The 72089-nt window shown below is 37.4% G+C and overlaps 1 pseudogene; it reads left to right on the top strand.

Annotated features, from left to right (window-relative positions):
- The first annotated feature begins 21963 nt into the window (after positions 1-21963).
- On the top strand, positions 21964-32397 carry Gm12008 (annotated as a pseudogene).
- Positions 32398-72089: the final 39692 nt, after the last annotated feature.

Raw genomic sequence — 72089 nt, forward strand, 5'->3', positions numbered from 1 at the left:
TCTCATGGCCAACTGTCCATCCCTCCTGTCCCTCTCCACACTATTACGAATAAAGCTGCTATGAACAGAGTTGAGCAAGTGTCTTTGTGGGAAGGTGGAGTACCTTTTGGATATATGCCCAGGAGTGATATAGCTGGGTCTTGAGGAAGAGCTATTCTCAGTTTTCTGAGAAACTGTCAAATTGATTTCCAAGGTGGGTGTACAAGTTCTGACTTCTAACAGGAATGGAGAAATGTTCCTATTGTTCCACATCCTCACCAGCATGTGCTATTGAAAGACTCCAAGAGGAGCCCCTCGCTCAGGACTCAGGACAATAGCGGACACCCAAGAACTCACAACAGACCGAGCTTGTTGCAAACCACATGAGGCTTTATTCGGGGAAAGCCAGAGCTCTGGGGAAGACTCATATCCCACGCAGGGGTAGAGGAGTCGACCTCCAGGGGAAAGAGTTCTCAGTTTTTATAGGCCCTCAGGGGGGGAAGGAGAAGGGTGAGATTAAGGGATTTCCAGATCTAAACAATGTCTATTCTCAAGAAATGGGTATGGGAGGGGTACAAGGAAAGAGTCTAATGAAGGTGCAGCAATGGGCACGCACCTGGTCAGAACATTGGCAGACACACAGGTTCAAGGAGTGGCAAGAGCATTGTGCACCTCTATTTTTCTAAATCAGTGAAGCTAGTTCTGCTAACACTGACGTCTATCTTGCCAATTTCAGGGCTTCTGTGTCCTTTTACATTCTGCCAGGATCTTTCACTATCACTTGAGTTTTTATTCTGTGCTCCAGTATTTCACTGGATTTTGGGGGTTGTTTTTATTTAATTCTTGGGTTACTTATAAATATTTAATATTAGCTGTCTCACAGATGTAGAGTTGGTTAATATCCTTTCCAAATCTGTACACTGACATTTTGTCAAATTTACAATGTCCTTTGCCTTACCGAAACGTTTTAGTTTTATGAGGTCCCATTTATCAATTGTTGATATTAGAACCTGAGCCATTTGTGTTCTGTTCAGGGAGTTGTCTTCTGTACCAAGAAGTTAAAGATTATTCCCTACTTTCTGTTCTATTAGATTTGATGTATCTCGTTTTATGTTGAGGTCTTTGATTCACTTTGACTTGAGTTTTGTGCAGGTTGGTAGTTATAATCTATTTGCATTTTTCTACATGCAGACGTCCAATTAGTCCTGCACAATTTGTTCAATATGCATTCTTTTTTTTTCTTTTTTCTCTTTTTTCTCTTTTTTTCTTTTCTTTTTTTCTTTTTTTTTCTTCTTTTTTCAGGTTAAGAATAACCTTATTAATTAATTTTATTATTATCTTTTCCACTTCTAATATTGCATCAGGCTGGGACATCTTTCTAGAATTGAAGTTACTATAAAAGAAACTGCCATTTTTCATCTAATTGATAGAAAAGTTCAACTGCTAACAAGAGAGGAAGACTTCCTATGGTTTTGCCTTCTTTCTCAAATGTCAAGTGTCCATAGGTATGTGGGTTTACTTGAGGCACTTCGAGTTTGTTGAGCAACCTTTCATTTCCTATACCAAACAGCATGGGGGTTTTATTACTATTATTCTTTAATATAGCTTGATGTCATGGATGGTGATACCTCCAGAATTTTTTCAATTGTTCATGTAGTGTTTTTTTTTTTTTTTCCATATTCATTTGGAAATTGCTCTGTCAAGGTCTGTAAAGAATTGTGTTGGAATTTTGATGGGAATTGCTTTGAATCTGTAAATTGCTTCTGGCAATATCTATCTCTATTGTTGTGTTGTTCCGTATCTCCATTAGAATGATGGATCATGGTTTTGCATCCATTCTGTTAGCCTCTGTCTTTTTGGGGGGCACTGAGTTCATTGATTCTGAGATATATTTGTGATAAATCATAGTTAATGTCTATTATTTTGATGTTGTTGTTGTTGGTGGTAGTGGTGGTAGTGGTGGTGGTGGTGGTGGTGTGTGCGCTTCCCTTGTGTTTCTTGTATGGAGTTAATTATTGCCTGTGTTTTCTTGGTTATAGTTATCTTCCGTGTGTTGAAGTTATCCTTCTAATGTTTTCAGTAGGGCATAATTTGTGTATAAATATTGTTTAAATTTGTGTTTGTCTTGAAATATCTTTATTTTATTTTATTTATTTATTTATTTATTTTTACATCTATGGTGTTTGAGAATTTTGCTGGCTATAGTATACTAGTTTGGAATCTGTGATGTTTAATAGCTTGCAAAACATCTGTACAGTCCCTTTTTAGCTTTTAGAGTCTCTGTTCAGAAGTTGAGTTTTTTCCTTTGAGGCCTTTAATAAACTTTGTTCTGTAGATTTTGTGCTTTGATTATAATGTAATAGGAGGATTTTCTTTTCTGGTCCAGGCTTATTGGTATTATATAAGCTTCTTACATGTTTATAGACATTTCTTTCTTTAAGTTGGGAAATTTTTCTTCTATGATTTTATTGAAAAATAATTTAAAAATCTTCTGGGCCTTGGAACTGGGACCCTTCACCTTCTACTATTCCTATAATTCTTAGGTTAGGTCTTTTCAGGATATCTCAGAGTTCCTTGATGTTTTATATCAGGAATTATTTAGATTTTACATTTTCTTTGACTGATGTATCAATTTATTCTATTATATCTTCTATGTCTTAGATTCTGTTTTCTCTTTCATATATTCTGTTCATGATGTATACATCATATGTTATTTCTGTCCTCTTTCCTAGGTTTTCTATCTGCAGAATTTCCTCAGTTTGTGTTTTCTTTATTGCTGCTATTTCCCTTTTTAGGACTTGAACATGCTTACTTATTTTCTTGTTTACTTTTAGTGTCCTCTATTTTTTATGGGATTTGTTTGCTTCTTTTTAAATGACCTTTACTGGTTTCATTGTATTTTCCTTTTTTTTTTTAGGGGATTTACTCATTTCTTCTTTAAAAACCTCTTTCATTTTATAAGATTGTATTTAAGATCATTTTCTAGTGTTTTGGTTGTGTTAAGATATCCAAAGCTTTCTGTAGTAGAGTAGCTGTGCTCTGAAGGTGTCATATTTCCATGACTTTTGTTGATTGTGTTCTTTGGAGGTCCTTTAACAGTCTGGATAGCTTTGGTCCCTGGATGTTCCTTTTGTAGTAGGTATTAGGATGAGCATTAATGTCAATGATCCTGGTGTGGCAGATCTGATGGATAACATTTGGCTGTATGGCTCCAGATCAGCAGGTCTGTATGGTTCAGGATCCACAGGCCTGTATGCATTCATTTGTTCACTTATTCAAATTCTTCACTCTCAGGTTGTTCAGCTGTATTGCATAGAGTACACTACCTGATAATTATATGGGGGAAATTTTTATATTCTTTCTATCCATTGCAAGTTAGGCTTTTGTTTGTTTGTTTGTTTGTTTGTTTGTTTTTTACTTTTCTGAACAAACTGTCACAAACGTAGGTATCTACTTTTTCTTCAGCAGTGTTCAAATAATTCAGATATAAATAATTCATCATCTAGGGCTGAGTGCTTGTATGCCAGGTTAATAATCAAGTTAGTTTTTATTTATATTCTGAGGATGGGTGTATTATAAATCTAAGCCATATAAATCAAAGGTCACACCCAGTTTGATAGTTCTAGAAATTAAATTTCTGATGCAGCACTAATGTCCTGGCAGCAGGGTGTTATCTGCTTTTACATTTCCCCCTAATCAGTCAATATCATTACAGAGCTGAGTTTGAAGGCAGTGAGAAATAATTTCACATTCAATGTAAAACCTTCTCAGGTGATTTGGTGGCTAGTGCTACCCACAAACTATATGAAACCGCAGTAGGAGCTAAAGAAATACAATCAGGCCTAACAAATCCTTCTTACAGTTTATGGTGGTTTGAAAGGTTACATAATTTGTCCACAGCAATTCTCAGAGAGGTAACCCTGTAGAGAGAGTGTATCTGCACTTTTCTGGGGTGTTTTCCCCCTCTCAAATCCTCAAAGGCAGTAAATAAATTGAAGTGCATATTGAGCTCAGTGGGAGATTCTTTGTCTACCATGCATAACATCCTACATTTGGTCCTCAGTATGGTAAAGAAAAGCAACTGCTAAACCAATGTAATTTTTCCCATTATCTTCATGCTAAAACTATTTGTTGACTATTTCCCTACTTTAATATTCATGATTTGGTATGGATAGAAACAAAAGGTGTGAATGGGACTAGTTATCTCCTGTTCTAAGAGCACTTTCTAAAAAGAGATGATTATCAAGGGACAATTTATCTCTGCCTGGTCATTCATTAAATTTCTTATGATGTTTCTTACTAGTCTTGCATGGGAAATAATGAATTAATTTGGGGATTAGTGCTACTGAATACATGCATGTCATTGCTAATCTTTTAAAACTTAGATGCCATTGTCATGTCTCATACATGTAAGATCATTGCATTGATTTCTTGTATCAATGAATAGGGAAGCACTAATATTCTTTTCTTGTACATGACCAAGGCTTATTAAAAGCAGCAATACTCTGTACTTCATTGAGCAGTTTAAGTTTTGAACTTTCAAAATGACTATCACCAATGTTCAGTTCCTGGTAAAAAATGGATAAAAACTCACAAGGTGTCAAGGCTAGAAGAGGTACTATAGGCAAATGAGGAGAGCCACGGTCATGAAAACTATCTTCTCTATGAGAGATTACACCAATTGCTTCTATAGTGCCAACGTGTTAGCCCTGAAAACATACATACTGATAGCATTACACAAGTCAAGCACGTTATTTTTAGGAATATATAAGTATATACATATGAACATACATGCAATAATAGTATAAACAAGAGGATGAGTTTGAAGAAGAGCATACAGGGGCATTTGGAAGGGATTAGAGAGACAATATGGAAGGAAGATACTTAATTAAATTACAATATCGAATTTTTAACAAAGAAAAAAAAGGCTGCTGATTGTGTTGCAAGTCTCAGCCCTCAATGATATTTTGGTGTTATGGTCACAACACTTCCTTTTAAAATTTACATATATTGGAACATGAAACTTATAATATGAAATATGTCATATATACCTATATGATTGAATTAAATTAATGGAATTATACCTTCTGACAAATTAATATAGAGAAATAGAAACCACTTCTATTTAAATTATTGAAAAATAGACTTTATCTATAAATAAGTAAAAAGTTTATGAGCACAGAAAATATTGACATAATGTTTACACTTTAATTGTATAACTTCATTGAAATGATCCATCTTGTAATTTCTGGAAAGAAATGGAAGAAAATACAGTAGTTATATAGAATATCGAGATATGTAACTGCTTAATCTCTATGTAAATCAAGAGTTTTTTGACAAGGGGTTTAATAACAGTATTTGATATTTTCACTGTATTTTATGATAAGCATATGCCATAAAAATGGGTACAGTTAAGGATAGAAAATAATTTATGTACTTAACTACATTTACAGAGTTCATTAATAGATAAACATTGCCAAACATGTGCCTTACTATCACTGATATAAGACATTTTCACCTACTTAATCTTTGTGTGTTTCTTTAGCTGGCACAGATCTGTCCTAACTAGCAAAATTGAAAATTATTAAATTCTTAAACATTTTGATCCTATTCTTACATTATTGATAATAGATTTTTCATAAAATACATTCTGATTATGCTTTACTTTCCCAAAATTCTGTGAGATATCCCATACATCCCTCTGTATCCAGGTCTTTTCTAATTCTTAGTATTAATAGGCATCAAAGGAATAATAATGAAAGAAAGTAAGATCAAACACAAGCAAATCAAAATGAGGCAAAACAAAAGAAAAAGAGCAAAGGAAAAAAAAAGGTACAGAGAGTCAGAGACATACACATGTGCACACAGAAGAATCTTAGAAAAACACAACCCAAAAAGCCATCATATATACACAAAGGAACTGTAAAGTAAAAGTCAGTAAATATATAATAAAATATATACATTCATTGATTAAATGCAGATCAAAGAACTTCCAAAGTTGTCATTTAATGATTTTTGTGTGTGTTGGCCTTTAGGCTCATTCTGAGAGTGATTGTATACCCAGTGAGACTCAGTTAAAGAAAACCTAATTTGTCATTGGTATGTGTTATCAATTCAAGATGGATGAGTTATGGATATGTGTGATATCTAGTTTTTCCTTCAGCACAAGAACTTCATCTTGCACAGGCCAATACAGACATTGTGCATTCTTCCATAGTCTCTGTTAGATCATCATGCCTAGTGTATTCAGAAGACCTCATTTCCTTGCTTCTTACATATTCTCTTGCTCTTACATACTTTTCCTCCTCTTACGTAGAGTTAACTGCCCCCACCCAAAGAGAGGTCTTTGACAGAGGCATCCCTTTTTATTCTGAGTGTTTCACAATCTTCAATTATCTGAATACTCTCTGGTAAAGGGTATTTGTTTCCATCTACTGCTGAAAAAAAGTTTCTGTGATGATTGATGCTATAGAACAACATGCCTTTATCATCTTTTTTAATGTTACATTATTTCAGCTGATTTGCAGTACTCTGAGTTCCTGGACTAATTAGTCTCAGGTTCATGGATACCTGTCAGGAATGGATGCCATCTCATGAATTAAGCCTTAAATTGGTTCAGATATTTGGTGGTTATTCTTACAAGCCTTATGCAACTACCGGACTAATATGCTTTCCATGTATATTGTTTTTAGTCTTCAATAATTTCTGCCTCTCTTCAGTGAAAGTCAACCTGATCCTGATGAAGGGCTTTTTTGATGTCTTTTTGTATTCAGTTTGCAAGTGTATTATTAAGAATTTTTGTATCTGTTTTCATAAGAGAAATTGATCAGTAATTATTTTCTTTTATTAACTCCCTATGAAATTTAGGTATCAGAGTAACTGTGGCTTTATAAAAATCATTGGGATGTGTTTTTACTCTTTCTACTTTGTATAATAATTTGAGTAGTGTTAGTAATAATTATTATTTGAAAATTTGGTAAAATTCTACACTAATACCCTATGGCCCTGTATTTTTTTATGCACTTGTATAGTGAAATAGACTGCTCTATATCACTAGTTGTTATAGACATTTTTAAGTTGCTATTATTATTTTGATGTAACTTAGGTGGTATATATTGAGAAAATTATTCATTTCCCCGCTCCCTATTTTTGAGTTTGGTCAAATACATGTTTTCTAAGTATGTCTTTTTGATTCTCTGGATTTCTTTGGTGTCTGTTGTTATATTTTGATTTTCATCTGTGATCTTGTTAACTTGGATCTTTTTCTCAAAATGTTTTAGGTAATTTGGCTAAATATTTGTTCACTTTCTTAGTTAGAGTCACACCAAGGTATTTTATATTATTTGTGACTATTGTGAAGGGTGTTGTTTCCCTAATTTCTTTCTCAGCTTGTTTATCCTTTGTGTAGAGAAAGGCAACTGATTTGTTTGAGTTAATTTTTATTAAATAGGTATTTATTTCATTTACATTTCCAATGCTATCCCAAAAGTCCCCCACACACTACCCCACCCATTCCCCCACCCACCCACTCCCACTTCTTGGCCCTGGCATTTTCCTGTACTGAGGTATCTAAAGTTTGCAAGATCAACAGACCTCTCTTTCCACTGATGGCTGACTAGGCCAACTTCTGATACATATGCAGCTAGAAACAGGAGCTCTGGGGAGTACTGGTTAGTTAATATTGTTGTTCTACCTATAGGGTTACAGATCCCTTTAGATCCTTGGGTTCTTTCTCTAGCTCCTCCATTGGGGGCCCTGTGTCCCATCCAATAGCTGACTGTGGACATCCATTCTGTATTTGCTAGGCCCCGGCAAAGTCTCACAAGAGACAGCTATATCTGGGTCATTTCAGCAAAATCTTGCTAGTGTATGCAATGGTGTGAATGTTTGGGAGCTGATTATGGGATGGATCCCTGGATATAGCAGTTTCTAGATGGTCCATCCTTTGGTCTCAGCTCCAAAATTTGTCTCTGTAACTCCTTCTGTGGATGTTTTGTTCCCAATTCTAAGGGGTAAAGTGTCCACACTTTGGTCTTTGTTCTTCTTGACTTTCCTGTGTTTTGCAAATTGTATCTTATGTCTTGGGTATTCTAAGTTTCTGGGCTAATATCCACTTATCAGTGAGTACATATTGTGTGAGTTCTTATGTAATTGGGTTACCTCACTCAGGATGATGCCCTCCAGGTCCACCCATTTGGCTAGGAATTTCATAAATTCATTCTTTTTAATAGCTGAGTAGTACTCCATTGTGTAAATGTACCACATTTTCTGTATCCACTCCTCTGTTGAGGGGCATCTGGTCCTTTCCAGCTTCTGGCTATTATAAATAAAGCTGCTATGAGCATAGTGGAGCATGTGTCTTTCTTACCAGTTGGAACATCTTCTGGATATATGCCCAGGAGAGGTATTGCAGGATCCTACATTAGTACTATGTCCACTTTTCTAAGGAACCGCCAGACTGATTTCCAGAGTGGTTGTACAAGCTTGCAATCCCACCAACAATGGAGGAGTATTTCTGTTTCTCCACATCCTCACCAGCACCTGCTGTCACCTGAATTTTTGAACTTAGTCATTCTGACTGGTGTGAGGTGGAATCTCAGGGTTGTTTTGATTTGCATTTCTCTGATGATTAATGATGTTAAACAGTTTTACAGGTACTTCTCAGCCATTCAGTATTCCTCAGGTGAGAATTCTTTGTTCAGATATGAGCCCCAATTTTAATGGGGTTATTTGATTTTCTGGAGTCGACCTTCTTGAGTTCTTTATATATATATTGGATATTAGTCTCTTATCTAATTTGGGATAGGTAAAGATCCTTTCCCAATCTGTTGGTGGCCTCTTTGTCTTATTGACAGTGTATTTTGCCTTGCAGAAGCTTTGCAATTTTATGAGGTCCCATTTGACTATTCTCGATCTTACAGCACGAGGCACTGATGTTCTATTCAGGAATTTTTTCCCCTACACCATGTCTTCGAGGCTTTTCCCTACTTTCTCCTCTATAAGTTTCAGTGTCTCTGGTTTTATGTGGAGTTCCTTAATCCACTTAGATTTGACCTTAGTACAAGGAGATAGAAATGGATCAATATGCATTCTTCTACATGATAACTGTCAGTTGTGCCAGCACCATTTGTTGAAAATACTGTCCTTTTTCCACTGGATGGTTTTTGCTCCCTTGTCAAAGATGAAGTGACCATAGGTGTGTGGGTTCATTTCTGGGTCTTCAATTCTTTTCCATTGGTTTACTTCTCTGCCTCCATACCAGTACCATAGAGTTTTTATCACAATGGCTTTGTGGTACAGCTGTAAGGTCAGACATGGTTATTCCACCGGAGGTTTTCTTTATCCTAGAGCAGAGTTTTGGCTATCCTAGGTTTTTTTGTTATTCCAGAGAATTTGCATAATGCCCATTCTAATTCATTGAAGACTTGAGTTGGGATTTTAATGGCGATTGCATTGAATCTGTAGAATGCTTTTGGCAAGATAGCCATTTTTACAATGTTGATCCTGCCAATCCATGAGCATGAGATAACTTTCCATCTTCTGAGAACTTCTTTAATTTCTTCAGTGACTTGAAGTTCTTATCATACAGATCTTTCACTTCCTTAGTTAGAGTCACACCAAGGTATTTTATATTATTTGTGACTATTGAGATGGGTGTTGTTTCCCTAATTTCTTTCTCAGCCTGTTTATCCTTTGTGTACACAAAGGCCATTGACTTGTTTGAGTTAATTTTATATCCAGCTACTTCATTGAAGCTGTTTATCAGGCTTAGGAGTTCTCTGGTGGAATTTTTAGGGTCACTTATATATACTATCATATCATCAGCAAAAAGTGATATTTTGACATTTTCCTTTCTAATTTGTATCCCCTTGATCTCCTTTTGTTGTCTAATTGCTCTGGCTAGGACTTCAAGTACAATGTTGAATAGGTAGGGAGAAAGTGGGCAGCCTTGTCTAGTCCCTGATTTTAGTGGGATTGCTTCCAGCTTCTCACCATTTACTTTGATGTTGGCTACTGGTTTGCTGTAGATTGGTTCTATCATGGTTAGTTATGGTCCTTGAATTCCTGATCTGTCCAACACTTTTATAATGAATGGGTGTTGGATTTTGTCAAATTCTTTCCGCATCTAACGAGATGATCATGTGGTTTTTGTCTTTGAGTTTATTTATATACTGAATTACATTGATGGATTTCTGTATATTGAACCATCCCTGAATACCTGGAAGGAATCCTACTTGGTCAGGATGGATGACTGTTTTGATGTTTTCTTGGATTCGGTTAGCAAGAACTTTATTGTGGATTTTTGCATCGATATTAATAAGGGAAATTGGTCTTAAGTTCTCTATCTTTGATGGATCTTTCTGTGGTTTAGGTATCAGAGTAATTGTGGCTTCATAGAATGAGTTGGGTAGAATACCTTCTGCTTCTATTCTGTGGCATAGTTTGTGAAAACCTGGGATTAGATCTTCTTTGAAGGTCTGATAGAACTCTGCACTAAACCCATCTGGTCCTGGGCTTTTTTTGGTTGGGAAACTATTAATGACTGCTTCTATTTCTTTAGGGGATATAGGACTGTTTAGATCATTAACCTGATCTTGATTTAACTTTGGTACCTGTTATCTGTCTAGAAACATCTCCATTTCACCCAGGTTCTCCAGTTTTGTTGAGTATAGCCTTTTGTAGAAGATCTGATGGTGTTTTTAATTTCTTCAGGATCTGTTGTTATGTCTCCCTTTTCATTTCTGATTTTGTTAATTAGCATGCTGTCCCTGTGCTCTCTAGTGATTCTGGCTAAGGGTTTATCTATCTTGTTGATTTTCTCAAAGAATCAGCTCCTCATTTGGTTGATTCTTTGAATAGTTCTTCTTTTTTAACATTTGGTTGATTTCGCCCCTGAGTTTGATTATTTCCTACAGTCTACTCCTCTTGAGTGAATTTGTTTCCTTTTGTTCTAGAGCTTTTAGGTGTGTTGTCAAGCTGCTAGTGTGTACTCTTTCTAGTTTATTTTGGAGGCACTCTGAGCTATGAGTTTTCCTCTTTGAAATGCTTTCATTGTGTCCCATAAGTTTGGGCATGTTGTGGCTTCATTTTCATTAAATCTAAAAAGTCCTTAATTTATTTCTTTATTCCTTTCTTGACCAAGGTATCATTGAGAAGAGTGTTGCTCAGTTTCCACGTGAATGTTGGCTTTCTATTATTTATTTTATTATTGAAGAACAGCCTTAATCCATGGTGATCTGATAGGCTACATGGGAAATTTTCAATATATTTGTATCTGTTGAGGCTCGTTTTGTGACCAATTATATGGTCATTTTTGGAGAAGGTACCATGAGGTGCTGAGAAGAAGGTATATCCTTTTGTTTTAGGATAAAATGTGTAGATATCTGTTAGATCCATTTGTTTCATAGCTTCTGCTAGTTTCAATGTGTCCTTGTTTAGTTTCTGTTTCCATGATCTGTCCATTGGTGTAAGTGGTGTGTTGAAGTCTCCCACTATTATTGTGTGAGGTGCAATGTGTGCTTTGAGCTTTACTAAAGTTACTTTAGTGAATGTGGTTGCCCTTGTATTTGGAGCATACATATTCAGAATTGAAAGTTCCTCTTGGAAGATTTTACCTTTGATGAGTATGAAGTTCCCCTCTTTGTCTTTTTTGATGACTTTGTGTTGGAAGTCAATTTTATTAGATATTAGAATGTCTACTCCAGCTTGTTTCTTCAGACCATTTGCTTGGAAAATTATTTTTCAGTCTTTCATTCTGACGTAGTGTCTGTCTTTTTCCCTGAGATAGGTTTCCTGTAAGCAGCAAAATGTTGGGTCCTATTTGTGTAGCCAGTCTGTTAGTCTATATCTTTTTATTGAGGAATTGAATCCATTGATATTAAGAGATATTAAGGAAAAGTAATTGTTGCTTCCTATTATTTTTGTTGTTAAAGTTGGCATTTTGTTCTTGTGGCTATCTTCTTTTAGCTTTGTTGAAGGATTACTTTCTTGCTTTCTCTAGGACATGGTTTCACTCCTTGTTTTTTTGTTTGTTTGTTTGTTTGTTTGTTTGTTTGTTTTTTTCTGTCATTATCCTTTGAAGAGCTGGATTCGTGGTAAGATAATATATGAATATATATGAATTTGGTTTGTTGTGGAATACTTTGGTTTCTCAATCTAAGGTAATTGAATGTTTGGCTGGGTATAGTAGCCTGGGCTGGCATTTGTGTTCTCTTTGTGTCTATATAACATCTGTCCAGGGTCTTCTGGCTTTCATAGTCTCTGGTGAAAAATCTGGTGTAATTCTGATAGGCTTGCCTTTATTTGTTTCTCTACCTTTTTCCCTTACTACTTTTAAAATTCTATCTTTATTTAGTGCATTTGTTGTTCTGATTATTATGTGTTAGGAGGAATTTCTTTTCTGGTCCAGTCTATTTGAAGTTCTGTAGGCTTCTTGTATGTTCATGGGCATCTTTTTCTTTATGTTTGGGAAGTTTTCTTCTATAATTTTGTTGAAGATATTTGCTGGCCCTTTGAGTTGAAAATCTTCATTCTCATCTACTCCTATTATCCGTAGGTTTGGTCTTCTCATTGTGTCCTAGATTTCCTGGATGTTTTGAGATAGGATCTTTTTGCATTTTCTATTTTCTTTGATTGTTGTGCCAATGTTCTCTATGAAATCTTCTGCACCTGAGATTCTCTCTTCCATCTCTTGTATTCTGTTGCTGATGCTCCCATCTTTGGTTCCAGATTTCTTTCCTAGGGTTTTTATCTCCAGCATTGCCTCACTTTGGGTTTTCTTTATTGTGTCTACTTCCCTTTTTAGTTCTAGTATGGTTTTGTTCATTTCCATCACCTGTTTGGATGTGTTTTCCTGTTTTTCTATAAGGACTTGCAACTCTTTAGCAGTGTTCTCTTGTATTTCTTTAAATGAATTATTAAAGACCTTCTTGATGTCTTCTACTGTTATCATGAGATATGCCTTTAAATCCGGGTCTAGTTTTTCGGGTGTGTTGGGGTACCTTGGTCTAGCTGAGGTGGGAGTGCTGGGTTCTGATGATGGTGAGTGGTCTTGGTTTCTGTTAGTAAGATTCTTAAGTCTGCCTTTTGTCATCTCGTAATTCTGGAGTCAGTTGTTATAGTTGTCTTGGGTTAAAGCTTGTTCCTCTCATTATTCTGTGATTCTCTACCAGCACCCTTGGGAGACTAGCTCTCTCCTGAGTTTCAGTGGTCAGAGCACTCTCTTAAAGCAGGCTCTCCTCTTTCAGGGAAGGTGCACAGATATCTGGTGTTCAGACTTGCCTCCTGACAGAAGATGAAAGGTCTGAAACAGGACCTGTCCCAGAAGCTGTTAGCTTCTGTAGTCCACATGCTCACCTGTGGAGACTAGTCTCGGTGGATTCTGGGAACCAAGATGTCTCCCACAGATGCTCCTGCAAAGCGCTCCCGGGTCAGGCAGACACCTATCCTCTGGCAGGGAAGGTGGCCAGATGTCCGGAGCCCAAAAAGGGGGCTGCCTCAGAGGGTCTGTGTCTTGTGCCTGTCCCAGAAGCTGTTAGCTTCTGTAGTCCAAACTCTCACCTGTGCAGACTAGTCTCGGTGGAGTCTGGGAACCAAGATGTCTCCTGCAGTTGCTCTGGCAATTCCCACCTGAGCTGCAAGTTAATTTTATATTCATCTATGACAATGAAGCTGTTTATCACATTTAGGAGTTCTCTGGTGGAATTTTTAGGGTCACTTATATATACTATCATATCATCTACAAATGGTGATATCTTGACTTGTTCCTATTTGCATCACATTGATCTCCTTTTGTTGTCGAATTGCTCTGGCTAGGACTTCAAGTACTATATTGAATAGGTAGGGAGAAACTGGGCAGCCTCGTCTAGTCCCTGATTTCATTGGGAAGACTTCAAGTTTCTCTCCATTTAGTTTGATGATGGCTACTGGTTTGCTGTAGATTGATTTTATTATGTTTAGTTATGGGCCTTGAATTCCTGATCTTTCCATGACTTTTATCATGAATGGGTGTTGGATTTTGTCAAATGCTTTTTTAGCATCTAATGAAATGGGCATTTGTTTTTTGTTTTCCTTTGAATTTATTTATATAATGGATTACATTGATGGATTTCTGTATTTTAAACCATCCCTTCGTCCCTGGAATGAAGCATACTTGATCATGATAGATAATCTTTTTGATGTTGTCTTGGATACAGTTTACAAAGATATAATTTATTATTTTTGAATTGATATTCATAAGGGAAATTTGTCTGAAGTTCTCTTTCTTTATTGGGTCTTTATGTGGTTTATGTATCAGAGTAATCATGGCTTCATAGAATGAATTGGATAGAGTACCTTCTTTTTATATTTTGTGGAATAGTTTGACAAGAATTGGAATTAAACCAGGGATACAAGATGGCACTCTCACTTGAGTCAAGTGGTCAGAGCCCTCCCTGGAGTCTGACTTTCCTCTGGAAGGGAAGGTGCCCAGAGGTCTATGTCTCAGCTCTGTCTCCTGGCTGAGGATGAAGGCCCAAAGGGACCCTGTCCAAGAAGCTCTGTTGCTTCTGCTGCCTGCATGCTCTCCTGTGTGGACTGGTCTCTGAGGGACCCAAGATACAAGATGGCTCTCTCACCTGAGTCCCAAGGTAAGAGCCCTCTCTAGAGGCTGACTCTCTATAGTGATCCTAAGATCCTGGGTGTGCTAGGGCACCTGTGGAGTGTAGAGTCCTCTGGGGACTATGAGACTGTTCTCAGAGTTCAGGCCCCAGGTGGCCCTGCTGTTTGAAAGGAACCCCCAGCTGGTAGTTGGGCAGGTTTCCTGTGTCCCTTTTTCTGTTGGCTCTGGTCCATGCTGGTTGTTTTGGAACAGATGTTGTGTTCCATTCACCAGTGCTCCCATGATTCTGGGTGTTCTAGGGTTTCTGTGGTGTGGAGAGTTCTCTGGGGACCATGGGGCCATCTGCAGAGTTTGAGACCAAGGTGGTCCTGCCGACTGGAATGACTGATATATATATATTTCTTTTCTTTCTTCTATTCCTATTATCCTTAGATCTGCTCTAAATCCCTGGGTGTTTTGTGCCTAGGTTTTCTTTTAAGACTACCATTTTCATTTGATGAAGTATCCTTTTCTTCTACCTTCTTTTTAATACCTGAAATTCTCTGTTCCTTATTTTTTATTATTTTGTTGGTACTTGTCTGTGAAGTTCCTATTCATTTCTAAATATTTCATTTCCTTTTCAACTCAATGTGTTTTTATTGACTGAATTTGCACTTTCATGCATTGAACTGTTTTCTTCCTTTCACCCCACTCTTTGTCTCCATAGGTTTTAATAACAGATTTATTCATATCCTATTTAAGGTCATTGAACATACTCTTAATAGCTATTTTCAAGTCCTTAGCTTGTTCTTCAGCTATATTACATTTCTTTTTTACCCCACATTTATAATTAGATATTTTCTTCATTTACATTTCAAATGCTATTCTAAAAGTCCCCTATACCTTCCACACACACCCCCACCCTGCTCCCCTACCCATTCACTCCCACTTCTTGGCTCTGTCATTCCCTTGTACTGGGGCATATAAAGTTTTCTAGACCAAGGATCCTCCCTTGTCAATGATGGCCAACTAGAACATCTTCTGCTACATATGCAGCTAGAGACACAAGCTCTTGGGGGATACTGATTAGTTCATATTGTTGTTCCACCTACAGGGTTGCAGACCCTTTAAGCTCTTGGGTACTTTCTCTAGCTCCTATATTGGGGGCCCTGTGCTCCATCCCATAGATCACAATGAACATCCACTTCTATATTTGCCAGGCACTGACAAAGCCTCATAGGAGACAGCTATATCAGGGTCCCTTCAGCAAAATCTTGCTGGCATATGCAATAGTGTCTGAGTTTGGTGGCTGATTATGGGATGGATCCCCAGGTGGGGCAATCTCTGGATGGTCCATCCTTTCGTCTCAGCTCCAAACTTTGTCTCTGCAACTCCTTCCATAGATATTTCATTCTGTATTCTAAGGAGGAATGAATTATCCACTTGTTGGTCTTCCTTCTTGATTTTCTTGTGTTTTGGAAGTTGTATCTTGGGTATTATAGGCTTCTGGGCTAATATCCACTTATCAGTGAGTGCATATCAAGTGACTGTTCTTGTGATTGAGTTACCTCTCTCAGGATGATATCCTCCAGATACATCCATTTTCCCATGAATTTCATACATTCATTGTTTTTAATAGCTGAATAGTACTCCGTTGTGTAAATGTACCACTTTTTCTGTAGCCATTCCTCTGCTGAGGGAATCTGGGTTCTTTCCAGCTTCTGGCTATTATAAATAGGGCTGCTATGAACATAGTGGAACATGTGTCCTTATTACCAGGTGGAACATCTTAAGACTCACGGTAGTAGGGTTGGTAGTAGGGTTGCTGGTCCCTAATGGAAACATGTGATCCTTGCTGTTATTGATTGTGTTTTTATGTTAGTGTCTAAGGATATGCATTTTGAATGATTATATTTCCAGGTGCTGATATCTGGTCTTATCTTTGTTTGGTGGATACTCTATTCCTCGTTCTCTTTCCCCTCTCTGGTTCTTTTGGTTATGTCTTTGAATTTTCTTGTACAGAATACTTCTGAGACCCTTACATGCATGATCACTGTTGGTCTTTGGGTATAAACTGTTTCTAAGTATTATGTATTAGGATCTGATGCTAAGGGATATGGATGGGATAGAAGACATGGACTTGAGATGGTACAGTGGGGGAAGAAAACCTAGGTATGCCACCAGAATTTCCTAGATCTCTATAAATGGAGGAATGATAGACCACAGCTTATGGTCTGCTATAATTCTTGGGGAAAAACTAGGGCATTGGAATTAGAGGCAGACTATAGAGTAGAAGATATCCCACCTTACTCCATGGCTATCATAGCTCAGAGGATTTCATGGAGTACCTATGAAAGTCAGAGACTGAGTTAAAGGAAAATATTGGGGTCAAAGTTTATATTAAAAATAAAAGATCATCTGGAATTGAGGCAGAGATGAAAGAGAGTCAATAGCTGATGATCTGCTTTAGAGGTGGGGATACAATTGAGATGCTGTAAGTGGAAGATAGGACAGAGGATAAAGATTTCTTATCTGATTTATTGGAAGACATAGTTGGTAGGCTTTCAGAAAAGTGGAAAGTACCCCCTGGAGTTGGCAGGTGAGAGAAAATGATGATGTACTAAGGAAAGAATGTTGTATGAAAGATATGCATGAACTTCTGGAATGTGGTCTGTAGAGAATTTTTAATTCAGCAACATGGCTGCTGTGGCAAGAGAATACATCCAAAGAGAGCCAAGATCTGTGTTTTCTCTCTGGAATATAGACATGCCTTTAATCCTAAGAGAAAGAAGAAAAGCAGATTTCTGAACTCAAGATCACACTGGTATGGAATAACTTTCAAGTAAATAAAAGCTTAGGTATAGACATATTGGTACATTCCAGCACTCAGGGAACAGAGACATGCAGGTCTCTGAATTCTGTTCAATCAGTTTGGTTGAGTCAGTGAGTTAAAAGGCAGTGTTCATGGAAGTTCTGTTCATGAAGTTCAAAAGCAGTTTCATTAGGAGAGTTCAACACAGACAGGCTGAATACAGAATGAGTTCAAAATAAATAAAGACAGAATTATAAGGAGTCAAAAAATTAGAACAGATTGCTAGAGTTGGTTTGAGGTTAAGCAGAACAATTCAATCAGAAGCTGAGAGAAGGATGTTTGAATCAGTCAGCTTGGAGAGGAGATTGAGCAAGAAGGACTGAATTTAATCAGTCAGAAAGAGTTCAGCCTGGGCATGGTTGTGCACACCTTTAATCCCAGCACTTGGGAGGCAGAGGCAGGCAGATTTCTGAGTTCTAGGCCAGCCTGGTCTACAAAGTGAGTTCCAGGAGAGCCAGAAACCCTGTCTCAAAAAAATCAAAAAGAAAAGAAAAGAAAAGAAAAAGAAAAAAAAGAAAAGAAAAGAAAAAAAAAGTTCAGAAAGATATAGAAAGTATGATCTTATTCAGTAATAATTCTCAGAAACTGAAAATGCTCTATGCTTATATTAGATTGTACCTGATCTAGTAGCTTTCTATACTATCCCTAAGTTAACAGAGGGAGGCAAATAAACCTCCAAATCAATAATTATATCAGGCAAATGAAAGATACATTTAATAAGTATCACAGAGCAATGGAAGTCCTCAAGTGGTATTCTGCTACAGAGCTGACCAAAACATTGAGGGTTGTATCTGGAAGACAGGTGAGATGGTAAAGTTTTACTATTTGGTTTTTTTTGAATTAAACTTTATGACTACCCATAAATCTATCAAGTTCTCTTACAGAGAACCTCCACAAAGAACATCTTTTGTTCATTTCTAGTAATAAAATAGCAGAGGCCATGCAGGAAGAGCTGCAGTAGGCATGTGAGCTTCCTGGAGATGGCCCACCATTTTGCATAACTGTGATGGATATACCTTGTAGGCACCTAGACCCAGGAACTGCATTTCAGAAATATTTCTTGCTACGGATGTGGATTCTCATGTTTGCTATATTCCTCATGTTGGTGTAATTGGGCATAGGGAGACATTCACTGCCTATAGCCTCATGTGACTACTTCTTGGTTGATTGCCCATTCTACTGGACAATTTTCCTGCATATCAACATAAAGATGTATCTTCATAAAATAATATTGTTCAGATAAATTAAAGATTTTATGGAATTCCTGACTTAATTTAAATATTTTTAGAAAGATGGAGTGGCTGAAAGAAAGATTAAGGAGATGGTTTACATTGTTTTGTTAGAAAGATATAGTACAGTTAGAATTAAGAGTAGAATGTGTCCTCTCCCTTGTAGAATAGTGACATCTTCTTATGTGAGAAAAGTAATACAGTAATCCTCCATGTGTTTCAAGCATGCAGTTTTAGTTGGAATAGAAAAACAGGCTCAGGACAAGTTTATAATTAAAGAAAACATTTCATTCTAGCATGGGTCTGAATTCTTAGAACTTGTGATCTAGGGATATGGTCACAGGTTTCAATGTAAGCCATGGAAATTTAGGGTTGTGAATAAATTGTAAATAGTTCTGCTACGAGTATAGTAATAGGGGATTGATGATTAGAAGTTTAGCCTAACAAACTTCAAACAATATAATGTAGGATAGATGGTGATTTGTTTCTTGGTGAACATAAATTGCCAGCAGCTAAGCATAGGGAAAAAAAGTGCTACAATACACTGGCTTGTTTAAAGTTTGTTAATCAGTGTCAAAAAGAATTTTGTTTTGAGCTTACAATGAACTGGCTGAGAGAAAGATACATATGAAATGTTTAGATAGATATTTGTTTAAAAAGAATATATAATCAATAACCATGTCATTATTTCCTTTATGTAATGATTTTAATCTGTTTTTGAAGAATATATTTTTATAGTCATAGGTTTTTAAGAATAGATAATTTCCTAAGCAGAATAATAAAAGAATAGATAATTTGTGACTATGAGGCAATCTTTTTCTTACATAAATAACTTTGTTTAAATAATAAAAAGGCTACAAAAATGCTGTAGTATCCTGCTTGGTGTAGTCTGTTCAATCTACCAAAAATATATGTATATTTGTATGTGTATATATGTAAAGTAGTTGAAGCTTTGGATTATTCAGCCAGTGCATGACTGTTTATATGTCTGTCCATCTGTCCATCTGTCCATCTGTCTGTCTGTCTGTCTTTATGTAGGTATATGTGTGTGTGTGTATGTATGTATGTATGTGTGTATGTATGTATGTATGTGTTGTGTGAAGTTGAACTTTGCTCCAGCCATCTAATGTGTATTTATGTCTGTAAAGTTTTTGAAACATGCTTCTTAAGGATTGTTGAAGTTGCCTTCATCCACCAAGTGTGCTCCTGCTTTATATTGTTGCCTCACCCACATCCCCTCCTTGGATTGCTGAAAATATTGGCAGAATAGGTCTTCAACATTAGATTTGTTTGTTAAATGCTATAACAGAGATCTTAGAACAGAAATCTTAGTAGTCAATGATTCTGACTCTATACAAGTGCAAAATGGCTTAGTACTTATTTTGAATAGAAAACTTGGAACACTGACTAAATGGTTTCTTCTAATTTCCTATCAATAGCAAGACGTTCCAACCTTTGCTTGTAGATATAAGAAAAATATTAATACATATGCATTGAAACTCTAAGGGAAGACATATGGATAATGCATTTGAATCTGTGATTACCTTAGGAATCTCTTTCATTTTTACATTCAACTGGCTTTTAGCTGATTGCAGGTTTTCAGTATAGTATGCTTTTTGGGCAAAATCATGAGCTTTGGGCAAACAACAGAGAAGAGAATAAAAGATATATTACAGATACATTTGTGAAATTTGCCTTTGTCTGTAAATAATAATTTACTCTAAGGTCTGTTCACTCAAACCACCATTGTTATTTCCTGTTCTAGCAATCTTATTTTTATGAAAAATAAACATTCTTTATTTCGCGAATAGATCTTTAAGAACTTTTATATTTATTTTCTATTTTTATATGTATTCCAAGTATTTTCTAAAAGAACTTTTTGTTTTCTGTGAGCATGGTTATCAAAAAATAATTATTTTATACAAATAAATCAAGTTACATACTGTAAGCAAAATATAAAAAAAATACTTCTGTATAAAGGCCAAGTAGATGAATCTAAGAATAACAAGCCAATTGACTGTGTTTCTCTACAGGAAGGATAGTTGCTCATAGCCAAAGCACACACGAGTTTTCCATCCTTTAGCCAAGCATTTTGTGTTTTCTTCCAAGCACCACTTAATCCTTTATACCAAACCCCATTACCTTGCAGATTTGTGCTGCATGCTTGTATTCAAACCAGAGCATGGAATTGGCAACAAGCATACATTCCAGGATATAGATTTCATAGCAAAGCAGTCAGTTGACAGAGCAGAGAGTTCTTTTTTTTTTTTTTTTCCAGAAAATAATACACAGAGACCTGAAAGGTCTTGAAAAGCACATTATATTTAATGCATGGGAATATATCTTATATCACCACTGACTTCATTTTTAGATATAATGATTCAAGAAAATTTTCTTTATTTTGTTTACTAATGTATGTTAATTATTGATAAAACAATCAGCATAGATTTATTATTTATTCATATGAAATGTTCAATGTCTTTTAGTGATCACTCTTCATATAAAATTTGTTGTAATGAAAGCTTCATCTCACGTTTAAAGTTCATGGACATGTGATACACATGTCACAGAAACTGACTCCAGCAGTATTGTCTAATGCTGCAGCTGGTCCATTCAAAATCCCAGCTGGCTGAGAAGAGCTGGCAGTGGGGATGTGGGTTTTTGAGATACACTTTTGAATCACTTTCTACTTTATTTAAAATAATTGCACCTCCAGCCATGCTTTCAATAAAGAAAAAAAGTCAACACCATCACTAGAAATTTAAAAGGCAATGCCAAGTTCTGCTGATTTTATGGACACAGTGAGAATTATTCTGTAAGACCTCCGAAGCTGGGCCTCCGCTCAAGTCCCGGGATGAGCTGGCCAGTACCCCAGTGTCCGGAGAGAAAACCTGATGCAAACTGCAAGAGGTTTTATTATGAGCTAGCTGAGGACGAAGTCCCTCTGCTGTGCAGGGCAGGGGAGTTCGACCCTGAACAGTGACAGTAGGGGGCTTTTAACAGCTAGCTGAGGAATTGGGAGGAGTTGGGAGGAGAGTTGGGAGGAGTTGGGAGGATTTGGGAGGAGAGTTGGCTACAGCTCCTTTCTGGTGAGGGGGGGAGTGAGCTGCAGCCACCTCTCTGTCGTCTATCTCCATGTCCTTGGCACAGGAAGGCAGGCATCTCTGGTTGTGCAGTATACAAACAAAAAGGTCTTTTGCTGGCTATAGAGAACAAAGAGCTTCTTTCTAGTTGTATTTTTAAAGATCAGGGAAAACAAGCTTGGGGAACATCCAGGGGCTTTACCTTCCAGGGAGAAACGCTCTATGTTGGGGTCTCACAATTCCAGTTTTAACAGTGAAGGACAGGATGTGTTGAAAGAGATAAGAAAAGCTTTGGTAATGAGATAAAGGCCATTTCCTGCAACCCATGGGAAATTATTTTCAGAACTCTTAATGGATGACAAAAATCTGTGGATGCTCAAGAATTTTGTAAAGGAGCAGAATACTTATGTATTATATAACATACATATATACTAATGTAAATAAGATCCTCTCTATGATACTTACATTAGTATTCTATAAATGATAGTTGATGCATTATTATACTGTACTGTTTATGGAGCTACATCACAATGAAAATTGAATGAAGATTAATTTAGCAGAAGGATGGTGGAGCCTGTACCTGCTCTTACTTTTCACCCCCAGGAGTAAAAATTATGGATCATGAAGGAATCTAGGAGACACACAAGAATAGTTGCTCAAACTTCCACTGACTTACATCTATGGCACAGATACCCTCAGATCATAAAATGCTTCTTGGATTATATGATTCATGCAGGGAGATAAAGATGCAGACAGATGGTAGAATGAATTCTAATAGAGATGGAATATTTTATTCAGAATCAGGCTTTCTATATCAAGGTGTGAAAGCTATTTAAATGCTGAAAAGAAAATTTGGCCTATTTGTAAATAGGCTAAGTGAAGATATTAAACTACATTTTAAGCTAAAGTAGAATTGCATAAATTTTCCCCTTCCTCTTTTCACTATCAATCTCTTCCATGCCACCACCTCTCAGATTGATAGTCTTTTTCTTTGATTATTATTATTGTATACTCACATATATATGTAGGCAGAAATACATAAATTCATACTTTTGCATATGGTTTTCCAAATTCTAATACATTCATTATTCATTATTCTGGTTTATTCAGCCTTTTTCTTTTCCTTATTTATTTTAATCTTTTCTGACCTGCCCTTATTTTTTTTCTTTTCTCATTCTCTACTTTTATTACTATATTGGTTTCATCTTATTATAATGTTTATAATGATTTATTAATATTTATTATGATGATCTTATTTTATTTCTCCTATAATATTGAATACAATATACTTTAGTTTTTTCTTTTTTTAACTTTTTCATTATTTGGAAATTCATTTGGTTGTTTTCTTTTTCTTCTTTTTCTTTTTCTTTTTCTTTTTCTTTTTCTTTTTCTTTTTCTTTTTCTTTTTCTTTTTCTTTTCTTACTCTCTACCTCTGTAACTACTTATAGTTGTTCTTTCTCTTTTTCATGATTTCCCTTCATCTTCTTTGTCTTGCTTGCATGCATATGAATATAAATGTTTGCATATTCCAATTCATATCCTAATTTAGTTTATCCTACAGTAGGTTTTCTGTTTTTAGTTTTATAGTCATTGGAAACATAATACTGTCGTGTAACTGATTGCTAGTGAATCTCTACATTTTGTTTGACTTGGTGTTTCTTATATAGTAGTGTGCTTCCTGCCCAATGTGTTGTGATGGTAATTGAGCTTATAATAGTATGGTTGTTCAGAGGGTGAGGAGATGACCCTTCTCTTCCAGAGGACCCTTGGTTGATTCCCGGTACCCACATCATGGTTTACAGCCATTGTACCTCCAGATCTAAGGGAGGCAGAAGAACCTTTTTTTTTTTCCAGGTATGGCAGCCTAGGAAGGTTTCTCATAGTGCAGTAAGTGGTCACACAACCCTGTTTATAGGTAGCACTGAATGGACAAAGTAACAATGGATGTTTGCAGAGACTATAATGTTGGAAGGAAAAATGCAGGACAGTCATAGGGTATGAATTAAAGCAGAAATGATCTGGGGGGTAGATTTAATCCAAAATCCATATGCATATTTAGAACATTAAATGATAATAAATATACTATATATATTGCACAGATTTTAAGAAGTCATATTACATTAATGTTGTTCCATAAAATGTTCAAAGTGCTCTTATTGTTACATGTATGGTTGTAGCCTACTATCCACAATACTGATTTATTTTTAGCAGAAAAATTTATAACATTGCATGACACTCAGAAACTAAAACAAAAGGTTTGAAAAGAATATTTGTTAACAAAAGGATAATGGCACATTAAATTTTATAGGACAAGAAAATATTTAAAATTTTAGATATTTTCATCTTGACAGTTTAATTTCATCATTTCTGCAAATACTTTTCTTCTGTTCTAAATTATTATTATATACTTGTTTGTTTTTTGGGTTTTTTTGTTTGTTTGTTTGTTTGTTTTGACACAGGGTTTCTCTGTGTAGCCCTGGCTCTACTGGAACTTACTTTGTAGACCAGGCTGGCCTCAAACTCAGAGAATCAGAGATCTGCCTACCTTTGCCTCCTAAGTGCTGGGAATAAAGGCATGTGCCACCACTGTCCTGCACTCATTGTATACTTTTAAGAATAAAATAAACAGTCAAATAGACCTAATTACTACACAGCCTCACATAATATAATCACTTCTTTTTCATTTTCAAAACTTGTACGATTTTATTACTTCAACCTAACTACATAGAAGTTAATATTTTACTGAAAGATCCACCAATACCTCTCCCATTCTAAGAAGGAACAAATTATCCACCCTTTGCTCTTCCTTCTTGAATTTCATGTTTTACAAATTGTATCTTGGGTATTCTAATTTTCTAGGCTAATATCCACTTACCAGTGACTGCATATCGTGTGTGTTCTTTTGTGATTAGGTTACCTCACTCAGGGTGAGAGCCTCCAGATCCAACCATTTGCCTAAGAATTTCATAAATTCATTCTTTTTAATAGTGGAGTAGTACTCCATTGTGTACATGTACCACATTTTCTGTATACATTCTTCTGTTGAGGGGCATCTGGGTTCTTTCCAGCTTCTGGCTATTATAAATAAGCCTGCTAAGAGAATAGTGAATCATGTGTTCTAAATACAAGTTAGAATATCTTCTGGGTATGTGCCCAGGAGAGGTATTGGTGGATCTTTCAGTAGTGCTATGTCCAATTTTCTGAATTCCAGAGTGGTTGTACCAGCTTGCAAAACCACCATCAATGTAGAAATATTCCTCTTTCTCCATATCCTTGCCAGCATCTGCTGTCACCTGAATTTTTGATCTTAGCAATTCTGACTGGTGTGAGGTGGAATCTCAGGGTTGTTTTGATTTGCATTTCCCTCATGATTAAGGATGTTGAGCATTATTTCAGGTGCTTTGCAGCCATTCAGTATTCCTCAGTTGAGAATTTTTTGTTTAGCTCTGTAACCCATTTTTTATTAGGGTTATTTGATTTTCTCGAGTCCTACTAATTGAGTTCTTTATATATATTGGATATTAGTCCCCTATCAGATTTAGGATTGGTAAAGATCTTTTCCCAATCTGTTGGTGGCCTTTTTGTCTTATTGACAGTGTTTTTTGCCCTACAGAAGCTTTGCAATTTTATGAGGTCCCATTTGTCGATTCTCGATCTTACAGCATAAGACATTGCTATTCTGTTCCGGAATTTTTCCCTGGTGCCCATATCTTGGAGGATTTTCCCCACTTTTTCCTCTATAAGTTTCAGTGTTTCTGGTTTTATGTGGAGTTCCTTGATCCACTTAGGCTTGAGGTTTGTACACAGAGATAAGAATGGATCAATTTCCATTCTTCTACATGATTACTGCCACTTGTGCTAGCACCGTTTTTTTGAAAATGCTGTCTTTTTTCCACTGCATGTTATTAGCTATTTATCAAAGATCAAGTGACCATAGGTGTGTGGGTTCATTTCTGGGTTTTCTATTCTATTCCATTGATCTACCTGTCTATCACTGTACCAGTACCATGCAGTTTTTATCACAATTGCTCTATAGTACTGCTTGAGATCAGGAATGGTGATTCTCCCAGAGGTTCTTTTATTATTGAGAATAGCTTTTGCTATCCTAGGTTTTTGTTTTTCCAGATGAATTTCCAAATTGCCTTTTCTAACTCTGTGAAGAATTGATTGGGAGTTTTGATGGGGATTGCATTGTATCTGTAGATTGCTTCCTGCAAGATAGCCATTTTTACTATATTAATCCTGCCAATCCATGAGCATCAGAGATCTTTTCAACTTCTGAGATCTACTTCAAGTTCTTTCTTAGAGGCTTGAAGTTCTTATCATACAGATCTTTCACTCTCTTAGTTAGAGGTATACCAAGATGTTTTATATTATTTATGATATTGTGAAAGGTGTTGTTTCCCTAATTTCTTCCTCAGCCTGTTTATTCATTGTGTAGAGAAAGGCCACTAATTTGTTTGTGTTAATTTTATATTCAGCTAGTTTTTTTATATAGTGGATTATGTTGATGGATTTCCATATATTAAATCATCCCTGCATCCCTGGAATGAAGCCTACTTGATCACGATGGATGATCATTTTGATGTGTTCTTGGATTCACTTTGCTAGAATTTTATTGAAATTTTTGCATCAATATTCATAAGGGAAATTTTTCTGAAACTTTTTTTGTTGGGACTTTATGTGTTTTAGGTATCAGAGTAATTGTGGCTTCTTATAATGAATTGGGTAGAGTACCTTCTGTTGCTATTTTGTGGAATAGTTTGAGGAGAATTAGAATTAGGTCTTCTTTGAAGGTCTGTTAGAACTCTGCAATAAACCCATCTGGTCCTGGGTTATTTTTTGGTTGGGAGTCTATAGAGCTGTCTCTTGTGAGACTATGCCGGGGCCTAGCAAACACAGAAGTGGATGCTCACAGTCAGCTATTGGATGGATCACAGGGCCCCCAATGAAGGAGCTAGAGAAAGTACCCAAGGAGCTAAAGGGATCTGCAACCCTATAGGTGGAACATTATGAACTAACCAGTACCCCTGAGCTCTTGACTCTAGCTGCATATGTATCAAAAGATGGCCTAGTCGGCCATCACTGGAAAGAAAGGCTCATTGGACTTGCAAACTTTATATGCCCTAATACAGGGGAATTCCAGGGCCAAAAAGTGGGAGTGGGTAGGTAGGGGAGTGGGGGGGAGGGTATGGGGGACTTTTGGGATAGCATTGGAAATGTAAATGAGGAAAATACCTAATAATTTTTTTTTAAAAAAATGACTGATTCTATTTCTTTAGGGGATATGGGACTGTTTAGGTCATTAATCTGATCCTGATTTAACTTTGTTACCTGGTATCTGACTAGTAATATGTTCATTTCATCCAGGTTTTCCAGTTTTGTTGAGTGCAGCCTTTTGTAGTAGGATCTGATGATGCTTTGTATTTCCTCAAGTTCTGTTGTTATGTCTCCCTTTTCATTTCTGCTTTTGTTAATTAGGATACTGTCCCTATGCCCTCTAGTTAGTTTGGCTAAGGGTTTATCTATCTTATTGATTTTCCCATAAAACCAGGTCCTGATCTGGTTTATTCATTTTATAATTCATTTTGTTTCTACTTGGTTGATTTCAGCCCTGATTTTGATTATTTCCTACAGTGTACCACTCTTGGGTTAATTTTCTTCTTCTTCTTCTTCTTCTTCTTCTTCTTCTTCTTCTTCTTCTTCTTCTTCTTCTTCTTCTTCTTCTTCTTCTTCTTCTTCTTCCTAGCGCTTTTAGGTGTGCTTTCAAGCTGCTATTTTGTGCTCTCTCTAGTTTCTTTTTGGCAGCATTCAGATCTATAAGTTTTCATCTTAGGACAACTTTCTTTGTGTCCCATCAGTTTGGGTATGTTGTGGTGTCATTTTCATTAAGCTCTAAAAAGTCTTTAATTTCTTTCTTTTTTTAAATTTTTTTTATTAGGTATTTTCCTCATTTACATTTCCAGTGCTATCCCAAAAGTCCCCCATACCCCCCCCACTCCCCTACCCACGCACTCCCCCTTTTTGGTCCTGGCATTCCCCTGTACTGGGGCATATAAAGTTTGCAAGTCCAATGGGCCTCTCTTTCCAGTGATGGCTGACTAGGCCATCTTTTGATACATATGCAGCTAGAGACAAGAGCTCTGAGGTAATGGTTAGTTCATATTGTTGTTCCACCTATAGGGTTGCAGTTCCCTTTAGCTCCTTGGTGCTTTCTCTAGCTCCTGCATTGGGGGCCCTGTGATTCATTCAATAGCTGACTGTGAGCATCCACTTCTGTGTTTGCTAGTCCCCGGCATAGTCTCACAAGAGACAGCTATATCTGGGTCCTTTCAGCAAAACCTTGCTATTGTATGCAATGGTGTCAGCATTTGGAAGCTGATTATGGGATGGATCCCTGGGTATGGCAATCACTAGATGGTCCATCCTTTCATCACAGCTCCAAATTTTGTCTCTGTAACTCCTTCCAAGGGTGACTGTTCCCAATTCTAAGAAGGGGCAAAGTATCCACACTTTGGTCTTTGTTCTTCGTCAGTTTCATGTGTTTTGCAAATTGTATCTTATATCTTGGGTATACTAAGTTTCTGGGCTAATATCCACTTATCAGTGAGTATATATCATTTGAGTTCTTTTGTGATTGTGTTACCTCACTCAGGATGATGCCCTCCAGGTCCAACCATTTGCCTAGGAATTTCATAAATTCATTCCTTTTAATAGCTGAGTAGTACTCCATTGTGTAAATGTACCACATTTTTTTGTATCCATTCCTCTGTTGAGGGACATCTGGGTTCTTTCCAGCTATTTTATTTATATACATTTCAAATGCTATCCTGAAAGTTCCCTATGCCCTCCCCCTGCTCTGCTTCCTTACTCACCCATTCCAACTTCTTGGCCTTGGCATTTCCCTGTACTGGGACATATAAAGTTTGCAAGACCAAGGGGCCTCTCTTTCCAATTATGGCCTACTATGCCATCTTCTGCTACAAATGCAGCTAGAGATATGAGCTCTGGGGTACTGGTTAGTTCATATTGTTGTTCCACTTATATGGATGCAGACCCCTTCAGCTCCTTGGGTACTATCTCTTGCTCCTCCATTGGGGGACCTGTGTTATATCCTATAGATGACTACGAGCATCTACTTCTGTATATGGCAGGCACTGGCATAGTCTCAAAAGAGACAACTATATCAGGGTCCTTTCAGAAAAATCTTGCTGGCATATGTAATAGTGTCTGGGTTCGGTGGCTGATTATGTAATGGATCCCTGGGAGGGGTAGTCTCTGGATGGTCCATCCTTTCATTTAGCTCCAAACTTTGTCTGTGTAACTGCTTCCATGGGAGTTTTGTTCCCTATTTTAAGGACGAACGAAGTATCCACACTTTGGTCTTCTTTCTTCTTGAATTTCTTGTGTTTTGCAAATTGTATCTTGGGTATTCTAAGTTTCCGGGCTAATATCCACTTATCAGTGAGTGCATATCAAGTGGCTATTTTTGTGATTGGGTTACCTCACTAAGGATGATATTCTCCAGATACATCCATTTGCCCAAGAATTTCATAAATTCATTCTTTTTAATAGCTGAGTAGTACTCCATTAGGTAAATGTACCACATTTTCTGTACATATTCCTCCGTTGAGGGACATCTGGGTTCTTTCCAGCTTCTGGATATTAAAAATAAGGCTGCTATGAACATAGTGGAGCATGTGTTCTTATTACCAGTTGGAACTTCTTCTGGATATATGCCCAGGAGAGGTATTGATGAATCTTCTGGTAGTACTATGTCCAATTTTCTGAGGAACCTCCAGACTGATTTCTAGAGTGGTTGTACAAGCTTGCAATCCCACTAGCAATGGAGGAGTGTTCCTCTTCCTCCACATCTTTGCCAGCATCTGCTGTCACCTGAGTTTTTTATCTTAGCCATTCTGACTGGATTGAGGTAGAATCTCAATGTTGTTTTGATTTGCATTTCCTTGATGATTAAGGATCCTTACCTCAAGCTCTACTACATAGAAATTGTGATAAAAACTGCATGGTTCTGTTACAGCGACAGACAGGTAGATCAAAGGAATAGAATTGAAGACCCAGAAAGGAATTCACACACCTATGGTCCCTTGATCTTTGACAAGGGAGCTAAAACTATCCAGTGGAAAAAAAGACAGCATTTTCAATAAATGGTGCTGGCACAACTAGTAGTTATCATGTAGAAGAATGCAAATTGATCCATTCTAATCTACTTGTACAATGCTCAAGTCTAAGTAGATCAAAGAACTCCACATAATACCAGGGACACTGAAATTTATAGAAGAGAAAATGGGGGAAAGCCTTGAAGATATGGGCAATGGAGAAAAATTCCTAAACAGAATAGCAATGGCTTGTCTGTAAGATAAAGAATTGACAAATTGACCTCATGAAATTGCAAAACTTCTGTAAGACAAAAGACACTGTCAGTAAGACAAAAAGGCACCAACAGATTGGAAAAGGATTTTTACCAATCCTAAATCTGATAGGGGACTAATATCCAATATATACAAAGAACTTAAGAAGCTGGACTCCAGATATTCAAATAACCCCATTAAAAATTGGGATACAGAGCTAAACAAAGAATTCTCAAGTGAGGAATACCGAAGGACTGAGAAGTACCTGAAAAAATGTTCAACATCCTTGTTGTCTCTTTAAAGAATATAGGGCATGAGCCCTATAAATTGCTTGTATGGATTTTTGTACTTGAATAAAAGATTGTTAAATGTGGAAAGAAGAATTTGTGGTACTTCAAATGTTTGATAGAATACATCAAAAATGCAACTCATAGTGAGTTTTTTCAAATTTCAAATCCAATCTCTTGCTATAACTGTACCTTCATTTCCTATCGATTTCATTATTTAGTTTGGATATTTTTATCATTCTAATATTTTCCCATATCTAAGTTATTCATTTCTATATTAGTCATAGAATATATATATGTATATGTACGTATATATATAAATTATGACGGATCACAATGTAGTTTCTGGCAGGATGATGACTGATGGGGCAACAAACTAAAGAGAAAGTTAAGATTTTGTGTCATTTGGATATCAATCTAGACCCCAAGATATATGGGAAGAAAAGACATAAAAGTCAGTCAACTGCCCAATGACTAACTCAATAACGATGGTATTATTATGTTCTCTAAATCTGTTAATATAAAAGTTGCATGGAGTTCCCTCTAGATGTTTCCAGAGCTCCCTTTTTTCTGATTGTCTACTTCTCTGTTTATCTATCTATGTCCAACAATTCAAAAGTCTTTTGAAGTCAGGTATTTGGATTCTTATTAGATAGTCTATGCCTCTTCGATGGAACATTGTCAACCCAATGGACAATCTCATTGAAATTCTATACATATACGTGTATAAAGACTTACATGTATTATAGATGATTTTAGGTAGATAGGTAATAGTATGATTACTAAGACTTTTAAAGGTATTTTTCCTTTTATTTTCCACTCTATCCTAATTAGAGCTGTCCTCTTTTTCTATTGCCTTTACTATATCACTGGTACCATTCTGTTCTCTTATTGCTCTAGCTTCCTCAATAATAGTACAATTATACTTTTTAAGTTTCAGAGGTTACTTCTGGTTTTATAATCCTATCTGAAGACTTGGCGCTAGAAATTTCCAATGAAATAATCTGGGTTACCTTATTCAATGTGATTTTTATAAATTCATTTAATTAATAAATTCATTATTTCATTTTTCTTTATAGCCGAATAATATTCAATAATATACCCCATGTTCATTACCAATTTATAATTTGAAGGACATTTAGGTTAGCTGTTGTGAAGAGACAGTAACAATGAATAAGCATTAGTAAATAGGATGCTAGTCCTTTGGGCATGTGCGCATATGAGTGAGATAGGTGGCTGTAAAAAACAATTTAAGGCACACCTGTAAAAGGATAATGGATATTATAAGGAAACAGCACTCCTAATTTTGGATGGAACAGAAATATACTCTCATGGGAACAGATGAGCATGCTTTTGGTAAGCCTTCCAATCGCTTCCTTGGGCCCCAAAGTCTTTATTGCTGTAGTATATGAGCAGACAAAGCCTATGGTTAACATATCTTGGAGGCTCACTACCGATCCTACATTTATGCCAGAGTCAAGATCACAGGAACAACTGCTGGGGTTATGAATTCCCAGGAGAAATTCCAAATAGGAATCTGTGAAGGGATGTGCATGAAATATCAACTCCAAATTGCTGATTTCATCTTACATCATGTGTGCAAAGACTTTGAGGTGATAGTTGACTTTGCCCCAAAGCCCATTCCTGGGAACTGGAAGGGTGAAGTCTGGCATACCAACTTTAGTGTCAAGGCTAAGAAGCAGAATGGTCTGAAGTATACTGGGGGGGGGGGGGGGGGGCGAGGGGACATTAACAAGAGAAGTAAGCACCAGAACCATATCCACACCTAGGATTCCTAGAGGTGCCTAGACAATGCCTGGATGCAACAAAACCTCCAAAATTAATGACTTTTCTGCCACCATCTGCATTCTTTGAACTGGAGAAAGGTGACTTTGAAGACCATTATCACTCTTTGGCCAATTGTGACCCCTATGCACTGAGAGAAGCCATCATCTTCACATGCCTTCTCAATGAGACTGACAACAAGCCATTCTAATACAATGAATAACCTGCCTAGAATTCCAGTGATCTTGAGCCTTTACTAGTTCATCCCAGTCTAAAGTCTAATTCTTCCTTGTCTCAATTGTCCACATTGTAATTCAAAGGTTGGAATACTGAGGTCTTTTTATTCCTCATGTGTGTATTGGTCAGAATAGAGGGGTTAAATACATATGTGTGTGTGTGTGTGTGTGTGTGTGTGTGTGTGTGTGTGTGTGTGTATACCTATCATCCCATTCACTGGGTGGCAAGTTTGAGTGAGGAGATATGTTAGAAGTGAGGCATTAATTGGACTGAGCAGAGGTTTCCCAATGGAGGAGCTAGAGAAATGACCCAAGGAGCTGACGGGGTTTGCAGCCTCATAGGAGGAACAAGAATATGAACCAATCATTACTCCCTGAGCTCTCAGGGACTAAACCACCAACCAAAGAGTACACATGGAGGGACTCATGTCTCCAGCGACATACATAGCAGAGGATGGCCTTGTGGAACAGCAATGAGAAGCAAGGAGAGGCCCTTGATCCTGTGAAGGCTCAATAACCACTGTTTACAAACATCTGTCCCTAGACTTAGAAGATGCTTATTTATCAAAGCACAAGTTAGCAGTAAGAGTTGGCTGGTCTACTTGATCATTATCAGTGATGAATTTGACTGGGTGCTACTGGGATTATTATTATTTTTTTTTTTTTGGTGGGATAAGCATGCCATTAAAGAAGGAATTTTGATATATTAAATTTTTTAAAGGGAAACAAGTTTGGAGTTTAGTCAAATTTTTAGGGTTTCTCACTTTACAGAATTGTCTGTTTGTTTCAATGTCTTCTTGCACTTGGTTCTTGGACAGGCCTGGATTTCAAACACTTGTCATTTTGTGTCCTGGGTCTTCTCTCACAGCATAATATTTAGTTCCTCTGTAAAGAGCCTATAGAGCTTGCATTTTTTTCTTTTCTAATAAATATAATCTACAAAAATGGGGACAATGCAGAAATCCACAGGAGAGCCAGAAAAGTCTCCATGGTCTCCATGGTCACTGGTCCAATTTTTATCTCCAGGTTCCTATATTGAGCTACTGTTTGGAGTTCATCTAATGTTGGACTGTAACCAATAAAACAAAAGAAGCTGCTTCTCCTCAAAGTTTGTTTTGTTAGCATTTTATCAAAGCTAACAAACAGTCATCAAGCTGATGTCTGGCTGATACTATCATTTCTTTATATGAGTAAAATTTTTCTATGATAGGATGATTGATTTCCTGTACTTTTGGTAAAATAAACATTCTGCAGATTGTAGATCTTACAAAAATGTCTACCAAATTATTCTTTGGAAATATGAGCAGAAAAGTACATTTCAAATCTATATTGATTATTTTTTCTTGCACGCTTCACACAAACTAGAGCAACCAAGGAAGTAACTCATGTTAAGAATTATCTCAATTGATCTTCTATCCAGGGTCTCTCAGAGACCAGTCTGAACTGGAGATCATGCAGGCTGCAGTAGCAACAGAGCTTCTTGGACAGGGTCCCTTTAGGCCTTCATCCTCAGCAGGAGGTAGAGCTGACACCGAGTCCTCTGTGCACCCTCCCTGCCAGAGGAGAGCTTGCCTACAGCAAGTGCCCAGACAGGAGAGTCTCAGATGAGATCACCATTTTCTATCAGGGTCTCTAAGAGACAGGTCCACACAGGAGAGCACATAGGCTTCAGAAGAAACAGAGCTTCTAGGACAGGGTCTCTTCTGGCCTTCATCCTCAGCCAGGAGGCAGAGCTGATTCTCAGACCTCTGTGCACCTTCCCTGCCAGGGGGAGAGTTGCCTGTAACAAGTGCTCTGATCTCAGGGACTCAGGTAAGATCTACATCTTCTATCCTGGGTCTCTCAGAGACCAGTCCATGCTGGACAGCACACGGGCATTAGAAGCAGCACAGCTTCTTGGACAGAGTCCCTTTGGGCCTTCATTCTGAGCCAGAAAGTGGACCTGACCCTCAGTCCTCTGTGCACCTTCCCTGCCAGGGAAGAGATTGCCTGCAGCAAGTGCTCTGACCCCTGGAACTCAGGAGAGAGCTTGTCTCCCAGGAGTACTGACAGAGGTTAACAGACTCACAGCAGTAAGGGAAAAAGGTAGAGTAAAATATAAAACTAGGCATAGTTGCACATGCCTTTAATTCCAGCACTTGGGAGGCAGAGGCAGGCAAATTTCTGAGTTTAAGGCCAGCCTGGTCTACAGAGTGAGTTCTAGGACAGCCAGGGATAACAAACAAACAAACAAATAAATAAAGGGAGACCTATTAAAATTACACCATACTCCTTACCAGATACTATGAAAGCCAGAAGATCCTGTTCAGATGTTATACAGACCCTAAGAGAACGCAAATGCCATCCCAGGCTACTATACCCAGCAAAACTCTCAATATATATGGAGAAACCAAAGTAATCCATGACAAATCCAGATTCACACAGTATCTTTCAATGAGTTCAGCCCTTCAAAGGAAAATAAAGGGAAAAGTCCAATAAAAGGAGGGAAACTATGCCCTAGAAAAAGCAAGACAGTAATTCTTCAAAAAACCTAAAAGAAGATATCCATATGAACAGAATTCCAACTCTAACATCAAAAATAACAATGAGCAGCAATTATTTTTCCTAAACATATCTTAATATCAATGGACTCAATTCCCCAATAAAAGGACATAAACTAAGAGACTGGCTACATAAATAGGACCCAACATTTTGCTGCATACAGGAAATCCATCAAAGACAGACACTACCTCAGAGTAAAAGGATGGAAAATAATTTTCCAAGCAAATGGTTCCAAGAAACAAGTTGTAGTAGCCATTCTAATACCAATTAAAATCGATTTTCAACATAAAGTTATCAAAAAAAGAAAAAAAAGATAAGGAAGGACACTTCATACTCATCCAAGGTAAAATTAACCAAGTTAAACTCTCAATTCTGAAGATGTATGCTCCAAATGCAAGGGCATCCAAATTCATTAAAGGAACTTTAGCAAAGCTCAAAGCAAACATCATACTGCACAGAAAAAAAGTGGGAGACTTTAACACTCCACTCTCATCAATGGACAGATCCTGGAAACAAAAATCTAAACAGAGATACAGTGAAACTAACAGAAATGATGAAAAAATGGATTTAACAGACATCTATAGAACATTTTATCCTAAAACAAAAGAATATACCTTCTTCTCAACACCTCATGGTACCTTCTCCAAAACTGACCATAAAATTGATCATAATACAGGACTCAACAGATACAAAAATATTGTAATAATACCATGCATCATATCAGGTCACCATGGACTAAAGCTGATCTTCAATAACAACATAAATAATCAAAGCCAACATTCATGTAGAAGATGAATAATACTCTACTCAATGATATCTTGGTCAAGGAAGAATTAAGAAAGAAATTAAAGACTTTTTTGAGTTCAATGAAAATGAAGCCACACCATACCCAAAAATATGGAACACATGAAAGCAGTCTTAAGAGGAAAACTCATAGTTCTGAGTGCCCCCAAAAGGAAATTAGAGAGAGCATACATTAGGAGCTTGACAGCACACCTAAAAGCTCTACAACAAATGGAAGCAAATTCATCCAAGAGGAGTAGATGGCAGGAAATAATCAAACTAAGGGCTAAAATCAACCAAGTAGAAACAAAAAGAACTATACAAAGAATCAATGGGACCAGGACCTGGTTTTATGGGAAAATCAACAAGATAGATAAATCCTTAGCCAGACTAACTAGAGGGCACAGGGACTGTATCCTAATTAACAAAGTAGAAAAGAAATGCGAGACATAACAACAGAACCTGAGAAAATCCAAAACATCACCACATCCAACCATATAAGTATATACTGAATAAAACTGGAAAACCTGGATGAAATGCACAACTTTCTAGACAGATATCAGGTACCAAAGTTAAACCAGGATCAGATTAACAATCTAAAGTGTCCCATATCCCCTAAAGAAATAGAAGTAGTCATTACTAGACTCTCAACCAAAAAAAAGCCCAAGACCAGTCAGGTTTGGGACAGAGTTCTATCAGACCTTACAAGAAGACCTGATTCCAATTCCCCTCAAACTATTCTACAATATAGAAACAGATGGTAATTTACCCAATTCATTCTATGAAGCCACAATTATTCTGATATCTAAACCACACAAAGATCCAACAAAGAAAGAGAACTTCAGACCAATTTCCCTTATGAATATCGATGCAAAAATCTCAATAAAGTCCTCACAAACTGAATCCAAGAACACATCAAAATGACCATCCATCAGGATCAAATAGGATTCATCCCAGAGATGCAGGGATGGTTTAATATACAGAAAACCGTCGACATAATCCACTATATAAACAAACTCAAAGACAAAAACCTCATGATCATCTCATTAGATGCTGAGAAAGCATTTGACAAAATCCAACAGCCAGCCCTTCATGATAAAAGTTTTGGAAAGATCAGGAATTCAAGGCCCAAACCTAAACATAATAAAAGCAATCTACAGCAAACCAGTAGCCAACATCAAACTAAATGTAGAGAAATTCGAAGCAATCCCACTAAAATCAGGCACTAGAGAAGGCTGTCCACTTTCACCATGCCTATTCAATATAATACTTGACATTCTAGCCACAGCAATTCGACAACAAAAGGATATCAAGGGGATACAAATTGGAAAGGAAGAAGTCAAAATACCACCATTTGCAGATGATAAGATAGTATATATAAGTGACCCCAAAAATTCCACCAGAGAATTCTTAAACCTGATTAACAGCTTCAGTGCAGTATCTGGATATAAAATTAACTCAAATAAATCAATGGCCTTTTTCTACACAAAGAATAAATGGACTGAGAAAGAAATTAGGGAAACAACACCTTTCTCAATAGTCACAAATAATATAAAATATCTTGATGTGACTCTAACTAGGAAAGTGAAAGATATGTATGATGAGAACTTCAAGTCTCTGAAGAGAGAAATTGAAGATCTCAGAAGTTGGAAAAATCTCCCACGCTTATGGATTGGCAGGATTAATATAGTAAAAATGGCTATCCTGCCAAGAGCAATCTACAGATTCAATGCAATCCCCATCAAAATTCCAACTCAATTCTTCACTGAGAGAGAGAGGAAATTTGCAAATTCATCTGGAAAAATAAAAAAACTAGGATAGCAAAAACTATTCTCAACAATAAAAGAACCTCTGATGGAATTACCATGCCTGACATTAAGCTGTACTACAGAGCAATTGTGATAAAAAACAAAACAAAACAAAACAAAACAAACAAACAAACAAAAAAAACAAAAAAACAAAAAAAAAAAAAAACAAAAACTGCATGGTATTGGTACAATGACATACAGGTAGATCAATGGAATAGAATTGAAGACCCAGAAATGAATTCACACACCTATGGTCACTTGATCTTTGACAAGGGATCTAAAACCATCCAGTAAAAAAGACAACATTTTCAACACTTGCTGCTGACACAGCTGGTGGTTATCATGTAGAAGAATGTGAGTTGATCCATTCTTATCTCCTTGTAAAATGCTCAAGTCTAAGTGGATCAAAGACCTCCACATAAGACCAGGGACACTGAAATTAATAAAGGAGGAAGTAGGGATAAGCCTTGAAGATATGGGCACAGGGGAAAAGTTCTTAAACAGAACAGCAATGGCTTGTGCTGTAAGATCAAAAATTGACAAATGGGACCTCATAAAATTGCAAAGCTTCTGTAAGGCAAAAGACACTGTCAGTTAGACAAAAAGGCCACCAACAGATTGGGAAACGAATTTTACCAATCCTAAATATGATAGGGGACTAATATCTAATATATACAAAGAGCCCAAAAGGCTGGACTTCAAAAAATTCAAATAACCCCATTAAAAATGGGGTTTAGAGCTAAATAAAGAATTCTCAACTGAGGAATATCGAATAGCTGAGAAGTACCTGAAAACATGTTCAACATCCTTAATCATCAGAGAAATGCAAGTCAAAACAACCTTGAGATTCCACCTCACACCAGTCAGAATGGCTAAGGTAAAAAAATCAGGTAGCAGCAGATGCTCTTGAGGATGTGGAGAAAGAGGAACTCTGTTCCACTGCTGGTGGGATTGCAAGCTTATACAACCACTCTGGAAGTCAGTTTGGAGGTTCTCAGAAAATTGGACATAAGACTACAGGACAGTCCAGCAATACCTCTCCTGGGCATATACCCAGAAGAAGTTCCAACTGGTAATAAGAACACATGCTCCACTATGTTCATAGCAGCCTTATTTATAATAGCCAGAAGCTGGAAAGAACCCAGATGTCCCTCAACAGAAGAATGGATACAGAAAATGTACATTTACACAATGGAGTACTACTCAGCTATTAAAAACAATGGATTTATGAAATTCTTGGGCAAATGGGTGTATCTGGAGAATATCATCCTTAGTGAGGTAACCCAATCTCAAAAGAAGTCATTAGATATGCACTCACTGATAAGTGGATATTAGCCCAGAAACATAGAACACCCAAGATACAAAGTGCAAAACACAAGAAAATCAAGAAGAGAGAAGACTAAAGTATGGATACTTCATTGCTCCTTAGAATAGGGCACAAAATAGCCATGAAATGAGTAACAGATAGAAGTTTGGAGCTAAGATGAAAGGATGGACTATCCAGAGACTACCCCATCTGAGATTCCATCCCATAATCAATCACCAAACCCAGACACTATTTAATATACCAGAAAGATTTTGCTGAAGGGACCCTGTTATAGCTGTCTCATATGAGGCTATGCCAATGCCTGGCAAATACAGAAGTGGATGCTCACAGTTATCTATAAGATGGAACACAGGGACCCCAAAGGAGAAGCTAGAGAAAGCATCCAAAAAGCTGAAGGGGTCTGAAACCCTATAGGTGGAACAACATTATGAACTAATCAGTACCCTCAGAGCTCATATCTCTAATTGCATATGGAGCAGAAGATGGCCTAGTCGGCCATCACAGGGAAGAGAGGCTCCTTGGTATTGTAAACTTTATATGCCCCAGTAGACAGGGATGACAGGGCCAAGAAGCAGGAGTGGGTGGGTAGTAGAGCAGGGTAGAGGAAGGGTATAGGGTGCTTTCGGGATAGCATTTGAAATGTATATAAAGAAAATATCTAATAATAAATAGATGGGGGTGGGTGGGTATGGGGGACTTTTGGTATAGCATTGGAAATGTAAATGAGCTAAATACCTAATAAAAAATGGATAAATAAATAAATAAATAAATGCTCTGCTCAAAAAAATGTAAATGAAGAAAATATCTAATGAAAAAGAAAAAACAAAACAAAATAAAACAAAAACAAAAAACAAAAAAGAAAACAAAACAAAAAACAAACATACAAAAAAAAAGAATTCTCTCCATCGGATATAGTGACATGTCTGTAGGAAAATTGTGTTAATTTCTAATTGATATAGTCTGGAGCATTCCTAATATGAATAGTAATACATCTAGGTAGAGAGGCCTGTGCCATACAAAAAAGCTGGCAGTGTTCATTCATAAGGAAACAAAAATTTAGCATTAGTTTCTGATTGAATCCTGCCCTGACTTCCTTCAATAATAGACTAAGAGCTGGAGTTATGAGTTAAAAATATACTATTTCCTTACAAATTTGCTTTTAGTCACAATGTTAGCATAGCAAAACAAAATAAACCAGAATAATATAGTCCCATGGATCTTTCATTAAATAATGTATTCTCTTGATGTTCTGTAGTACCTGTAAGAAAAGGGGTAGAGCAAATCCATTCAATTATATCTGTTTAAACTATTCTACACTAGAGGTAAAATATTTATGATAATGTGAAACAGTGCATCTTGTAAAGAATTTCATTTTTGTCTCACTTTTATAATATTCTATTATATTACGTAAAATGGATAAGTATAATAAAAGAAGTTTCAAAATTTTTATCAAACAATGTATATACATATGACAATCTAAAAGTTTGATACTCTATTTGTTTCAAAAGGTTACCATATCTTTTTTGTTATTATTTGTTAATTATCATTATTATTGGAAACATAAAATAAAATATTTATTTAGTTGATTCATTTCTTAAAGTCTGTTAATAATTTCTCTCCATTCAAAATAATTTTCAGCAAATGTTAATATAATTTAAGATGACATCAATCATATTTAAAGGTTTATAGTAATGCTACATAGTCTCCAAAAAGCTTCTGGTAAATCTATGCTAAATCTTAATGATTTGGGTTTCTGTCTTGAGAATTGAAGAAATAACCATCAGGTGATAATAAAGAAACAGTTACCATGTAAGATATATTTGTAGGCAAACTTGAAATCCCTTAATTAATGTTTTTCTATTTAAACCTACTTCAAAACTCATTTAAATATAAACATGAAATTATGGTTATTTCTGCCTATGATAGATTTTTGTAAAAGAGCAAGTTAAAAAACAAACAAACAAAAACCAAACAAACCCAAACACTAGCCCCCCAAAACACCCCCCCAAAAAATCCTCAAAAATCCCAAAACAAAGAAGCAAACAAAACTTCTCAAACGGTTTCTATACTTACCCTGGTTCTTAGTTTGCAGCACCAAAACAAATGTCTGTGGGATTCATGAGTATAGAGTGTTTACTTCTGTGATTTCCCAACTCAGCCAAAATTTATAATTTGGATGCAAAAAATAGACTGAGTATTTATTCTCAGCATGTCCCCAGTTATTAATCACTGCATCTTATGCCTGATCCTCTATGCATTGCAAAATTCAGAAAAATCCTGAAGAGGATGCTTAAAGAGTGCAAGAACCAGAGGATGAGAGGATGGGAAAGAGTGATGTTCAATGCTGTCTTTTGGACATGACATGGCCATTGTCCTCATGAATTCAAAGCTGCTCTGCTATTTGCATAAGATAAATAGTACAAATAGATAGTACAAAACTCTGGCATATAATGGGGAGAGGCTGATTGTCTTAGTTAGGGTTTTACTGCTGTGAACAGATACCATGACCAAGGCAACTCTTATAAAAACAATATTTAATTGGGGCTGGCTTACAGGTTCGAATTTTCAGTCCATTATCATCAAGGTGGGAACATAGCAACATCAAGGCATTCATGGTACAAGAGGGGCTAAGAGTTCTACATCTTCTTTAAAGGCTGCTAGGAGAAAACTGGCTTAAAGGAAAATAGGATGAGGGTCTTAAAGCCCACACACTGAGGTTGCACCTTCACCAGTGTCCTTCCATGTCCTCTCACTATGCCAAGCCTCAGCTGCTCTCCATGACCCCCTTCATGTCTTCAAAACCAGTGCCATCTGGGTGAATCTTACACATTACCAAGTATAGCTGCTGCAGGAGGCACAATCTTTGCTATCTCTGGAACACTGATTCTTTGTTCTCTCAGCAAACACTTCCCACAAGATTTCACTTCAGTGATACTGGCCTCTTCTTAATCAACATTAATTTCTTAAATCCAGCTAACCAGCATCAATTGACCAAGTATTCCCTTTTATTTTTCATTCTAAGTCCAGAGCCACATGACTGAAGCTGCCATGTTCTGCTGCTTTCCGAGGCTGGGACATGGCCCTCCTCCTATTACCAGCTTTCTCTTCTCCAACTGCCTCTCTGCCTAATCGTGGCTTTCCTGAAACTTTCTCTGTAGACTGAATTTGAACTCAGAGATCTGCATGACTTGGTCTTCAATAATGCTGGGATTAAAGGCAAATACCACCATACCTGGGCTTAAGATGTTCTTCAGCTAGAACCTGCTTTGTTCCAGGTTGTATTTGAACTCAGTTTTCTGTTTGGTTTTGTTTCCTGTGATTGAAGGTGTGTACCACCATGCTTGCATACAAATTTAACTGGATAAGATCTTACCCCATAATCCCTTAATCTCTTATCTCCTAGAACATAGGATTCAGTTCCACTTCACTTTCTGGCATCACTCTAATACTTGAACCATGTATTTTATATTTGTTCTTTCTAATCTTTTTATGTTTGTTCAAAACACTCTTCATGAGACTGAATCAGAGAAAAAAAGGCCCTGCTAGGCATTTTTGAGACTTCCTTTGTCAATGCAATTAATGTAAATCTCTTCACATTAGCATGAGGTAGACTCTTCAGACAAGGGCAAAAAGCAGCCACACTCTTCAGCAAAATAACACACACACACAAATACATCTATAAATTCATACATATATATGTATATACATCTATGTGTTTGTGTTATAAAATAGTCTTTTTACAGCTCTCTCAAAGATCCTCATCTTTTCTTAATCTCATGTTGTGAGTGGTGCTAAATAAAATACCAAAGTAATTTTGTTGATGGCCAAGAATTTAAATCCCTTCTGAAACATTTCTTAACCATTTGTCTTTATTCTTTGGAGAACTGTGTTCAGATCCATACCATACTATTCAACTGAGTACTTTCTTTTCTTTTTTTGGTGGTTGGAATAAGAATGGTCTATGTCCAATTTTCTGAGGAACTGAATTTCCAGAGTGGTTGTACAAGCTTGGAATGGAGAAGTGTTCCTCTTTCTCCACATCCTCGCCAGCATCTGCTGTCACCTGAATTTTTGATCTTAGCTATTCTGACTGGTGTGAGGTGAAATCTCAGGGTTGTTTTGAAATTCATTTCCCTGATGATTGATGATGTTGTACATTTTTTCAAGTGCTTCTCAGTCATTTGGTCTTTCTCAGCCTATCTTCTCAAGTTCTATATATAGAATATTAGTCCCCTATTTGATTTAAGATCCTTTCCCAATCTGTTGGTTGCCTTTTAGTCTTACTGACAGTCTCTTTTGTCTTACAGAAGCTCTGCAATTTTATGATGTCCCATTTGTCGATACTCAATATTTTAGCACAAGCCATTGCTATTCTATTTAGTAATTTTTCCCCTGTGTCCATATCTTCAAGGCTTTTCTCCACTTTCTCCTCTATAAGTTTCAGTGTCTCTCATTTTTTTGTGGAGTTCCTTGATCCACTTAGACTTGAGCTTTGTGCAAGGAGATAAGAATGGATCAATTTGCATTCTTCTACATGATAACCACCTGTTGTACCAGCACCATTGGTTGAAAATGGTGTCTTTTTTTCCACTGGATGGTTTTTGCTCCCTTGTCAAAGATCAAGTGACCATAGGTGTGTGGGTTCATTCCTGGGTCTTCAATTCTATTCCATTGGTCTCCCTGTTTGTCACTGTACCAGTACCATGCAGTTTTTATCAAAATTGCTCTGTAGTACAGCTTGAGGTAAGGCATGGTGATTCCACCAGAGGTTCTTTTATCATTAGAAGAGTTTTTGCTTACCTAGGTTTTTTGTTATTCCAGATGAATTTGCAAATTGCCCTTTCTAACTCAGTGAAGAATTGAGTTGGAATTTTGATGGGGATTGCATTGAATCTGTAGATTGCTTTTGGCAAGATAGCCATTTTTACATTTTTACATTTTTCCTGCCAATCCATGAGCATGGGAGATCTTTCCATCTTCTGAGAACTTCTTTGACTTCTTTCTTCAAAGACTTGAAATTCTTATTGTATAGACCTTTCACTTCCTTACTTAGAGTCACACCAAGATATTTTATATTATTTGTGACTATTGTGAAGGGTGTTGTTTCTCCAATTTCTTTCTCAGCTGATTCATCCTTTATGTAGAGAAAGGCCACTGATTTGTTTGAGTTAATTTTATATCCAGCTATTTCACTGAAGCTGTTTATCAGGATTAGGAGTTTTGTGGTTGAATTTTTAGGATCATTTATATATACTATCATATCATCTACAAATAGTGATATTTTGACTTCTTCCTTTCCAATTTGTATCCCCTTGACCTCTTTTTGTTGTCTAGTTGCTCTGGCTAGAACTTTGAGTACTATATTGAAGATGTAGAAAGAAAGTGGGCAGCCTTGTATAGTCCCTGATTTTAGTGGCATTGCTTCTAGATTCTCTCCATTTACTTTGATGTTGGCTACTGTTTGCTGTATGTTGCTTTTATTATGTTTAGGTATGTGCCTTGAATTTCAGATCTCTCCAAGATTTTATCATGAATGTGTGTTAGATTTTGTCACATGCTTTCTCAGCATCTAATGAGATGATCATGTGGATTTGTCTTTGAGTTTATATAGTAGATTACACTGATATATTTCTGTATATTAAACAACCCCTGCATCCCTGTAATGAAGCCTACTTGATCATGATGGATGATCATTTTGATGTGTTCTTGGATTAGGTTATCAAGAATTTTGTTGAGTTATCATCAATTTTCATAAGGGAAATTGTTCTGAAATTCTATTTCTTTTTTGGGTCTTTATGTGGTTTAGGTATCAGAGTAATTGTGGCTACATAGAATGAATCTGTTAGAGTACCTTCTCTTTCTATTTTGTGGAATAATTTGAAGATAATTGGAATTAGGTCTTCTTGAAGGTCTGATAAAACTCTGCACTAGACCCATCTTGTCCACGGCTTTTTTGGTTGGGAGACAATTAATGACTTCCTCTATTTCTTTAGAGGAAATGGGACTGTTTACATCATAAATCTTATCCTGATTTAACTTTGGTACCTGGTATCTGTCTAGAAATTTTTCCATTTCATTCAGGTTTTCCAGTTGTGTTGAGTATATGCTTTTATAGTAGGATCCAATGATCTTTTGGATTTTCTAAGTTTCTGTTGTTTTGTCTCCCTTTTCGTTTCTGATTTTGTTAATCAGGATACTATCCTTGTGCCCTCTAGTTAGTCTGGCTAAGGGTTTATCTATCTGGTTGATTTTCTCAAAATACCAGTTCCTGGTTTGGTTGATTTCTTTGAATACTTCTTTTTGTTTGTACTTGGTTGATTTCACCCCTGAGTTTGATACATCCTCCTCCTCCTCCTCCTCCTCCTCCTCCTCCTCCTCCTCCTCCTCCTCCTCCTCCTCCTTCTTCTTCTTCTTCTTCTTCTTCTTCTTCTTCTTCTTCTTCTTCTTCTTCTTCTTCTTCTTCTTCCTAGCACTTTTAGGTGTGCTGTCAATCTGCTAGTGTATTCTCTATCTAGTTTCTTTTTGGAGGCACTCAGGGCTATGAGTTTTCCTCTTAGGATTGCCTTCTTTGTGTCCCATAAGTTTGGGTATTTTGTGGCTTCATTTTTATTAAGCTCTAAAGAGTCTTTAATTTCTTTCTTTATATCTTCCTTGACCAAGTTATCATTGAGTAGTGTTGTTCAGCTTCCATGTAAATGTTGGCTTTCTATTATCATGTTGTTATTGAAGATCAGCCTTAGTCTGAGGTGATATGAGAGGACACTTGGGATAATTTCAAAACTTTTGTATCTGTTTAGGCCTGTTTTTTGACCAATTATATGGTCAATTTTGGAGAAGGTGCCATGAGGTGATGAGAAGAAGTTTTATCCTTTTGCTTTAGGATAAAATGTTCTGTAGATATCTGTTAAATGCATTTGTTTTATAACTTCTGTTATTTTCACTGTGTCTCCGTTCACTTTCTGTTTTCAGGATCTGTCCATTGACAAGAGTAGGGTGTTGAAGTCTCCCACTATTACTGTGTGAGGTGCAATGTGTGCTTTGAACTTTCTTATAGTTTCTTTAATGAATGTGGATGCTTTTGCATTTGGACCATAGATATTCAAAATTGAGTGTTCATCTCGGAAGATTTTAACTTTGATGAGTATGAAGTGCTTTGCCTTGTTTTTTTTGATAACTTTGGGTTGGAAGTAGATTTTATTCGATATTAGAATGGCTACTCCAGCTTGTTTCTTTGGACTGTTTGCTTGGAGAATTGTTTTCCAGCCCTTTACTCTGAGGTAGTGTCTGTCTTTTTTCCTTGAGATGTGTTTCCTGTAAGCAGCAAAAAGTTGTTTCCTGTTTGTGCAAAAAGTTGTTTCCTGTCTGTTAGTTTATGTCTTTTTATTTGGGAATTGAGTCCATTGATATTAAGAGACATTAAGGAAAAGTAATTATTGTTTCCTGTTTTGTTTTTGTTGTTGTTGTTAGAGTTGGGATTCTGTTATTGTCATTGTCTTCTTTTAGGTTTCTTGAAGGATTACTTTCTTGCTTTTTCTACGAGGTAGTTTCTGTCCTTGTTTTGTTGTTCATCCTTTATTATCCTTTGAAGGGCTAGATTCGCAAAAAGAGATTGTGTGAATTTTGTTTTGTTATGGAGTACTTTGGTTTCGCCATCAATGGTAATTGAGAGTTTTGCTGGGGATAGTAGCCTGGGCTGGTATTTGTGTTCTCTTAGGGTCTGTAAAACAGCTGTCCAGGATCTTCATAGTGGCTTTCATAGTGACTTTCATAGTGTCTGGTGAGAAATTTGATGTAATTCTAATAGGTCTGCCTTTATATGTTACTTGACCTGATTCCGTTACTGCTTTTAATATTCTATCTTTATTTAGTGTATTTGGTGTTCTGATTATTATGTGTCAGCAGGAATTTCTTTTTTGGTCCAGTCTGTTTGGAGTTCTGAAGGCTTCTTGTATGTTCATTGGCATCTCTTTCTTTAGGTTAGAGAAGTTTTCTTCTATAATTTTGTTGAAGATATTTACTGACCCTTTAAGTTGAAGATCTTCATTCTCACCTCTACCCATTATCCTTAGGTTTGGTATTCTTATTGTGTCCTAGATTTACTGGATGTTTTGGATTAGGATCTTTTTGCATTTTGCATTTTCTTTGATTGTTGTGTCCATGTTCTCTATGGCATCTTCTATACCTGAGATTCTCTCTTCCATCTCTTGTATTCTGTTGCTGATGCTCGTATCTATGGTTCCTGATTTCTTTCCTAGGGTTTTTATCTCCAGAGCTGTCTCTCTTTGAGTTTTCTTCATTGTTTCTACTTCCATTTCTAGGTCTTGGATGGTTTTGTTCAATTCCATCACCTGTTTGGTTGTGTTTTCCTGTAATTCTTTATGGGATTTTGTGTTTCCTCTTTAAGGACTTCCACCTGTTTAGCAGTGTTTTCCTGTAATTCTTTAAAGACTTCTACTGGTTTAACAGTGTTCTCCTGTATTTCTTTAAGTGAATTATTAATACCCTTCTTAAGATTTTAATCATGAGATATGATTTTAAATCCGAATATTGCTTTTCGGGTGTGTTGGGGTATCCATAACTTGCAATGGTGGGCATACTGGGTTCTGATAATGCCGAATGTTCTTGGTTTCTGTTAGTAAGATTCTTATGTTTTTCTTTCCCCATCAGGTAATCTCTGGTGATAGATGTTCTAGCTGTCTCTGGCCTGAGCTTGTTCCTCCTGTGATTCTGTTAGCCTCTGTCAGCACTCCTGGGAGTCCACCTCTCTCCTGAGTCCCAGTGGTCAGAGCACTCTCTTCGGGCATGCTCTCCTCTTGTAGGGAAGGTGCACAGAAGTCTGGAGCTTATACCCACCTCCTGAGTCCCGGAGTCAGAGTCCTTCATGGATGCTGACTCTCCTCTTGCAGGGAAGGTGCCCAGCTTTGCCTCCTGGCTGAGGATGAAGGCCTGAAGGGATCCTGTCCAAGAAGTTCTGTTGCCTCTGCTGCCCACGTGCTCTTCTGTGTAGAATGGTCTCAGTGATCCCAAGATCCTGTGTGTGCTAGGGCCTGTTGAGTTCACTCCCAAGATGGCAAGGGGCTGGTGCCAACCAGAACAAACCCCAGCCACTGGTAGGGTGGCTTTCCTTTGTCCCTGTTCCTCCTGGTACAAGACCCTCTGGGTTTTTGCAACAGACGTTTCATTCTACTCACCAATGATCTCAAGTCCCTGAGTATGCTAGTATACCTGTAGCATGGAGAGTCCTCTGGGGACCTTGGGACCCCCATCTTAGTTCGCACCAAAGATGAGCCCCACCTTTTTAAATTAATTAATTAATTAACTAATTAATTTACATCCTAACAGGAGCTTCCCCTACATCCTCATTTCCATGTCTCCTCTCCTCATCCCCATACTGCATTACATCATATCATGTCAGAAAATAAGGGGTCTTGCAATATAACTAGGTGCATATTCCCTTATTTTGGCTAGATAAGGCATCCCAATTAGAGGAATAAGAGGACTCTAAAGGCAGGTGTCTTATTCAGGATTTCTATTCCTGCACAAACATCATGACCAAGAAGCAAGTTGGAGAGGAAAGGGTTTATTCGGCTTACACTTCCATACTGCTGTTCATCACCAAGGAAGTCAGGACTGGAACTCAAGCAGGTCAGGAAGCAGGAGCTGATGCAGAGGCCATGGAGGGATGTTCTTTACTGGCTTGCCTCACCTGGCTTGCTCAGCCTGCTTTCTTATAGAACCAGGACTACCAGCCCAGAGATGGCACCACCCACAAGGGGCCTTTCCCCCTTGATCACTAATTGAGAAAATGCCTTACAGTTGGATCTCATGGAGGCATTTCCTCAACTGAAGCTCCTTTCTCTGTGATAACTCCAGCTGTGTCAAGTTGACACAAAACTAGCCAGTACAGCAGGCAACAATAAAAGAGAAAGCCCTTCTCCTAAGGTTACATATGTAATGAGGGCCTAAGTCTGCCCCATGCTTGCTTTCTGACAGTTCAGTTCTGTGTCACATCTTACCCAGGTTAACTGATTTTGTAAGTTTTCTTGTGGTATTCTAGAACTCTGGCATGGGGCCTTGTCTTCCACAGGGTCACCAATCTCCAATTAATGTTTAGCTTTAGGTCTATACATCTGTTTTCATCTATTGCTGGGTAAATCCTCTCTGCTAACAGTTAAGCTGTGCTCCTGTCTTTGAGTAGAGAGGAATATCATTAATGGTGTCAGGAATAGACTGTCTCTCATGGCATGGGTCCAATACTAACTAGGTCAGGCTTTTCCTCAATTTCTGTTCTATCTTTATCCCAGCACCTCTTTTGGAAGGGAATTTTGTGTTGAAGATTTTGCGGCTGGGTTGGTGTCACAATTCCTTCATTGTAAGTCATTTCTGGTTACTTAAGATAGTTATTTCAAGTTCTATATACCCCATTGCTAGGAGTATTAGCTAAAGTTACCCTCATATACTCCCAGCACTTTCCATTGCCCTATGTTTCTATCTCATCCCAGAGATGCCCCCACCAATAGCTCCATCTTATAGTATGTTGGAGGGCCTTCAAAATTGTATGAACAGAATTAAAAGTTTCTTGAACTTTCAGGTGGAGCCTATTTTTATAGCAAGCAGCTTACTTGATGTACAAATATTTAAATGCTTTTTAGGAGCTGTGGTAGTTGAATATAGGCCCTGAGGGCATGAAGTAAGAGCACTTCAGGTGGCATCTGCAGTGAAAGACACTTAGAAAACTGTGCCTATGTTGCTCAGTGCTCTGATGGAGAACTGACATATCTGAGTGTGTATCTCAGAGTCAATTAAAAGTCTCATTATGTGACACAAAGGTTGGTCAGAGTTTACAACTGGATACAGAAAAAAAAAAAATCTGTCCCCAGATAACCATATTAACATTCAAATCAGGTGTTTATTCTTTCCTTTTGAGGTACTACTTCTGACCTATCAAATCTTTGTTTATTCCACAGACAAGAAGAGAAAACCGACTCTTAAGCATCCTTAATGATGTACAGGGATTTTCAATGCATGGGTAGCAGATTTATAAGATATATCAGGGTTTCTATGAGGTGATGATAGTTATTAGGAATTCTACATCATGAAACATTTCCTTGGGAAGTATTAAGCCATGTGTGATGGCTAAAATTAATTAGGTTGCTCCTAATCAACCAGATGGAAATTAAGGTGCATGGAAGATGAAACTGCATTCTCTGTGGGGGCCATTACTCCCTGTCATGTGTCTGGTATATTGTGGATGCAGAGCTACTGAGGCGAGACTCTCTTAAAGACCCCCACTGTAATGTTACAATACAGCAATTCATCTAGAGCCCATTAAGACCTGCTCTTGTCACATTCATTCCAAAGGGCCCTGCTGCCTCACCTCTCCTCTAATGAAGGCATTTTCACATTAGGGATCACAAGATGTAAAAGAATGCTTGATGTGATACTTGTTGATTCTTTAAAGTCTCTGCACACTTAGAAGTTCCTGAATTCTAAAATCTTAACTTCTGACTTCACCCATGTAGGCAGGAGTACATATACTCACAGAGAGTCAATCAAATGTATTCCACATAATGATATATAATTTAAATGACTAAATAATAATTGCTATCATGTATTTTCTAGAACTTATTCTCATGGATTTGTGTTTTACCATGTTTGATTCTTATAATATCCCAACAAAGGAAGTATATTTGAAAAGCATACATACCTTCTGACTAGAGTTTAAGATTACATTAACTATGCCATTCTGACTTGTATTAAAATTTAAGTATAAGCAGTAATACCACTTTTGTCTGAATTTAGTTAATAATAGACTATTCATTCCCACTTTCATACATTCCTAAAATTTAGAATTATTAGGTATACAATGCATCCCTTGTATTTGCCTGATCTCATTCTTACAGCAATTTTTATTATATCCACTGAACAGGATACAATCTATCAGACGTAATTGTTGTGTAGAGAGGAATAGAGGACTCAGATGTGAATAAGCTCAGAGTTTACCTGCAAATATTACATGAACAGTGGAAAGACAACACTGCCAAGGTAGGACAACAGAGACAATATCATAAAAAGAAGGCCAAGCTGAGGAGACAGTAGGAATAAAATGGACGAGAGGCCCCAGAAGGAAGAGGATAGAGCAGAGTCTGCTTACAGCTGTGCATCTAATCAGTGCTCTTTTCAAAAGATCCAGAGCTATTGATGGGAAGAAGCCTGTGTAACGAGACGAAGCCATTCTGTGGTAAAAAAAAAAAAAAAAAAAAAAAAAAAAAAAAAAAAAAACTTCAAATACAGCTGGGATGACAAATAAATTCTGTGAATGGTTGTTTTGATTTCTTTACCAAGAGCCAAGAAAGAGGAAAAAATAATAACTCCACAGATTTTCTGAGATCTTGAATTTTCAAGTCTTGATACTGCTAACTTTGCTTCAAAATTAGTTTTTTTTTTAAAGATGTTTCTGTCTTTCAACATCATCCTTGCTCATGCTCAGATTGTCAATATCCATTATAAACAGGCATCGTTTCCTAGAGTAATGTCAAATCAGCCTGACGTCTCCAAATAGAACAGAGAAAAGATGTGCTATTCTGTGTGTGTATGTTTGGGTAAGTGTGTATGTATGTGTGTACATACACCTGTATTTACATTTGCAATGCATTTGTATGCATACACACATAACTGTGTATCATTGATTGTCCACTGAAAAGTTCAAAATGGGGAGATCAACACATTCAGAGAAGAATGCTTACAGTTTTTCTTTCCACTCCCTAGCAAATACAGTACATATTTTCTCAGTATATGAGATATTAAAGGATATGCATTGGCTTGGTGCAGATACCATGCCATTTAACATATTCAGGTTGTGGTACCAATAGAGATTCCTAAGATTCCCTGTGAATAGAATACTGAAGTCACCACATGTGAATGAGGAGAGAGAGAGGGAGAGAGGGAGAGAGGGAGAGAGAGAGAGAGAGAGAGAGAGAGAGAGAGAGAGAGAGAGAGAGAGGTTAGATTCATTTGATTTTGGAAACTTCATGAATTCCAGGACTACAAATAAGGTGAGTAGAGTCTTGGGAGTTGGGAAGAGCTGACGGGGTTTCTTCCATTTTTAATGCTACCTGACTTTACTGGAAGAAAAGGCTGATATTGCAGTCTGCATGTGAAAGAAAACCAAAGCCCATGACTCAGCTCAGAGGTAGTGAGGCAAATGAATTTCTTTTTAGTAAAGAAAGTTCATTTTTTTTCTTTCTTTTCTCCTATTTAGATTCTATCCTATTTGAACTAGACTCACTCATATCAGAGAGTGAAGGTGTTTGATTAGTTATGCATTTAACATTAATCTCACTTGCAAATGCATTCAGAGAAACACCCAGAAGCAAGTCTGGAGAGAAATCATCTGGGATTGCTTATAGGTATATATTGAAGCTTCACCTTAGATGTATTGTTATTTATCTTGAGCAATTATATCTCTCAAATATTGCCTATAAAATAGAGTGGTATATCATTTATAAAAACTTTGGTGGCCTCTTATATATTAAAAAAGAGTGATAGTAACTTGCAAGAGAGCAAGTAGGATATTTTGAATTCAATTCGTAGTATTATATGACCAAAAAAAAAAAAAAAACAAAACAAAACAAAAAAAAAAACAAAAACAAAAGAAGAAGAATGGTGATGATGCACTTAGGAGTCCATCTATAGGGAGAAAAGACAGGTAGATCCATGGCTACTCTTGGCCAGCTATGTTAGTCAGTATGTTGCAGTTCCTACCTGAATAAAAGAAGATGCCTGTGACTGACTAACATATTAAGTTTACCTTCTGCCCCCTCATTCATGTGGCATTGCACAACAGAGTGTGCGTGTGTATGTGTGTGTGTGTGTGTGCACGCATGCACACACACACACACACACACACACACACACGCACACACGCACATGCACACACAATATTGGTGCAAAAATGAAAATAAACAAAAGAATTCTTATAGGACAGTGGTTGCAGCTCACAGATTTGAGCCTAAACTGGATGACAGTTAAAATATAAATGACCGAAAATTATGGAATATACATAAGCCCTAATTTCTCAGTAACATGTGTCACATCGGGTATGGCTGTCTATAATGTATGATATAATATGATGACTGCGGTCAAGCTCTAAAGGAGCTTTTTTTTTTTTGACAGAAGAGATGTCCATGTTTCAGGTTCTGCTGGTTTAAATCCTTGGTGTTTAAATGTTTAGGGTTGGTCTGTAAGTCTGCCAAGCATCATGGTTTGTTGTTTTACCTCCCAGGGAGAAAAGTAAAAGTTTTGTGTTTGTTTGTTTGCTTTGCTTTGCTTTGCTATATTCCTGCACACTGCCTTCCTTTTGGTTGTGAATATACTTGTCTTTCTTTCTTGGGTGGTTTTTTCCCTATGTCTCAGGTGAATGGAAAGTTTCATGGTGGGAAATATGTAGTGCTAAATTTAAGTCTCTATCTTCTCTCCATGGGCAAGGGGTTGCCTCCTCTTCCTCCTCCTCCTTCTTCTTGTTCCAGCTCCATTTTAAAGGAGAGGATACCTTCGATCAAAGTTTGGGTAAGGAGGAGAGCAGACAGAAGAGGTCAGAATGGTTAGCATGGCAGGGGGTTGTACTACACCTAGTCCTGGCTCCTTGTGCTATTTTCTATAACTTTCTTGCTAACCTAACTAATGTGCAAAGCAAACAAACAGAGAGGAATTACAACAACAACAAAAACAGCAACAAAGAAACCTGTATAGTTGGGATTTTATAATGTGTTCTATGAGTCTCTATTGCCATGTAATAATTTCAATGTGTTTTTAACATCTGATTAAGAAGGCAATACCACATCTTCATTATAGGCTCTTTTGATTTTAAGAATTATTTTATTTGATGCATATATTCGTATATGAATTTTAATTCAGAAGCATGGTTGCTCTGGCAAGGTATCATATCCAAAGACCTTCAAGTTCTATCCAGCTGGAATGACACATCGTTCATAGCTCTAACTGGAATACAGTCAGACCTTTATACACACATTTAACCCCCAACAATAAAGGTACAGTTATTTTTTAGAAGAAAGCAGAAATGTTTGAAGGTAATGTCTAATTGAAGGAAAGACAAAGTGAAGAATTAGAGAGAGAGCTGATAGAATGAGTCAGGGATAAGATATGCCCAGCTCTCACAAGGACAGACAGGAAAGAGAAAAGACTTAACAGAACATACACACACACACACACACACACACACACACACACACACACACACACAGAAAGAGAGAGAGAGAAACAGAGAGAGACAGAGAGAGACAGAGACAGAGACAGAAGGCAGTTTTACTGGGACAGTTTTAAAATGACAGGTTTTAGGTGAAAGCAGAACAAGCCAGAGGATGATAAGGAGCCAGAAATTTAGAACAGATTGCCAGAATTAATTTGAGGCCAACCAGGAAAAGTTAGTCAGAAGTCACGAGAAATCAGTTTGAATCAGTAAACCTGGACATGAGTTTGGGCCAAACCAGCTGAGTAGAACTAACCACCCTGAGTTCAGAAAGAGCTAGTAAGGATGAGTTTACTCAGCCATAAGATTCTGAGACAACAATTAGTTTTGGTAAGTTTATTTTACATCTACTGGATTGTAAAACAGACTTACAATTTTCCAGTCATGTGGCTATAACACTGACCACCAGGCAAAGGGAGCTATCACTTTGATATATATGTACCTGTGATTTTCACAAGATATAGTTCAGCAACCCACAGCCAACAGTAGAGGAAATACATATCCCACCTTAATTTGTAAAATAAAAGAGAATTGATGATTGGGCAGATAAAGAGAAGGTGGAGAGAGAAGAAGGAGAAAATGAAAGAGGGATAGGATGCAGAGGAGGGGGTAGAAGAAAAGGGGAGGGGAGGGGAGGAAAAGAAAGGGAAGGGAAGGGGAGGGGAGGGGAGGGGAGGGAAGGGAAGGGAAAGGAAGGGAAGGGAAAAAAGGGAAAAGGGGGAAAAGTGGGAAAAAGAAAGGGAAAAGAGAAAAGTGGAAAAAAGAAGGGGAAAAGGGGGGAAGGGAAAAAGGGGAAAAGGGGAAAAGAGGGAAAGGGGGGAAGAGGGGGAAAGGGGGGAAAAGGTGAAAAATGGGGAAAAGGGGGGGAAGGGGAAAAGGAGGAAAAGGGGGAAAGGGAAAAAGAGAAAAAAGGGGGAAAAGGGAAAAGGGGGAAGAAGGGGGAGAAGGGGGAAGAAGCAGGAAGAAAGTGAAAGGAAAGGAAAGGAATGGGGAGCAAGAAAAGGGGAACAAGGAAAGAAATAGGAAAAAATGGGGAGGGGGAAGAAGAAAGGCCTAAATAGGCTAAAATGTGTGTGATTTTAAGTATTGTGGTGGTTTTATTGTTCCTCTGGGACAGAGGCCAAGCTACAGGTTTTCCTGGTTACCATCTGAAGGATATGCTGATTTGGGGAAAAGGTTTTGTCTTTGTGTTTTGGAAAAGGTGACTAAGGTATTTACACCTTCCAGAGTTATATGGGTCTGATTTGATAGAGGGAGACTCCCTGAAGGATTAGATTCCTGAGAATCAAATAAAAGGGTTATCTAGATGATGCTAAAAATTTGTTTTGTGATTTATATATTACATAATATACAGCCTTGGAGAATTTAATCATCAAATATGATGAACTGACCTGCCTGCACTCCTGATGTCTTGGTTTTTCATCTGGATGCAGTCAGGAAACAGACACCAGAGACTAATACAATCATTGGTGTGGCCTTCTTAAGGCTAACCAACTCCCCCATTTCCCTACCTTTCCCCCTATGCTCAAAAATATCTCAATGCCCATATTCAGCTTGAAGAAGTTATGAAGAATAGTCTTCCCATTTCCCTAAACTTTGGGGCTGAGGGTGATTATTATAGGTTGTCTTTGATATTAAAATTTTGAACTATAGGGCTTGGATCCAGTCCTTCTATTTCTGTTATTATAAACAGATCTGACATGGTTAAGCCTGTGAGTTAAGGCCAAACAGGAAATCCATGGCTCTGAGTTTATTTTTAGGGCATTTTCAGTTATTTTAAATGGAAATTCCTGAGAGTAGGTAACAGAGAACAGTCTAGATAACTTCACATAGATAGCTGGTTTCCAAAAATGTCAGAAGTCCACAGAATGTGACATTTAATATTATTCACTTACTTGTTGTTGAGGCTTGTCTGTTCCTGACAGCTTTCCCTGTCTTGGATTCAAAGAAGAAACTGAGCATCTTTGAGTTACTCCAGTTGTGGCGAAATAGCCACTAGGCAAGGATTGCCTCATTTCATCTACAGACATAATACTGTCCAAAGAAAGGACACAATTACAGGTTAGGACAGCTTGATTCTGCTGAGTAGAATAGTCCTTAACATTGCTGTTTCTCTAAGTTTGTCAGATGAACCTGGTCAGTAGGCTGAAGACCAATGCTCAAATGTGTTGAAGTGAGGGACTGTCCAAGTGATCAGCAATCTTTATAAATTATCTAAGTTTTGGAAACTGTGTTAGACTTCCTACAAATTTTCCGTTAATATCAGTCATTCTTGGATTTCTGATGGAGTTGAAAAACTACATAGTCTCCTAGCCAACCCAGGCTTTTTACTTTGGAGAAATAGATTTTAGAAGTTGGTTTTCAGATGGTATTCAATCTAAAGCCAAGCCATAACCAGGTGCAGAACTATAGTCTTTTACATAAGGATAGATGACAAAGGTTCTATTTAATTAACAAAGATGATGGACCGGGTGTTAGATCTTTGTACATTATAAATTACAAAATAGTAATAGCTATGCTCAATTATATCTGAGATTAAATAGTCTTTTAATTAGACAGAAAGGGGAAAGTTTTGTGGATAGCCCTGAGGCTAATTATATTTGATGTTAATTCTGTCCTCCTGTGAAGGGCTGCAAACAAGGAATGAGTTAGCACTCAGGTGAATTCCTGTAAACCTGCTTCCCACCTTAATCTGTAAAATAAGAGAGCTGATGTTGGGCAGATAAAGGGAAGGTGGGGCAGAAGGTGGGGAGAGAGAAGGAGAAAATGAAAGATGGAGAGGATGAAGAGGAAGAGGAGGAAGAAGAAAAGCAGAACAGGAGCAAATGGCTTGGAGAAACTGCAAGTTCTAAGGGGTCTCACAGAGGTGGAAGATGGTAGTGTAGCAGTAGATCTGCCCAATCTAGGTGCACAGCATATATTCATGTTAAATGAGTTGTGCTTTCATTGCCAGGGCATATTTGGGTTGGAGATTTGCTGCAACAATAACCCTAGTGTTGTTGACTATTTTCTAGGTGAAAAGAAGTAAAGTTTCTTCAGAAATGTGGTTTCTGAAAGGCTACATAGGTTCCTGGGAATGGTCCTATATCCATGTGTTTAAGACAGCACTAAAGATATTCCCTGAGTTTATCAAGAGCATATTTGATTATAAGGGAAAAAATGTGGTGTGGACACATGGAGAAATTATAGAGAAGAAACAGGGGATTGATTTGTACAAAACACATTATATATGTATATGAAATCTCATATAATAAAATAATTTAAAAGGCAAAATTAAAATTAAAGTAAACCTTAATTAAGGTAATCTTAGATGGCCAGACAAGGCCATCAGTTTGGGAGATAAGATCCACAGGTAGGCAACAGATTCAGAGACAGCTACAGCTACAGTTTTTGGGCAAACCACCTGAAGACCAAGCAGCACATCTGCTACATAAGTACAGGGATCTTAGGTCCAGTCCATCCTTGTTCTTTGGACAATGACTCAGTCTCTGGGAGACTCCAAGTATCTAGGTTAGTTGACACTTTTGGTCTACTTTTGGAGTCCTCATTCCCTTCAGGTCCCTCAATTCTTCCTAGAACTCTTCCACAAGACACCCCAAGTTCCACCTAAAGGTGAGCTATAGGTCTCTGCATCTGTTACTCTCAGAGGTGGAACTCTCAGTAGACAGTTATGCTAGGAACCTGTCTGCAAGCTGGAGGCTTATGTTTTCAAGACCTACCTTAATAAGGTTTCTTAAATTCTTCATCTTTTCTTACAGCTGAAAAAAGGAAGGAAGGAAAAATGGTTAACAGCACAAAAGTAATGTAGAACTTTTTAGAAGTAGTTCTTTTGGGCGATTACGATCTTTCTTGTAAGGGTACCCATAGTCCAGATCAATGGTATCAGGATACCAGCAGTACAGTGTTGTGGGAAATATTAAAATGAACTGCATATTCCCACTCTTGTGCCTCTGCCCCAGCAATCTGTCTGGCCAAGCTCTGGTGGACAATGGCTGACCTGTTTTTATCTCATGGAGACTCTGACCCAGAATTCCACAATCTCTCCACCCAGCTCACTAGGTTCTCACTTTCAGGTCACTAACATGCCAACCCTGTGCTTCAAAGCCCTCACAGCCTTTGTGGTGCATCTCAGACAAACCCATGCTTTGTCACCTTACCTTTCTCTCTTGAACCCAGACAAGCTGCTGTGTGAAGGAAAATTCAACACAAACTTAGTTCAGAAACAATGGTAACTCAATCACTGGGCATAACAACTAAAATACTAACTTGTAAGCCTTATTAAATCTAAATCCTCCAGTGGTGAATCCTTATGTATTCACCATTGGAACTAAGAGACACTTGTAGCTACATCTTGTCCTCACACTATTCCCAAACAAAAAGACCTTACTCTCTCCTGCTTCCTCTCTTTCCCTTTCCATCCTGGCAGATCCACCTACTTGCCCAGAGTATCATTAATAGTGTCAGGTATTGGTTCTGGCTCAGAGGATGAGTCTTAATTTCGGACAGTCATTGGTTAACCATTTCCCCACTCTCTGCTCCATCTTTGTCCCTGCATATTTTATACACAAGACAAATTTTCAGTCAAACAATTATTGGTGGTTTGGTGTCCATATATCTCCACTGAGAATCCTGCCTAGCCAAAGGAGGTGGCCCCTGCAGGCTCTCACAGATAAAAGTCTCATCTAGAATCATGCCCATGACTCCCTGCCCACCATCTTATCCTAGATCTCTGGCAAGTCTTAGAGACATACTCTCTAATTTCTTTTCCCTATTCCCCAGCCTGCTCTCCCTACACCTGATACTATTGACCAGTTCCCCTTCCCATACCCTCTCTCACCCAGTTCCCTCCCTACATCTGCCTTGTCTGGTTTCAGTGGAATAAGATGTCCGTAGTCCTGTATTAACTTCATGCAGCATAGTGGAGTGATATTCAGGGGGATTCACACCCTTCTCAGAAGAGAAAAGGAGGTTGGAGAAGCAGTGTGAGTAGGGACCAAGAGGAGGGGGGTATTTCAGTTGGGATATAAAGTGAATAAATAAATAAATGAAAAGAGAATCTTACATGGATGTAAGCATGTACAAATGAAATAAAAAAGTAAAATAAGTTCTCTGTCTGACAGACTAAAGACAGCTGAAATTTTCCCAAAATTAGAAAGACAATGATAAAGCTAAAATACATAGACAAGTCAAAAGAGTCTGAATAAGCTGCATATGACATGTAAATGTTGATATTTTGATATTATGAATAAATTAAGGTACTAGGTTGTCTGAGATCAATGTTCAAGGTATTACATCAAGCTTATTTAATAACAATCTCTTAAGTTTTTGATCTTCTCTTGATAGTACAAATTCTATAATGGAAGAACAAAAGTCCTTATATAATCATGATTTATTTAAAAGTGCTTGCATTTTGCCCAAGTTTATCTAATATTATGCAAATGTTATAATTATCACACATGCATTTGACCTTCTGGGCATTTAACAATAATTGAAGCCTAATATTATTGTAGTCAAGGGGATTTAAAGGGATGGTACTTTGATAAACTTATTTCATTGAGATTTAGAATAACTATAGTGTCCTTCTCAAAAAAGTTTTACATTTCTGGTGAGTCACATATTCTATTGATCAGCAAGAATATGGAGACCAAACACTAACCTGTGTACATTCTGCAAAGAGCAGCATCAACACAGCAGGAAAATCCCCCAATGCTACCATGCAAAGAAGATCAACAGAACCATCTCCCATTCAAAACAGGTAGAACATTTAGTAAAAATGAATGTCTTACGGAGCCCAAGTAACTCTGAGGACTAGCCTTATCATAAAAAAAGGAAGAAATATGCTATTTTAAAATCCATCTTTCATTAATACCTTTGTTCTTGATGAGAAAAATGTTTCCAAGATATTGATATCATGATTTTTATTTAATTTCAACATTGCAGCACCTACAATGAAGTAGCAAATGAGGGAAACAGGCCTACTATTGTTTTAACCTGCAAGTCAGATGATGGATAAGTACCTTCTTTCCATCCCCAGAAGCCACGTTTGAAGGACTTAATACACTGATTATCATCTTTCCAACAGCTGTGACAGTACATGAAAAGGAGTCCTCGATTCAACACTTGAGTAAAATCTTAGAGGACATACTAAAAAGATAAGCATTCTAATGGCTATATGATCTTGTGAGGCTATTGAGAGATTTTAGATGACTTTGATTTGAACCTTTTAAACTGTCTTTTATTCAAGATTTTTTTGAAGATTTACTTATTCATTTTTTATGCATAAGAGAACACTATTGCTCTCTTCAGACACACCAGAAGAGGGCATCAGATCCCATTACAAATGGTTGTGAGCCACCGTGTGGTTGCTGGGAATTGAACTCTGTGGAGCCGGGAGCATGAAGGAAAGGGGGAGTGGGAGAAAACCCTCATCCCGCCAGAGTTTCAGAGCTCTTTTTTTATAGCAAACACAGGGGTATTCCATGGACTGCAGAAGGGGCAGAGATGTTGGAGCAACAGCTGTTCTCCTACCAGCTGTGTGAGGGCTTTAAGCTTCTCCCTTGATAGAGTCCACTATGGGACCCAGATGGCTTCATTGGAATGCCAATCAAGGCAGGGAGTACTAAATCTGACAGTGGCCCCTAGAATGATTTGGTAATTTGGAGGGGGGTTTTTAGGGTCTCCTTGGATATTATCCTTATAGGTAATGTCCTCTATAGTAATGTGATCTCTTTCTAATTGGGTGGTAAGGACCATATCTACGGCTTATAAGATATCTCTCCTTAGAAGTTTGGTGGCTACTTGAGCCACCAGTGGACATATGTGGCTGGTAGCTCCATCTGGATCTTCCCACCTATAGGTTTTTTTGGTAATGAATGCGTGAGAGTTACCCCCTATGCCTAGGAGCTGGGCCCCAGGGATCAGTTGTCAGTCACATGGAATCTCCTACTGTCTTAAAATTGTCCTGTATGCTCCAGTATCAATTAAGGCATTTGAATGGTTTATTAATTATTTTAATCGTTAATTTTGGGAGCCTTCTGAGATGCAGTATAAGGCTTCTATGGGAGTGGTAGTCCCTCTTACTGCTGGGGCTGAAGGCTACCCTCTCTGAAGTTTAAAGGCTCCAATGGCTTACCATCCTTATCATATACAGTGGTACACTATCTTCTCCAGTGGATGGAAGCCTTTTCTGCAGCAGAGGCAGATTTTTTTACCGCAATTAGAATCTGCTAGGGGGAGAGAGTTTTGTGGGCATTCATCCCTCCAATGTCCTGCCTCCCTACATTTGAAGCAGATTCTTTCTGTTTTTACTGCTGCTACAAATGCCTGAGCCACGGATGTAATCTATATCTTTGGTTGCTACAATTCACCTATCATGATGTTCCTCATGGAGACCCTGGCAAGCAAGTCTGGAATAAGAAGTCATGCCCATGGCTGTGGGGTTGGGGATTTTTCTTTCTAAGCTCATTTTGGTTCTGAGAATAAAATCAGATAGGGGTTCTTTGAGCCTTTGATGGAGAGAGAGCAGGGAGGAGGCAGGGTCTTGTGACCCTGAGGGTGGAGTAAGCTTATCCCAAGCTTGGGTTGTACAGAGGCAGACCTGCTCATAGTACCCTGCTGGCTGAGTTGCCTGCTGTGCTCCAGTAGAAAAGTCTTCCTGGCCAAAGACTTCATTAAAGCCCCCTGGGGTGTTGCCTCTGCCCTGCTTTGGCCTGAGTTGTTAACTGCATTCATCTAGAAATAAGTCTTCCCGGTCCAAAATCATTGTTCTGCGAAGGCCAGAATGACAAGTATCTCTCCAATCTTGAGGGGTGGGGGTGGGTATTTAAATTGGCAATATGGCTCTGCAGGAGAGATTTTGTCCAGGGTGCAAAGATGCCATCTTCCTTTACTTCCTGCCTGAGTTCTTTTAAGTCAGAGGCTTGGAGTGGGTACTGAGTAAGGGGTTTAATTCGGCTGGGGTTGATGTTAACAGGGAATGCTTGAGTGGTTTGGGTTTTTAGTTCTGTATCAGGCTCCTGAGTAGCATGGGAGGCAGGATTGGTTTTACAAGAGAATCTTGAATAGAAAGGAGGCATGCGTGAGTAGATGGATTTTATTTCTCTTATTAATTGGGTAAGTGCTGTGAGAATCCAAAATAGGGTGGTTTTTAGGACCTTGATATTTGGGTTCATCTGACTGAAGTGGCTTAGGGGCTTTGTTGCAATCAGTCTGTCCTATTTTAGATGGCGCTATGCATTGCCGAATTGCTGCTAAGAGCTGCAAAGAATCATGGGAGAGTATTTTTTCCTTCTCAGGTATCTTTGCTTTTGATGAGAGAAGCTACTTGGATCCATGAGTATGGGCTATAAATATTATCATTGGCCATCCATGGTGCTATCTGAAGGACTTCCTCCCAAAACAAGGAGGCTTGTTTTTTGGCTATCTTTACTCCTCTGTGTTTCAGTAGGGCACATATTTCTCTGGCCTGGGGTGATGTTTTATGTGATGGTGAGTTGCCTATGATAGAAAAGAGGAGAAGCGCTTGTCCAGTGGGAACATTCTCTTGGCCTACTTGGCTTCAGGGGATTCCACAGAGGTCCAAAAACACTAAGCCTGCCGCACCTTAAAAACTGGCAGCAGCCCTGTGGCTTTTAAATGGCTGCTGTGTTACCAGGTTTTCCTTTTGTTTTAAGGACAAGTTAGATAGAGAGTCTTTGCTAATGCCTGTTTTGAGCTGTCGTGATTTAGACAGAGGCCAGAGGGACCTTCAGCCAACACCAGACAGTAGTTCTGGCCAGGAGGCTTCAGTTGCCCCTTTAATTTGTCTAAATCTACTTGATGGCACTGACCAAAAGAACAGTAGGGAAAGAGATTAACTGTTTCCAGAACTGCGGGGAGAGGGCTGGGGGTGGGGGTGGGGGTGGGGGTCATGTGCTGTGCTGCACTGAGTCTGGTCAGGCTGGGCCAGTGAGAAGCCTACTAGCCACCAAGGAGTGCGGCAGGGCTTCGGGAAAGCCTGTATCTCCACGAGTGTTCTATCTCTTAGGACAAAGGCTCAGATGATGGAGTAGTTCTCGCACACCTTTGTTCCCTGGATCGGACTTATGTGCAGTTTTGGGGATGATTCAGGGTTTGACAGCAGGTACTTCTCATTGGCTTACACAGAGAGTTTAGGGAAACCATACTTGCATGTGGGAGGGCTTGGTGCAGCTACAACAAGATTGGTGCCACATACCTCTCTGCAGGGGGGCTATGGGAGGCTGCAGCTACGGACAGGAGCCAGGTGCCCAAACTCCTTAGGTCCCATGCGGGTGGAAATCTCCACCAACCAGGGCTCTGGGGTTCCAGACCTATGCTCGACTGAGGAACAGGCTATCCGTGCACAGCCCACCACCCCGCAGAACTCGGGACCTTATAATAACTATCAGGAGTAGTGGTGTGAATGAGAAAGGTTTTCCTTAGAATCCAGTATGAGCAATTGTTGTTTTTTGTTGTTGTTGACAGTGATGTGTCCGCATGTCATAGAGCATTCAAAAAGGCAGACTTGCTAGAACAAATATATCACTGAAACTGAGATTTGTAAGTTTATAGCTTTGACCTGCTTCTAGCTCAATCGCTGCTTTGTGTTTACAGTTAAGTTTTCTGTTTCCTGAACAGACTACAAATGACATTATGCACTTTCTCTCTAGAATGGTAAGCCAAAATAAAGTTTCCTCCATGGCTTTTGGCCATTGTATTGTAGGACAACAAGTACCTCAACCCTCTCAGGTCTACAAACTTCCCACCTTTTCTTCTTTTGTGTTAGTGCTAAAGGTATATATGCCTAGCTTCTAGTTATTTTCCATCTTCGATTAAATATTCCTATAGATAATTCCAAATGCTCTAATACTGAGCCTTCAATCTTTTTTTTTTTTTTTTTCTTTTTTGAGACAGGGTTTCTCTGTATAGTCCTGGCTGTCCTGGAACAACTCACTCTGTAGACCAGGCTGGCCTCGAACTCAGAAATCTGCCCATTTCTGCCTCCCGAGTGCTGGGATTAAAGGCATGTGCCACCACCGCCGTCACACCTTCAATCATTTTTAAAACAACTGTTGTCACCAGACTTTATAAACCAAAAACATTTGTTATTAATTTGCACATCTTTGTGCCATTTTTAATACATTTCTAAGTAAACTCTGTTATAAATAAGGGACACTAAATTAGCTTTCAAGATGGAACTATTTAGTGAACCATATGTTAATATATCTTTCAATTAAGTAATAGGTTTTATTTAAGTAGAGTAAAATCTGGTCTTTTTCCTTCTATTTATAATGAAATAACAGGTTCATTTTTTTTCCTAAGTGGTTTTTAATTCTTATTGAATTTATTCTTATTGAAATACGTTAACCACAATGAACACCATTTCCTGGTTTCATTATAGGAGTTCAGACATTCATGTATGTAATCTTCATCATGGAAGACATGGGATACGCTTATGGAAGTCTAAGGTTCTTTCATTTTAATTACGTTATTTATGACACATTTTTTGAATACTTTTGAAAGTACCCTAGCCTGTGATTATAGATAAAATTATAAACCACCATTAAAGCCTTATTGCTAGAAATGTTGCAGCATTATCATGATGAAAATTACTACTTAATCCTCATCAAAATGTTTGATAAAATCTAAGGGTGAAGAAAAGCAAGCTGCAAAGTGGCCATACAGTTTCTGCCAGGTAGCTTATGAACTTTTCTTGTCACTAATCTTTATTGCCACCGTTATAGCTTGATAATATTGGGTTAACAGAAGTTATGAATGCTGAAAGAGGTGTTTGAATCAGAAGAGGACATCCTTAAAGTCTATAGCCCTCTAAAGCCATACAATTCTTTCACTCAGATATTCTCTTTATTGATTTTAATGTGTATTAATATTAATTCTAGTACTATTGTGAGGTTCTTGCCTTTCCCAGAAGATGGGAGAAGGTTAAGAAAACCAGTAGAAAGAAGTTTTTGAATTGACTTGTCATGTAAAATATTTTCTTTATTTACTTTGGTAATCTTTATTGTATATTGACAAAATATACTCATATGTAGTTATGGAAAACAAGGTGGCATGGTAATAGAAGTTGGAATGACCCAATAATGTTAACTGAAATTTTGTGGGTTTTTGTGTCTCCTTAAATATTTTACTGACCTGTTGGAGCCCTCTATAATATAGCTTCCAAATCAGAAATGCTTTACTTGTAAGCCAATTTTAGAATGACATGAAAGAAAATTTCCCACAAGTCCTGGTAACTGCTCTGTTTACTTGTTTTATTCAGGAAAACATGAGAATGTAATTTTATCAAATTTCTAAAACATCTATTTTGCACTATTTCTTCCTACATAATGTTTTTCTTAAAACACTCAAAATATTCACAGTTGCTTGGCCATTCAACTAATTGCTCTAAGCTACTCCATCTATACATATGTAGTATGTATATTTCTTATGTATCTAATTAGAATTAACATTTTTCTTTTCTTGTCCAATATTTAAACACAGTTTATAATATTAAAAGATAGGAAGATTAAAGAGAAAAAGTTTGATCTCCATAGTAAACTTCTTTTTCTTTTTTCTATTTTTTGGGTTTTTTGTTGTTGTTGTTGTTGTTGTTGTTGTTGTTGTTTTGTTTTGTTTTGTTTTTGTTTTGTTTTTTGTTTTTTTTGTGTGTGTGTGTGTGTGTTTTGTTTTGTTTTTCAAGACAGGGTTTCTCTGTATAGCCCTGGCTGTCCTGGAACTCACTTTGTAGACCAGACTGGCCTCCAACTCAGAAATCCACCTGCCTCTGCCTCCTGAGTGCTGGGATTAAATTAGGCATGTGCCACCACACCAGGCTCAACTTCTTTTTCTTAATTGGATGCTTTTCTGTTTGGGATCAAATATTTTATTCCTTTTATGCACCCTAATTTTTGTTTGAAAATTTCATTTTCTGTTCCTACTGATTTTGAAGGTATTTTAAAATATTTTTTGACACTCGGCCTTGGCAAGTCCAGTCTGGCTTTGCCTAACTGAGTACACAGAGAGGACTTTGACCATCTCAGGGGGAGTCTGAGGCTAAACTTCTTATGTTCCTTAGGTCCTACGTTTTCAGTCACATTTTAAACTTTTCATACTCATGTATGTTTTGTTTTGTTACCACTAAAACATTTAAAATGTCACGTGGGTACATAGAAGTTTAGAAACTTGTTTTGAAATTTCAAAGGAAATTCAACATGTACAGCGAGATTTGAATTAATTTAATAAGCACTGCATTTGTTTCATTGACAGCTTCATGAAATACATAATGATACTGGCTATTTAAACTTCCATTCTCCCTTTTCTTCCTACTGTCATGTCTTTCTGTTTAGGTTTGATGGTACATTGCATGGACATATGTGAGATTATTAACTAGCCCTACCACTGAAAAAAGTGAAATGCTTTCTTCCTAGCAAGCATTAATTGCCAATAGTCCCCAAGAGTAATCTGTTCTCAATTCACTGGGATGATAACTGGTGATACCACATACAGGTCCTATGTTGATAAGCACAGCAGAGATTGATATTTTCTATTTGTTCTGCCCCCCCCCATGGTTGTCACCATTGTCTTACATTCTTTCTTCTTTCTCTTTGCTGTCCCCTAAGCCATACAAGGTAGAAACTAAGTGGTCTCTTTTTTTTTTTTTTATTTTTGTGCTCCAACTTCACTTGTATTGTACTGTATTGCTCAAAATTTCTTCCTGACCTCTATCTTCTATTGTAGGCACTTTGGCCAGTTGTAGGTTGTGCATTAACAACTGCCACCTGCAATGAAAGGCTTCTGTTATAAAGACAGACAATTCCTTTGAGAATCCATGAGTAAGAGCACAAGTATTTAAAGGGCAGTTTGAAATATGATTGTTTATCAAAGCATCAGTAGTAAATTTCCCCTTTCAGCCTATACCCAGACTTGTCCCCCAGACATGAACATTTGTCTAGGTTTTAGTATGTTTGTCCATTTCCTAGTGTATCCACATATTTAAATATTATAGATCACATTTACTACAACCTCTACTTTTGAAATACCCATCTATTGCTTTGAGGCATTTTTGATGTCATCTATTTTATGTGTACATCTTTTTTTCTGTTTGTTTCTATACATTTTTGTTTGTCTTTCTCTGAATGTGAATTCTCCCATAGGTATTTTGATATTACCACTTTCATGTCATATATGGAATTTATTCACATAATTCAGTTGATAATTCAAAACAATCTTATGGATAGTGTATTCATATTTGTGTATTTTCTCCATATTGAGTAAAGTAGTTGCCTTTTATATCTTATCTGCTATTGATTATTCCAGCCACATATTTAATATTGATTAAAATTTTATACTGTGTATGTATATGTACACATATATATTTAACTTTTCCGTTTTTGATATTTTCATGAGTTTTTCTAAAATATCTTTTATTTCTTTGTGTTATTATAATTAACTGTTGTATACATTGGCTAAGAATATATATATAAACATATATATTTTTCACTGTTATAGCAACTCCCTTTAACCTTCTCCTTTGAGACTTTCTATGAGAAAATGTTTTTTAATACTAATTATATGTTCTGAAATCAATCATTCTGAATTAATTTAATGTTAGTCAATATATCATTAGGCATTGTTACTGTCTTTATCTTTAAAAAACTGAGACTGGAAATAAAGTTTGGTACATTTACCGTATATATTAGTTTGGGTTTTGTTGCTGTGAATGTCCATCATAAGCAAAAGCACTACGTTTAATTGAGGCACACTTACAATTTCAGAGGTTTAATCCATTATTATCATGGTGGGATCCATGGTGGCATCTAGGAAGAAATTGTGCTGGAGGAGCCAAGAGTTCTTCTACACTTTGATCTGGATGCAGTCAGAAGGAGATTGCCTTTTTCAGGCACCATGAGGAGGTTCTAAACATACAATGGATAGAGCCTGAGCATAGGAGATCTCAAAACCTGATTACACAGTAACATATTTTCCCCAACAAGACCACACCACCTCCAAAAAGACAATAGTTGTAATAGTGTCATTCATTATGGTCAAACATTTAAATACATGAACTAATCTTCAAACTATCATACCTTGTTATTAATTTATTTTGTAAGTTCAAGCTGCACAAGAAGAATGAAGTAAAGAAGCAATGTATTCTATACTTCAGAATTCATTTTAATTAACTTTATTCCAGTTTTCATCCATTGTGAAACACATACTTATCTTCTGAGGATACACTCAGCTCCCCTACAGCTTCCCTGACTCAAGGGTCTATGTTGAATTGCAATCTTAGTAATTTATTTGTATATCTTTTCCTAATTCTAGTTAGTGCAGCCTAATTAACACCCAATTTAATTTTATCTTTTCTTTAATCTGTAGAATGAATCTGTGTTAAAAAAATAAGTTAGCAAAGTCCATATTCCAAGAGTATAGATAGGCAGAGTTAGTTGACACCTGAAAAGGACTATATCTATAGACATCCCTGCTTATATCCTCAGATTCCTGGTTTGTGTATGATCTTAATGCATCCTGCATAACAGGCAACCAGCTTTAGATAATTTTATATTCTCAAAAGTGTAGCTGGGCGTGATGGCACACGCCTTTAATCCCAGCACATGGGAGGCAGTGGCAGGTGGATTTCTGAGTTTGAAGCCAGCCTGATCTACAGAGTGAGTTCCAGGACACCCCGGGCTACACAGAGAAACCCTGTCTCAAAAAACCAAAAAAAAAAAAAAATAAGTGTAGAAAGATATTTTCTTTGACTTTTAACATCTTTCTTGATAGCCACCCACAATTTCTCCTAAAAGAAAATAATTAAAATGTTAGTTCTCTTTTTAATTTTCTGTTTCTGTAATGAGTATCATGATCAAGTGAAACACCTTGAAAACAGGATTTATTTCAGCTTATAGGTCAAGGTGGTCCCTCCATGAGGAATCAAAGGGCATGCGTTCAATCATCACGTGAAACATAGACCATGGAGGAGCTCTGTTTACTAGCTTACTAACAAGTTGAATATCAGCTGCCTTTCCTGGAGAGCCAAGGCCAATTTACCTAGTGATGATACTTCCCATACTGGGATAGATCGTCCTACATCAATTACCTGTAAACCAAATATCCTCATACAAAGGCTATTGTTCAATTTGATGAAAGCAACCCTTCACTAGGTTCTGTCTTCTTGGGATTGTCACAATGCCAAGCAAGATTAGCAGTAGGCATGTTTCTTTTTATTACTTACTTGAAAATTATTTTTTGTATTGTGATACTACAAGAAAATGTTGCAAAGGAATAATAATAATAATAATGAAGAGAAAGTGGCTGTTCAGATTTGGAGGCTTCAAGTTAACAGTGAAGGCACCAACATCTCCTATATCTTTGGAGGTTTTGGTTGTGTACTTTGGACCTCAAAATGTATATGGGCTTTCCCGTGGCAGAGGGCACAGTGGCATAGACTCTTCCCAGAAGACCCATTTAAAGAGGTTATGGACACTAATCTTTCACTTATTTATCATTTGTTTGGTTACTTACTTACTTATTTTGTATGAAATGTAGGAGCTCCATTGTTACTTCTTCAGTTTTCAGTCTATGTCAACTGGGCTTTTATTTCTTAGTTTGTATTTATGTTGCTTGAGCTAGCTTTGAATTCTTTCTGTAGACCAGGCTGAACTTGACCATGAGATCATCCTGCCTCACCTTCCTCTGTAGCTAGCCTTACAGGACTACTTTACTAAACTTGGCAATGGTCTGAATCTTAATGCTGTTGCATTGGAGATTATGTTTGGAGGAAAATGATGTTTTCTGCATACTTTTCAAAACCTACAATCTTATGTTTGCAGAGATCTGCACACAGTACTTATGTGAACCTTTATTGTCTTTATTTTTCCCTGCAATCAGTTGTCATGCATGTCTCAGAATTTTTCATCTGACAATTACTTTCATGACGTATAAGATGGACATATGAACAAGCAAAGTCCATATCAAATCTTAGTTTTACATTTTACTCCTAAGTGTCACATTGCTAAATACTGTCAGTACAGATGGATCTGTTGTTGGTCCCTGTGAGCCTGTAGAGTCTCTGAGTTCTTAGTGTGAAGACAAAAGTTACCATATGTGAATATTCTGTAGGATGGTGAGATTTACAAGAGCCACTGATAAATCCTGCCCTGGAGCAACAAGTTTTTGTTGTTGTTGTTATTGTTGTTTTTTCAGCTGATGAGACATTTGTGTTTGGAGAGTCAGAACTACAAGATACTTTTACATATGTCTCTTTAAACTTTAACTTGGTTAGTCATTTTTTTCAAGTTTTAAGAAAGGTCTTACTTAAATCAGTGTTCTTCTTTGTATGTCTATTCGATCTTTACTTTCAAAATCACCACTCACTAACTTTCATAGCATCAAAGGTAAGCAAACAAGAGAGCCACGGGGTTTTCCTAAAATCCCAAAGAGAAGATAAACAAGAGATGTCAGTAAATAAGCACAAAGGGAATTCTTCAGGCATCTTGCTTCTCTTCTCAGAGAATACCTCCTTTTGAAATCCAGCATAAATCTGTGAATACTGAAGGTGCTTCCCAGGAAGGAAACTGCCTTGTGCTCTGAGGCACTCTGCCAGCTGCAGGGAGTGCAGAATGCCAGAATGCTGGCGCTTTGTCTGAGATAAGCCTTCCAGGAGCAGACTTTGGAACAGTGAAACCATGCTTATTCTAGAAATCTCATTTCAATGGCTCCTTTTAGATGACTATTTCTTGCATTTTTCAGAATAGGTAAGAAAAAAGTTTGGCCTGGACCTCTTAGCCAGAATCTGTTTGTGCAGAGCTTGGTACAAAATGCTATTTCAAAAGCATTAGAAATTCTCCATGTCTGTTTCATAAGCCAGATTATAATCATTATATGAGAGAAACCACTGACCTTTTAGGTTATTTTTCTTAAAGTAGCCAAATGCAGGATCTTTAGTAACTTCTACTCACCAAAAAACTTGGCTGGTTTAGATAGTGAAGGGATTCTTATATAATTAGGGAAATAAACCTCTCTTACAGAGTGCTTGAAAGTGCCACACATCAGCTCTTCATCTATTTGGGAGATATTGCTTTCAGCTGGGCAAATCATTTGGAAATGATGGGGCCACATTTATTTTTCAGTCAATCCTTTGTCTTGAGAGTATTTAGAAAGATGCCTCTTAATGAGAATAAATGAAGGAAATCATTATTTTCTCAAAATTTCATTCATTGGAGTAGAGTAATAGCTTTACATTTGATTGACAATGAAGGCAACTGTGAAGTGAGAGAGACTACTTAGACACTAAGAAAAATGTGTAACAGCTTGCTGTATTCCAGAGTAAAGGTGACTGAGAATCCTCAACTAAAGTGCTCTAAGAAGGGATGCCCTCCACTGGTCTGAGATCCATATAAGAGAAAGGTCAATGCAGGCTTTTCTCCTAGTTAACATACCAAAGTCAAATGAATGTTTATTAGCATGTACAAGGATGGGTAAAACTCATCATGGGTCATGCAAGGCTGAATTATCAGTTAGATACAGGTATAGGAAAGGATGATCTATGTCAAGGATCTTTGAAATCCAGTGTTACTTGTTGTTCTAGGACAACACACAGTTTATAAATTTTAACTTTTCGTCTGACATAATAATATATCTAGGTTCTTTCTGCTAAAGAAATACTTTGAAATGCATTCCCTGTTAGTCACATTTGTACGCATTTGGAATCCTAGCACCTGTAAGGTTGAGTCAGAAGGACTTGGATTTTGCTGTCATCCTTAGATACATAGAGAGTTTGAAGCAAGAATGGGTTACATGCAATCTTGGTGAAAACAAACAAACATACAAGCAACTAGGCAAAAAAGCAAAGTTTCCAACAAAAGGAAAGAAACATCCCCCCAATTAATTGCTAACTTTTACAAAGTTAAAGAAAATACACATCAAGCAAATTGATCAGGAAGT

The sequence above is a fragment of the Mus musculus genome, chromosome 11 (genome assembly GCF_000001635.26).
Source record: "Mus musculus strain C57BL/6J chromosome 11, GRCm38.p6 C57BL/6J".
Taxonomy (NCBI): Eukaryota; Metazoa; Chordata; class Mammalia; order Rodentia; family Muridae; genus Mus; species Mus musculus.